This window comes from Zosterops lateralis (assembly GCF_965231275.1).
Source record: "Zosterops lateralis genome assembly, chromosome: 3".
NCBI classification, from domain to species: Eukaryota; Metazoa; Chordata; class Aves; order Passeriformes; family Zosteropidae; genus Zosterops; species Zosterops lateralis.
In genome coordinates, this window is record NC_139764.1 from 40,582,258 (window position 1) to 40,654,346 (window position 72,089).

Genomic DNA, 72,089 nt, shown 5'->3' on the forward strand with positions numbered 1-72,089 from the left:
TAAGGGATGAATTTCTCATTTCCTCAAGAAAGGAGAAAATACAGTGAAAACTTTAAAAAAAGTCTTTCATTAAAATACAGAAGATAATCCATTCAGGAAAGAGTCTGCTGGGCCTCAGGAGTGTGAGTGAATCACAGTACTTAATATTTAGCCCTAACCTAATCACTTTCCTAATACATGCTGTTAGTGCAATGCTTTCTGAAGTGGGCTAGAGGCAATCAAATAATTTGATGTCCAACCACAGAGTACCAGAATGTTCCAGTCAATAGCTGTCTAACAGCTGCTGCACCTACTTAAAGGCATCTTCTGCTCCTTGCTGGAGCTTAGGTATTACAGTCAATAGTGTTTTAGTCTATATAACCAAGAAGGCTTTATTCTGCTGCCCCCACATAGGCTTCTTCATTGGAGATGTGCTGAGGGATACACACATTGGAGATGTGGACCCAAGGGATCCACACAGAGCAGGCAAATATGTTACAGGACCTGTGGAGGATTAATACCTTCCTGGTGAACAGGTGGGGTGCCTTGGGGTATTAAATCCTCATGTACAAGCAGCAGTATGGATGGTGATGAAGTCTGGAAAGTTGTTCTATTAACTATTGCCAAGTATGTGCCATAGGGTCAAGTTAATTATTCAATATGAGTTCCATTAATTTTATTGACAGGACTGTCAGCAAGTGCTCAGACTTAGTTCATATACAGAAGCCTAAATAAAGCCAGAGCTGAATCGCAGCCTCAATGAGCAGAGCCCAGAATGATTTACTCAATTCTTTCTTGATCTTAATCCTGCTATGTTGCAATGGAGACATGTATCTTCTTTCCTACTTAGAGCAAGATATCAGTTTTACAGTTCTGTGCTTTTAATCACTTAAGTATTAAGTATCCGAATATTTGTTTTCACCTTAGAATGTCTAAAAGCAGAGTTAGCCTTAATTCCAAATGCCATATTCAACCTCTTTATTTGGGAATTTTCAGATCTCTAGATAGCCACATCTGCTTTGAGCCCACATTGACTGCCACAGGCTGGATTCCTCTGAGCAGGACATGTGTCCAGGCTGTCCCTGCAGGCTCAGCACTTCCCAGCTGAGGAGCCACTGACTGCCATGACCAAAACTCTGCTCCATTCCCTCTTGCTGTCTGACCTATATCCTGACATCTCCTTGGATGTAATTAACTGTCTCAGCTACAGCGCTATCCAGCTGCAGGATTTTTACTCAATGAGTCATTTACCTCCCTGCCAAAAAGGCTTTGTTTTTTCCTTCTTTGTTTTGCTTTGCTTTGTTTCTGTGTAACAGACAGCCAAACACGTTAGCCTTTCTTTAGGGATTCCCTATTCTGGGCAACTGTACCATATGCAAATCTTTCTCACTAGGAATTCTCAGGACAAGGCAACCTCGATTACAGACAGTTTTACTTAATGGCCATGAAAGACCAACTTCCCAGCTTCTGGTAATCCTCATAAGGCTGTGGATCATAATGCTCCTTTAGAGAGTCTCACTCCTCTGCCACAAGCAGTTTCTGCACCATTGCTTAAAAATCTCCCTAGACATTGATAATACGAACAATTGGAAATCAAATGCATAGTTTTACAGAGAAGCACCCAGACAGATGATTCTATTGGCAAAGGTGTGTTAGTAGTCTTGTTTTATTTAGATTTCAGGCTTTGGTTGCCTCGAGAAGCTAATTGTTTCTAAATCCCTGAAAGTGACACGTATGGATGGACAAAGCAGCCTAAGGTACTTCATTTTATTTTATTCTTTGAGTGCTGGTAAACACAAGTGATCAGGCAGACAGGCAGTGACTTGAAGCTTGTGGTGAAAGCAGATCTGAATGATGAGGGATTCATGCCTGTTGTCTCCTCTGTGGTATCTTTCACACAAAATTTGTCCAAAGTTTGTCGTCTGACTCCAAACTTGTGCAGTTACCTGAAGTAGAATGTATTTCAGGGCGATATATATGGAGGTATTACACTTACTACACAAACACTTGGTGTAAAACTACACAATACAACATTTAAAATCGCCAGTGGCTTTAGCCATTGTCAGGGATTTGAATACATATTGAAATCCAAGACAAATAGGGAACTCAAAAAAAAAAAAAATTATAGTGGACATGACCAAATTTTTGCAATATTGAGAGAACAGAACTTCCATTACAAATAGCATTTTTTAAACCTACAAACCACATTATGTGTCCTTGAATGCCTCTTGCATAGGAATTGGAAACAGCAAAAGGAACTACACAGCAAAATGTGGTGCAAGTCTGAATGTGGAAAATGCTCTTGTGAATCAGAAGGGGGGTAGGTTCAGACACAGACTTCCTTAGTTCTTTCACATGGCTGGAAGTCATGAAATTGTTTTCATCACCAGCCATGAAGCCTTTCTCTGTGGCTGGAATAACGAAAAGTTTTTAGCTCTGAGCACTTCACACACATCAGGAAAGAATAGAGTTGGGAATAGAATTTCAGAGTTGGGATTGGAGTTTTTTAATTGTTTTTAGGGGCCGATGCAGAGATTCTGAAACAACAGATACATTCCCATTTTAAAAGATTAAGCACAATCTATTGGTTGAAGTCAGATTTTTTTCCCCTATCCAACAAAAGATGCCATAACAAAGCAGGGAACACATAGGTACAATTATGCCCTGGATGATTTAGCACAGCACATAAAGGAGTGTATAGCTGGGCACAGAAGCACATTTTCTGTTTAAGAAGACTTGAGTAGGAAAATATATTAATTTTTTTCTGAGTTCATCTTTTACTCTGAAGTACAGCTATGCAAAATTGACATTGTTCTACTCAAGGTACCTGCTCTTTCCCTGTATCAACCTCTGATCTTCTAAATTCAGTGCTTAAAAAATTGTTTCTCTTCTCTATTGCAGGCCACAGTGTACAATCTTTTCAGTAGGGTTTTGCATAAATTGTGATTCCAGAATCTTTATTGTTAACCTTGGAGCCAGAAGGAGCTCAGATAGACTTTTAGATTTTGTGATTAATTTGTCAAGGTTTTTAGCCAATTAAGAGACAACCTTCCAGTTGTAATTTCAGCAGATTTTCCATAGAACTTCTTAAAGACAATATATACACCCACAAATTCAAGACACTCTTAGGCAGAATATTCAAACTAGTCTAAATTCCTGCTTAATAATAAAATTATTAAGCTTTCTGAAAGAGCTCTTCTGGTCTTTCTTTAATGGCCATGAAGAAATTTTTTCAGGACTTAAATTACAATATTTTTTGTCAAATGAATATGAAATAGGCTGAAACCAGTGAAATCTGATTTTATTTTTTTTTTTTTTCATTTCTTACAAGGCCTCATTTATAGGGCTTCCCTGCCACAGAATTGATAATTCTCCATCTTAATGAAGTGCAGAAATGGTTCTTACTGAGAAAATATTCTGGCAATAGATGCTTTCCTGATTTTTAATCCTTTATTTAGAACAACAATAAAGAAAATGCAGGTCACTTGATTTTTTTTCCTTGAGCAGGTCGCTTCTTAATATTCCTAAAATGAAATCAGTCCAGGTAGAAAGGGATATACATCAGGTCTACACAGTATTAGTCATGTTTGAGTTCTACTTGTGTTTAGAAACATAAGTGATTGTTAGTTTTTGCACATGCTTGGTGCAGCCCACCAGAAGTAAGCACTGGTTAGGGATTGTACATAATGATCCGTGTCCTAATTCAGGCAAAAATCCCCAAAGTGCATACTTAAGGGTTTTTTTCCCATCTCCTGAAATTCATGGTTCCTCCTTATGTCCGACCCAAGTACATCACAGTATTTCACACTTCAGACAAGCCCTTTCTCCTTCCCCTCCCTTACTTCCACCTGGCTCACAGATTGGCCTGACTCCATATAAATGCAGTAGGGCATTCACTGCTAGTAAAATTCATTTGGCTAATATCAACCCCAAAAGCTGAAAGCCTACTTTAACACTAATAAAATTGAAATTTTCTCGTGGCTGGTCTGATTTGATCACATATCTTAGAAGCACAGGCTGTATAACCAAGGGAGAATATATCACTGGAGAATTTCTACTGGGTTGCCCACTTTGCAAATTACCTTTTGTCAATTAAAGGGGTCAATTAGCTTATTTTGACCAGGCTTTAAAAGGTGAAAATGACCTAATGTTTTCATAGGCTTGACCAAAGCATAAACAGAAATATTTCTGACAAACAAACTTTAGGGAGGGAACGAAAAATATACAATGGGTAGAAGGTTCTGTGGAAAAACAGAGCATAAGCATACACACTAGGGAAAGAAAAGAGTTCAGAAAAAATTGAATATGTTGAATACTTACCAGCTGAGCCCTGCTACAGGAGTCAAGGCCAAATGCTTTTGGAGCAATAGGCTAAGGCTAAAATCCATCTTGTTGTTGCTACTCTTCTGCTCATGGTTGTTTGGGGTTTTTTACAAAATCTCCTTATGCACATGAAAGAAATAATTTGACTCCTTTAATAAATTGGATATTTATAGTGAAATAGATTGATCTACAGACTTGTAGAGATGCAGAGATATGTTTTTGTTTGTTAGTTGTTCACATTTTTCAAAACTTGCATGGATTGTTTTGGTGCTGCCTTGTATGACTGAGTGAGCTTATATTTTCCCTAGTAGTTCATAAGTTTTAGTGTAAAAGAGAAAGACAATGTCACTGCAGTAACCAAGACAGGGGAGGAGGAAAAAAACAGTAAAATCTTGTGTCCATACAGCTCAAACTCTAGAGAGAAACACTTTTTAGTCATGTCACCTTGAATTTCATGCCAGCTTGAATTTTTAACTCTACCCCAATGATAACTCAGTATTTGAAGTTTATTTAAGCTTTTTTGGTTTGTTTTTTTTTCAGCTTCACCATACAGCTAAAGCAGAAGGATGATGAGGGCACTATTTTATTGCCTCTGCACTCTTCCATATTTTTACTGTCACTACCTTTAAGTTATTTTGTCTTGGTGTGAGGCATGCAAATATTTTAGGCAGTAGTAATTACAAGTAACAATGGACTCATCTGGACATTTCTGATTACCCGCCTCAAAGTCTGATGTGCCCTGGAGTTAGCTCAGAGCATGAAACCCAGGCAAGATTTGAGTTCAACCGCAGTGGGCCTTCAGAGAAGTAACACACCTCTGTTTGGAAGGTAAAGGCAGACAAAAAAGTGGAAGAAAGATCAACAGATCTGCCATTTTGGGGAGGAACACGTTGCTGCATTTGTTCCAAGGATGTCAGACAGGATGCTCTGGATTTTGGCTGTCCTGTGGTCTGAAATCTCATTGGCAGCAGCAGGTCATAGGGAGAAGCACGTCCTTGCTTCTGTAGCACATCTGTTGGTTTCACTTTATTTATAGGCACCAGTTCACACACACTGGGATGACTCCGCAGCAAGAACCACTACATGACTAGTGAGAGACATCAGGAGATGTCCATGAAAAGCATACACATCTGAGCTCATCTAAGGCACTAAAGTCAGTATGAGTTCATTTTCCAGGGTTTTCACTTACATCTTCGAGACTTTGGCAGATACAGTCAGGAGGGAATAAAGTCAGTTTCTAAAATAGTTGTGCCTCCCTTTTTCACTTACTGAAGTTGCACAGACAAGGTTAACGATAGAACAAGGCATTATTCTACTCTTGCCCTGTAGGGACTTGTACAGTAGAGAGAAAAACTGGACTGAGGTTTGGTTCCAGCACTAAACATTTTCTGAGGGATCTTCAGGAACTGATATGGTTTTGAAAATATGCTCTCTACCTAGTTAGGTTTTTCCTTCTGTTTCTTAAGAAGCTTACCTATCTGTCCAGAGAACATCAACTTCACCATCATCACCCACCTCACTTTCATCTGATTCTGCCTATGCTTTATCCAATTATTTTCTTTTTGTACCCACCATTGCTCCAGCTCACATTTGATATACTAGGGTACAGGAAATAAACTCTAGTCCAACCCACCCAGTGGATAAAAACCGGAATCGCTAAACAAAAAAATAATTTGGAAGCAACAGATTTGCAAATCATCATGTGAGTTATGCATTTCTACCCTTTCCTAAGCCTGCTTGTTTCCCTTACCGGACCTTTCAGGAGAAGACTCTTTCTTACCTTCCTCTGACAGAATGGGCCCTAATAACCACTGGAACCTCCAGGGACCACTGCATAGCCAAAAAAAAAAACAACCAAAAAAACCAAACCAAAACAAAAAAAACCCACCACACAATAATGCACAAAAGAGAGGGATGTGTCTATGAGACAGAAGTATTTAGTTCTTCTATCCCTATTGCATAAATTTAATCAGATTTGACCAAAATTTTTAATTTGAATTTTCATTGCCAAGGAAGTTTTTGCAGATCATATTGACCCAGACAAAACAATTACAGAATTGTCTGAACTATAAATATTCCTCTTTCTTTAACCTTGGCTTGCATTTCTTTTTCCTTGACTTAATAGCAATACTATTTCATTCTGAAAGGTTCAAGGGGAGTGAATCAAAAAATTAGTAAATAAAACAATTATAAGAGAGATGAATAACAGAACCCCACTATGGTTTATCTAACCCTCACTAGCCATGAGAAAAGAGTTCTGGGATCTCACAAGGGTTATAGCCCTCATATTGATTTCCAAAGATTATGACATTTGAAACTACAGACTTAAGATGAATTAATAAATAGCATTGTACAATCCCCTCACAGTATGTTGTGTTTGTGTGTTTATGAAGCAACTTGGGAGGTTGATGAGTAGAAGTGCATAGTACACATTCTCCACATATTTTACTCTGCTTGAGACATGAAGATAATGAAAAAAAGCTCTTATGTCCTGATAAATGGTAGCAGAGAATTTTAAAGGAAGGGAACATATTGCTTCAGCATCCCTCAGAAACCCAGATGAGCCACTCTTTTTTACCCAATGCTGAAGACTGGTTAAGTTGTAAGACATATCTCCAGATGGTAGCCATTCCTCCTCTTTCCACAAAGTTTATTGAAACACTTATGCAGTGCTTGCTCCAGCTGTCAGTTGTCAGGGTGTTTTTTCGCCAAAAACTCTCAATCTATCTAGCTACACAAATCTCACTGTTCTTGGAAGCAAGTCTGATTACATGACCAAGCTCTCCAAGAGCTGACTTCTGCACTAGTGCACAAGAGGATAGCTCAGGTCAAATACTGGAATCAGCAAGGTAATTTTTCATAAACAAAGGTGACCTAGACTAAAGAGTCTGGTAAATCAGACTAAGGAACTCTGGCAAAGGGAAACATTTTCCTGTCTGCATAGTAGGAAGAGCAGCTGAAACTGGGTATGTGACCTCAAAAGTCACAAAAGAAAAATCTGTGTTGCTGATGTGTTATTACATGCCTTTTTAGAAACCAAACTAACCCAAGCAGAATGCAGAACAAACTATACCAATTTCAGTAGTTACATATCACAGTATAGGCTACTCTCAAAAAAAAACCAAAAAACAAACCTGGATGAAATTTATCAGAACATGTACAATAGGTAGTGAAAGAAAGAAATAATCTGAAATAGTCTGAAAGAAATAATCAAGCTGACATATACAAGATGGAGAACTACCAAAAAATGTGATGTGGGTCTAACAGTGACCAGCTGGTTGAATGACAACCAGCATCATTTTACAGATTCAAAAAACTACCAGTCAAACAAACCCAAACAAAGCATGTATGCATATTCAAATAAGAACCCAGCCTGCAAAATAAATGAAGTTGTTCTGTTTTCTGCTGTGCTATGCAGACACTGCTTAATAGAGGGCTATGTAAGAGGCAGAGCTCTGTATTTCAAGAAAGATGTGAACTAATTGGAGACAGTTGAAAACTGCTCAACTGTCTGGAAAAATTCTGGAAAATTTGAGTTTAAAGGAAAGATTAAAAAAACTGAGATTGACAGAAAACAGGAAGACATAAAAGTCCTAAATTGCTACTCAGAATTTATTAAAAGAAAGTCTTTTACCCAGTTTCACAGTGATAAATATATACTATCTAATGGTAAATATCTATGAGACAATCAGAGTTAGTTCTTGTCTTGTATATGACAACATCTGTTTTCCTACCCAAACATGGATTACAAATGACAGCTTAATTCTTCTCCACTACTCAGTTAGTGTAGGAGCATCCATGGATGGCAGGGAGAAGGAATTCTGCAGACCTGAGATATTCTAGAAACGTGGTTTTATTGCAAGAGTCATGGGTAAAAAGGGCCTGCCCTCAGCCACCAGCCTGGGCTGAAGGGATGCCCCACAGGGAGAGGGAGAGAGTATGAGGTACGAGAGATCGCGGGGGTAAGGGAGATAAGAGAGCTAAGAGAGCTAAGAGAGAGAGGACCTTATTACAATACATTGTATCTCCTTTTGTGTTGAATATTCTAATTTACAGCGACCAACTGGCATGAGATACAAAACCTACAAACTCTGCATGCAGCCTGTGAGAACTGCTATATCACCATATCATCCTGTGTTCTAAACTCTAAAGGCTACTCTCTTATCTACCTTTTCCCTGATACCTTGACAGGGTGGAGAGATGCTACACTCTTGGGTCCTTTTGTTTTCTATCTTTCAACCTATGTCCAGTTAATTACTGTGTTTCTACATGCTATGATCACATCTCAAAGCTGGCTTTCATTTCTATTTTACTCACAGGTTTTATATCTTTAGTATTTCTTGCCAGGCAATCATATTTGTAAGCTTTTCCTGTCTCATCTTTCCCAACAAGTTAGGATTTATCTGCCTATACAGTAATGAGAAAATCTATTTAATGTTTCAGTTGTAAATTCTACTGTCCCTTTATTTCTTTTCCAATGTCTGAACGTCAATCCATATTATTTTAATTTCAATAATATAAAAGTGCACTAATTGTGTGTGACATTTTCTGTGATAATATGGGCACATCCTGTCCTGTCAAGTTCATGAATGTGTGAAACACCTGCAAAGTTATCCATTGACCTGAAAAAGAAAATCATGTGTAGTCATGCATCCATGTCTTCTGCAAGCATGTATATGAATTCTACTTTCCATTCAAACTAGTTCTATTTTAAAAAAATAAAGATCAATGCACTTTTGGTTTTAGGCATCTAATAAAATATGTAAAATGTTTCCCGGTTACTATTATCCACTTATACCTAAATATCAAACAGCAGGTATTTAATCACACTTTTCTCACAGGTTTCCCTGTTACCTGATTCTTCAGTCCCTACAAACCCAATCCCATCCCTACCTTCAGAGCTCTTTGGTTACAGGCTCATAATCTGAGGCCAGGCCATTTATCAGCCAGTGCTCATATTAAGCACTTTTCTTGCCACATAGAAACTATAAATTATGTTGAAAACCTTGTTACACCATAAGTATCATTGACAGGTAGCAGCCATCTCACTGAAATTAGGCACGGCAGAACTGTCCCAAGCAACAAGTTCATAGAATCATATATTTAATACGTATTGATTTAATAGTATAAATACATATGTGCTACCCCTGCCCTTAGAGAGGCAACACATTGCAACGTGGTGCGGACCCTCACAGAAGACAGCAGGCAGCAGCAGGGTCAAACATGGAAGGCTCCTTATTATCTGACTCCAATTCTACTTATATACATTTTGTACAGAGGGCCAAGATTGGCCCAAGGAGGTTACAACCTCCTGACTCCATTGGTCACTATGACCATCAGTCAAATTCTCTCTTAGAGAACAACTATGCAAAACATACTGATAAATTCTAAGAATACAATATTGTTTACATGAAGCAGCATGAGAAGCTGCTGCAAAGACTCAAACACTTGAAAGCAGGAAAGTCAGGGGCAACACATATGTCTACAAAGTTAACTGTATTTTGCTCTGGGAAGAGACTAATCCAAAGACTCCTTGCACTCCTGAGAACACACTGATCTGCAGCTGCACCTGATTGCTGTGGACTCCTTGGTTCATACACAACACATTCACAACCCTTTCAACAGGTGTGATGGGATAGAGAATGGTTCCTCCATCCATCCAAACAGAACAGGGGGGCTGAGGTTTAATTTCTGAGAGTGCATCAGTAAGAGCAGAGGTGACTATCATGAAATTGGGTAAACAATTTTTATGACATTAAAAAAAAAACACACACAAAAAAAAAAAAAAAAAAAAAAAAAAAAAAAAAAAAAAAAAAAAAAAAAAACCCACACACAAAACCACTTTGTTTCTCCATTACAGAATATCTGGAAACAAAAAGATGAAGCCTCCTCCACCAGCACAGCCTGTGTCGATATCATAACTTGTCTGAGAAAGCCAAAAGTCATTTCCAGTGGGATGCCAGTGAAGCTGAAGCTACACTGCAGCACAGCATGTCCTATTTAATGCCCTAGTGAAGAAGCAGCAGAAATTCATGCAGTGCAATGGCTGTTGTTCTGCTGGAAGGCAAAGCTTCGTATTGAAAGAGCACAGCAGGGAAAATAGCTCTAAGGAACAGATACAAATTCTGGCTCCAATTCCTATTTGATTTTCTGGTTTCTGAAAAAGTGAGCAGGAATGCAGCTGTATTTTGTCTGTACGGCTGGCAGAAACCTCTCACACCATCTTTGCATCTCTGAACCACCTGGTTTGGCAGGCCTGCTTCTGTGCTCCACTAAAAGACTACCAAACCTGGTATCAACCACAAATGACCTCAAGTTTTACAAAAAAGTCAGCCCTGCCAAGTCTTTCAGAACAGAGAAGTTCAGAATAACATTTGAGTGCATCTGGATAACAATTTTTCAGGGCCCTGTGTGGCCTGCCTCCTTCCTTCCCTCCCTCCTAGGGATTTATCTGGAGGGAGGCTGGGCTCTTGTACCCTTTAAAATCACCACACTGTCAGAAAGACAGTAGTCAAAGATTTGGACCACAAGCATTAGGACTACAAGATAACCATGAATTTAGCAACATGGGACTTTGCTTTTAAAGACTCTCACTTTTCTGAATAAATCTAGCCTAACAGATTTTGAGGAGACTAGCATTAAAAAACCATGTCCTTTCTATCAAGTTGCACAAAACTTTACCAGTAAAAATGAAAATAATATACTGTACACACAGTCATTTGTTATGGGATTTAAAACACTGATAGTAATCCCATTATCATAGTCCTGGCATCAGTAAACATTTGTTGTGAGTTAGAAAGAACCCAAAACAACTAATGTCAATATACATTCAGAAAGAGCAACTACCTCAAAGAATTCTTGTGGGCAAAATTGCCTCATTTTTTAAATTTTTTTCCCCTAAGCTTCAGGACTAGGATTTCTGAAGCTCTTAGGTCTGCTTTTTGAGTGAGAACACATCCCATCCTTCCTGCAGAGCTTCTCTATTTTTCAAGACCTCGTCACTTTACGCTTGTACAGAATGGAGCTGTTTAACTGTGGCAATAGGTGGTCTAATGAAATACTGCCGTACCATTTCTTCAAGGTCTCCTTTGGCTTCTTGTATCATTTATCCTTCTCAGAATCACAGTGTTTACTTTGGATCCTTTTGCTGGAATTGCTCCTGGGTGCCTGATTGATTTGATGAATCACTGGGCTGCCACTGCCCCTTGACCCTATTCAGGAACAGGAATGTTTCTCCAAGGCTGGCAGCCTGTGCTCACTCCAGGCGCTGCTCCAGGTCTCCGAGGAGGAGCAGCTCTTTCATGACACGTAGTCTGCTTGGAGGAGTCTTGACATCACCACAACTGGCTTCCCTTGCACACTGGTGGTAGGAGATGCAATTCAAGGAGATGTGACAGGCGCAGGAGGATGGGGGAAAGAATGGTCTTCTTCCAGTCACAGATCAAATGTGTTTTTTCTTCACCAGAGCGAGAAACAGATCTCTTTGCAAGAACACTAGGGATTTGAGGCTGTTGGCCTGAGTACAGCTGAGACTCCAGCTGAGCTGCTGTTGTTTGTTTAGGAACAACAATCGTGCTCAGTCAGGAACTTCAGAAAACAGCATGTCTTTGGAGAGGCAGGATGATGCTGCCCATTGCTGTGAAGCACCAATTATCCTCATGCCCCCACTCTGACTGCAGTGAGAGCTGAGAGCTCTCAGCACTTTGTTGGCAGTGATCATCACCTCATGATTAGGTCCATGGACAATTAAGACTTTCAGATATTCCCACACAGAAGTGATGAAGAGTTGCAAACATGAGGTTCTGATTCTCACTACTGTTATGAAGTGTGACTGCTGAAACATTTATTTCCACTTCGAGTATTTGTCCATATGTGTACTCCCCTATTGGTATGCACACACAGTATGGGGTTGCAATTTGAAATCTTTGGCCAGCAGGATCTGCTGGGGACATTCCTACTTCTTCTATGTCCACCTGCTGCGATGCCAAAAGTGTGCAGGGCAGTTCATGTATAATAGCACAATTTCTTCTCAGCTTTCATGTTGTCCCAGGAAAATAATTGGTAGTATTGTCAATAGATCCAGTAGTGTTAGCTTAACAGGGCTAATTAGGCAGATGTTCCCTGACAGTTCTTTAATCAGCTTTAGTTAGTAGTCAGAACTCAAATAAAATTCCTTCTTTGGGATAAGCTGTTCCACACTGGATTGCTGGATTGAAACAATGCCCATCTTTTAAGACAAAATTACTACTTGTTTAAAGAAAGCACCTTTTTACCAAGAAGGATCTCAGAAACTGCAAGAAGTATTTAAAGAAACCTAGTCAACATCTGTAGCCATGCCCTTACCTAATTATCCATGTGGAGACTGGAATAACTGCTAAGCTTTTTTTTTACAGAGACCAGCAGCTTTGTTAAGTTCAAAAATAAAAAGGAAATCAACATTATATACTTTTGCTTCTTTATCTTATGTCCATGCTGGCTCAGAAAGGAACTCACAGCACTGAGTAGAATCACAGCAACAAAGGACATCTGGATTTTGAAAGAACAAATAAGTCCTGCTCTCAAAGGGACCAACCATTCCTCCAGTACACCCATAGCAGGGGACAGCTGATACAAGTGGAAAAGTAAGCAACTGTCCAAACAGAAAGTAGGTTGCACAGATTTTGGACAGTACTGTACATGAGAGATGACCACAAAATAAACTTCTGAAAAAATTAAACTTCATACTGGATATTTATAAACTGGAGAGTGATTTTGCAAGACACATGATGCAATTCTTCTCCTCTGCTTCTGATCAGATTTGGGGCATTTTTTAACAAGCATGTTAAAAAACCAGGCCACCTGAAAACACTACAGTGGAAAACAAGAAAGGTGTTTTGGGCCCTATAATGTGTTACTTATGAGAATAAATTGATACTGGATTGCATGGAAGGAAGTGATATAGAAAAAAATAGAGCTTCAAATATGTAAAAGGTTACCACAGAGTTTGGCAGTATTGTCTGTGTTCACTGTGGATAGGACAAGAAGCAATTGGTTCAAAGAGCAGATAGAAATACTTCCTGAATTAGGTAAATTCTTCTGTCTGTAGCTGTGGTAAAACATAATATCTAGGGCAGTTGTGAAATTCTTTCTCTGAAGAATGGACCAAGAAAGTCATCTGTCAGGAATGGGTTAGATAGAGGCTGCCCTGTCTTGAGGAGGAAGCATGGATCTGGGCCATGGATCTTTCCTATTTTACAGCAATGTTTTGATATAGTATAAAATTATTTTTCATTGAAATAGAAATAGCAGGCCCTTGAAAAGTATGAAGTATTTTCCCCTAACTCTTTTCCTACCTTTCCCCCTTGAATTAATATATTTTACTTTTATCCATATTACCATAGACAATGTCAATGTCCAATACCATGAAAGAAGATAATTAGTCTAAAAGATCTTACCTGCTAGAGGACCAACTAAACTCATTCCTCATGGCTTTTCAAATCCTCCTAAGACTTCCCATTAGATACTGATGAGAAAGGACAAGACCTGGCATCTGGGAAAATTGTGTTTTGTTCTGTTCTTCTTTGACCTTCTATGGAAATTAGGGGAAACCCCCTTGACCTGCCTATTACACAATTCTCCATCTGCCCTTCCCTCCACTCATGGCTTCCACACAGGATTGAACATGTGTACGTTTAATCTTGGGCACTTAACAGATTTTCCAGGACAGCAAAATGCACCCCAAACTGTGCTTGTGTAGTACTTAGCAAGTTATCCATGAGGCTTGATTAGTACTAATACAGAATAAAGAATTACAATTTGGTTCTGTTTGTTCGTTTTAGTTTCACATGAATAGACCACTCATGAGAGTTCTGAGGTATTTCCAAGGACACAAGCAACTCCATGGACACTGGAACTAATGACTGGCTTCCAATCCATTTATGTCTTTTAGCTGAATTTTCATTCCTCATGAGTTTTATAAGACATCAAAGAGAAAGAGATTAGAGATCTGCTAATTATGAGGAAAGACTTCAGTCTTTTTGTAACTTACTAGTAAAAAGAGAATCCACGTGGAAGAGAAAACTTAATCGATCCTATTGGCACAAAAATCATACGTACTTTATAATCCTCAAAATGTCTGTCAAATTCAGCTGTCAAGTTGATTTAAAAATGGTCCAATGAGCTTTAAACTTCTGTAAGTTATTTACTAGTGGATGATAGACAGATGGAGAGCATGGTGGTGCCAGCTTCATTTCTTTGAGAAACCGGGGTTTGTAAGAACCTTACTTCAGTTGCTAGTTAATTTTTCGCAGTAAAATTGATACAAAGCATGTTCTGTATCCTTAATGGCTTACTTCTTTTGACTGTATTTTCTTCTGTTTTAAACTTTTCCTAATTCAACTGTCAAAGTAAATGATTTTCTGTCAGAAGGATAAAGAGGTAGAAGTCCTTGCAAAGATGCATCATCACAATTCTCTCCAAGTGGAAAGCAGGCATGTTAGGACCACTCAGGTAGTTCTGTTAGTTGTTAAAGCCAGTTCCAAATCTAGATATCTACTGATGTAAATTGGGCTACATTCACTTTCTGCATCTGTCTAATAGAGTTGTCAGGACCCTGTCTTCCTTCAAGATCTGTGTAGTTGGATAGTCGGCATGTGGTACTAAATACAGGTTAAATATAAGATAACTGTACAGGCTCACACATACCACATGTCTTAAAATGTATCTAAGTTCACCACTGATTACAGATTTTCTTGCTCAGTCTAAATTGCCATTGGAGCTTTGCCATTAACAATGAAGCACCTGAATCCAGTGCTTCTAGCAGTCTGTGTAAGAGCTCCTTTATTTTTCCATCATTTTATGTAGGGTCACAGAGTGGCTGAAGTGGAATAGACTGCTGGAAAATGTCTAACCCAACCCCCCTGCTCCATGCAGAGCCAGCTGGAACAATTACTCAAAACTGTTTTTTTGGTTTAGAGATGAGTTTTCTTATATCCAAGAATGGCCTATATATCACAGCAGCATTACTAAATTTTTAGGTGATGACTTATATCTATTCCAATATTGCCAATAACTCTAAAATTAGCAATGTCAGGTGAATGCAGCTGCTAGGATCCAGAATCACAAGCATTTGGGTCCTTCTGTCTGGTCAGGCTTCTTTTGCCTAAGCTCAGAAATAAGTCATTAATGAGTCATTCTATTCAAATGCCTTAGTGCAGGAGGTGAGTCCAACAGAAGGTCAGCTTGGATGAAGTCATCCAGTGAACACAGGCAGTGAATCCTGAATCTACATAGTCAAACAAACACTTGCTCTCATCTGGCTGGATAAAATTATGTGTACCTTGAAAAAAAGGATTATTTATATTCCACTAGAGTTTGTAAGATAAATTTTCTCACTTAAAGGCTGCACTAGAAAAATATGGAATAATTCTGATTTCATATTCATTTTTGAGTAGATGTCTTGGTTTGAAAAGACAGGTCTCTGACAGGGAAAGCCAGAGGTTCCCTCAGAATGGAGAATGTAAACCCCCTCTCTCTGATTTATTATTATTTTGAAATTAAAGGGCTTTCAGGCAAAGATATGCAAATAGGAATAATAGTTCTTTACTAGGAATATCAAAAATAAGAATGTAGTAGTACAAAAAAGCAAACAAACAAAAAAAGTAAACACTGCCAGAATCAGAACATGACCTGACACCCTGTTGGTCAGAGTGTTGGTAGCAGTCCAATTAAATCCTTGTGGAGTGACAGATGTGATTCTGTTGTAGTAGAGATGATCCTGTAGAAGAGTCCAGTGGTGGCAAGATGGGTCCAGTCTTCCTCTAGGAATTCAGTGGAAAAAGGCTGTCCTGCTGTTCTGAATTGTAGGTTTTATCCAGGTAGGAATGTTTGGCTCCTTCCGCTGGGTGGAACATCTCGCAATGGGATGATGTAATTTTACCAGTCATGCAGTGAGCCTTAATGGCCCATTAACAGAAGATATCCCCCTGGAGGGAGGATGGGTCATGGAAGAGATAAAGAAAACACCTCCCCAACCAATTTCAACAGATGGCAATAGAATACATACTTTTGGTTACATCTTGCATTGCAACCCAAGACAGTAGATCACAACAGGAATGGTGTTTTCCCTCTGCATCCAAAAAACCCAGTTTTTTAAGTGCGTACTTCTTTTGGCTTGGACTTGAGCCTTCCAGCTTTACTTGTCCTATTTTATACATCTAAATTAAAAAAAAAAAAAAAAATTGCTCCAAGGAAAGACTGTTTTCCTACAATAACTGAAAAGAATGTATAAAAAGTTAAGCCAGGTGTAGATATCTACTCAGATCTATAAATGCCATTTCTGGTTGGGTTTTTTGGTTGGTCTTCTTGCCTTCTCCCCTTCCTCCCCTCCTCCCATTTATTTACCACAACATCTGTCTCACATATATGGAAATAAATCTTTTTTTCTGTATCAGCAAATGAGGCATTGTGATACATACAGCAAAATGGAATAGCTAATCCTTTATGACCAGCATTCCTTTGGGAAATACAATTTAACAGTTGCCCTCAGCTCAACATTAACAATCTCAAATAATTTCTGTTTTCATCTTTAAGAACCTTCAGTATTTCTTAGCTATGAACATGGATCAGTGGCCTTCATACTGTTCTGAAAGCATCAAAAAAACAAAAAGAGAAAAATCTCCCAAGCAAAAGGAATAAAAGTGAAGATTGCCATCTCTGTAAACTCACACTGGGGAAGATAACATCTGTATTTTATGCATACATCAAACTCTTCATCCTGTCTTTGCACAAGTGAAGCAAGAATTTGACTTTCTGATTTTATAGTTGGTTAATAAAAAAAATGCACAGCAACAAAGAAAGCCTAGCAGCTGGCTTCTGATGCACACAGCACAGCAGTTCCCCAGGGTATCCTGCCAGGCATCTTAGGTGGTTCAGATACTGGCTGATAGTCTCTGCAGACTAGACCATACATTTCTGCAAGTACTCAGTATGACCTGAGCAGAGTATTTTTCTCCCTCTGCTCACCTCTTTTGTGTGGTTTGTCTGTCACCATAAAATTTCCAGCAATTTTATTGCTGCTGCTTTTCCTATACTCATTCCTCTAAGCCACATCTGGAATGTTACATGTCTCCATCTGACAGATTTCTGCTGGCTTTTCAATAGCTTCAGTAAAGTGATATTGGCATAAATACTGTAAAAAAAAGTGGAGGCCTCTTTGCAGCACAAATCATCACAATATGTCTCCATCTGCCACTGAGCCTGAAAGTTTAGTACTGATATTTTTGGTGTCTGACTATTTTGAGTCAGCAGCTATGCTGTTGTTAACAGGAATTGTGCATTTTTTATTGTGAATTGCATGCAAAGCCCTGTGCATGTGAGCGTTTACTTTGAATATGTCTAAATACGTTTGTCTGTTTGTACAGACATAGTCACAAGTGCTTTGTGACTGACTCACAGGGAGAGTAAAGTAGTAAAGTTAATATCTCTTGGGTTTTATGGTTTTTTCTCTCACCCAAGATTTCAAGGCTGATGGTTCGAGTGGGTCCGAGGGAGTGTTTTTCCCTCTCCCACCTCTGAAGGATTTGAATCTGATGTGGGGCTTGGTGTGCAAATGAAGTGGAGTCTCAAGGTCTTGGTTTTCTTGGTTTCTCGTGTTGTTTATTAATTCTTATCTTACAATTCTCTGTGTCTGGCCAAGGTGTTCACAGCAGCTCAGACATGATGTGAGTCCCCCTGTGATAGGAGGTCACTCTGCCTTTATACAGATCACTACATACTTATTATTTACCATTTCATACCAATGTCTATCACCTATACTAACAGGGTCGTGTCTACTTTGACCCAATCCACAGAGACTACTTTGTGCCCACGTCACTGCAGAAGATGGATGCCAAGGGAGAAGAAGAAGAACTCAGGGCACCAACCTAAAATCTCCATCTTGTCCCTTTGCATCTACAATTCTAAAAATCCCCAAACTACAGAATCTTTCTACACAGTGATAAACTACAGTACTATCTGTGAAACATTTGTGACTTGCAATTCTTCTCTGCTTGGAAGTTTTTCTCATGGACCAAAATCAAAGCCTGTGTCTTCCTGGGCTCTGTGCCAGGCAAACCCCTCTGCACAGACCCCAGACCCTCTTTTTTGGGTCCCAGACTCTCTACCGAGGTCTGTGACTTTCCAGGGTGCCCAGAGGGATGCCCTGGACTCCAACAAATATCCTTGACTCAGTAATCAGCAGAAAATCTATATTAATAGGCTTTATTAATTGAGTTTCCCAAGGCTTTGTGTGTCAGAGCTGAACCACACAAATTCAGACACACTCTCCCTGCTTCTCACCATGCCTTATCTCAGTCTTGTCACAAGGTTTGGACTTTTCCCTTCCTCCACAGCAGCAACTCTGGCCCTCATGGCTCTGCAACACTTTCTAAATAAGCAAAAATGGTCTCCCTGACAGTTAGACAATTCTCTTTATAGTATACAAAATGTGTTTCATTTAGTATGAAAATAAGTAGGATTGTTTTTTTGCAATTTACTCCCTGAAGTGAAGTATCATCAATAGAAGGGAATGAAAATGAACTTTAGATAGACAATGTAACAGATATTTTGGCATTCACAGTTCTGTATTAGACAAGTTTTAAAAAAAAATCCCCTTGGCTTAATATACTTCAGGAAATTAAACTGAAGAAAATTTAGAAATCCCTAAAAGCCTCCATCAGGAACTGCTATTTGATGCTGTTGGACCTGGCAAATAGCAGAACCAATTCCTACCACTGGCCTTTTTATCTCAATTTTTCTTTTGTTTCCTTCTCAGAACCTGGTGGTCTGTAATGCTGATTGACTCCAACCACCTTGGAATTCCTATGAACTTCCAAGATCTGTGGCAGGTAAAAAGGGGAGGCTTTTCTTTCCCCTCTCCTAGGAGTACAGGTTACCCCTAGGAGAAAAGGAACAGCTTCTCATGCAATAGGAATGCCACAGACATAAATATGTGTACCAGCCCCAGGTGATGAGATAGAAAAGAATGGTTATGGTAGGAAATTAAAACACTCTGAGATTGTTTCCTTTTGAATTAATAACTTTTTCACAGTTTCAGTTTTATTTTACATTTCAAATGCAAAACATTAGCAACATAAGTGTCAAGCTTTTTGCTAAAAAATGATGTTTGTATCAAAATTTGGAACATGTCAATGGAAAACTGGCAGTCATGATAAGGCAAATTGCCAACATTGGTTTATCCCACAAGGACACATCTATGCAGACTATTGAATGAACAGTAGAAGAGGTAAAGATACTTCCATTTATTACCTTACTAATAAATCACAGTGAAATGTTTACAGTTTCTTGCAAAAATTCATCTTTCTTCTTGAGAAATACCATTTCTGTGTCTTGAATTGTTTAGATGTCACAGCCCAAAGATTTTCCAAGCCATTCCTCAGTGTTAAAACTTTACTAGAATATTGCAGGAAGGGACACAAAAATGTACATTGATAATGTCTTTTCCATATCCATATGGAAATGTAGCATCAAAATTGGACAGAAAAGTGAACTTCCTCTTGATAAGAAGGCCATATGTGCAAACACACACCTTAATTTCTTTTGAAACTATAGAAATTGATGCAATGGTTTTACAAATAATCTTTTATTTCTGAAAGTACTACAAAAACTACAGTGGCTCTACTCTGTTTTGGGAATTGTACATGACCAAAGAAGTTGATATGAAGTAATAGCTGACACGAAATAGGTTATGATTTACCAACTGCATTGTTATTGCTCTTTCAGGAGAAATGACAAAGAGACGAAAGTATGTATATAATTATGGGGCTAAACAATGCACACTTTTTGAGAAATAGGACCCACCACATTATGAACTTGTCCTGGACAGGAATGAAAATGCACAAGCAATGATCCTTCCAGTACTATAACACTACTGTGGTTTGCACTGGAGTTTCTCTAAAAAGTCTTTCAAATGATTCCATGCTCCTGGATATACAGGAGCACTCTGAAACCCCAGTTTGTTGAAGGAAAAAAAAACAAGGCAGCTCTGGCACAAATGTTCCAGAAATAAGCAAGTAAGACTGTTTAATTTTAGTCTGTATGCATCATTAAGAAAAGAAATAAATCTTAAGTGCAGTATTCAGGTGTTAAATCTGGAACTAGATTGTACACAGATGCATTGGCATAAGGATAGGGGAAAGTATTTTTAGTACAGACAACACAGAAGCCATGGAGCTGATCTGCAAAGCTCAGTGTCTGAAGTAACTATCCATTGCCTTGGCACATATCTCTCCCTTCTGTGTAGAAGACTGCACACAGGAGAGCTGCAACAAGACTTCTTACCTTGGCTGTTTCTTTGGCTGTCATGACAGGTCAAGTGGATTCATGCCACAGATGCCAGATTCTGATTTCAGTAACTCAGTTGTACTGTCTCTCTCATCAGAAGGCTGTTAATACCTTCTGGAAGAGAATTGGAAGAGAACAGCTCTTCCCCTCCACAAAAGAGTCAAATGGTTCTGGATAGAACAAACATTCCTGCCCAGGGAATTTAATTTCAGTAAAAAACAGATAGTATATCTTCTTAAGAATAGTTGCTAGTAGTAAAAATCATCTCCTCATTTTTATATTACTGAAACTTTCTATTTCCACTGTAGATGGAAACAGAAAAAAAACCACTAAGGACTGAAAAGATTACATGAAACACCCTTCAATCACTGCAAAAAGTGGATATTATCCACACATCTTCAAATATAAAACAGTAAATATTTCACCCACACTTTGAAAATATTCCATAAATATTATTTGTCTTAAAAATAAACTCGGATAACAAATTAAATACCAGAGTCATCTCTTAAATTAGGCATTAGCCCTGAAACATTTTTCTGTACTCAAAACTGCAGATATGTTTGAAAGTATGGATGTTATAGTGTTTTGCTCTTGACCTGCCAAATCTAACAAGATAGCAGGAAAGAGTTCTTTAGACCTATGTCTCCAACATAGTGCCCCATGGTTGAATGAATAACTAGAAGGTAAACAAGGGAATATGAAAGCATTCAGTAAAGATTGAATACCTTAATTTCTCTTAAAGGGAGGTTAATTCATTTTTAGAGGAAATTCTGGACAGGAAATAGCAGGAGCTGATTTTTTCATATTGTTGTCATAATGACTTGTGTCTTCTTGTTTTAAAATGGATGGGTTTATGATCAAATAATTGCCCTAGTGTTCATAATCTCTCTGTTTCATTTCTGTTCATCTACAGCTTCCATTTCCCTTATGTTTAGGATATTATCTTCTCACACCACAAAGATGGCTGATGCTAGGCATAAAAGAACAATAGGTTTCTTGATCGCCCAGTGATGGACAATACAGCTTCTATGCAGAGTTGGGTAATCTAACTATTAACACGAGTGTCTTAATTTCTTTCCATTTAATGAATAATACTGATTTAAGGTGCATTTCAAGTTTGGACACCAGTCTTTGGTGGAGACATCAAGTAAGCTGACCCCCCATCCCCAAAAAAAATCATTTTTGACCCTTTTAATATTGTAAAAAAACCAAAGGAAACTATAAAGTCTTCAACCAAAAGCAATGAATTAATTCCTGTGGAGGGATTTGGAACTGTAGAAAAAAAATAATCATACCCCCTGTGTAAAAAATAATAGTACCCTCTGTGTAAAATTGAATTTTCTTCCTTCTCAAATAAGTGGGAGCTTTACATTGATATATTAATAACAAATCTGAGAGCAAAGTGACTCTTTATTTCTGTCTTTTAAAAAAACAGTTACTTAAAAGGAAGAATTTCCAAGAAGAAAAAAAACAAAGAAATAATGTGGTCTATTGCCATTTTACTGCCTGTGTATGCTCCATTTCTCAGAAAATTGTGCAAATCTTAACCTGAGCATTTAACCATGTTCTGGTTTTCTTCCCTCTCTTTTATGAGCATTGGAACTTTATTAATGGAGCACTGTTGTTTTCTAGAACAGTGATTGACAATATCTTTGGAACTTAATCTCACTTGAGAAAGCAATTGATCTTCCAGTTGTCACTAGTTTCAGCTCAAAACACTGTCCCTATTTCTTCAGCATCCCGGGTGAGCTACTGCATATAGTTAAACCCACTGGATTACATCCACATCCAGATGGGTGGTCCTTTGCTTCTGGCTGCAAAATCCCAGACACTGAGCTGAATCTTTAAAAACCAGGACTGATTAATTTGCTTGGGCTCCAGCTCTAAAATACTGTCAACTCAAAAGTTCTCCAGTGTCACCAGCGAGTGCCTTGAAAATGTCTTTCTATTGGAGGTTGTTGCAACTTGCAAGAAGGCAGAAGCAGCAGCTCCAGGAAGTAAACTGGATTGAATGATCATGCCTTGCATGAAACTGAAACCATTAGGATATTTTTTCTTTTCCATCAATATTTAAAGAGAAAAAATCAGCTCATAAAGGGGGTGTCAAGACTATCTGCCAGTCACCTAAATGACTACGTACTCTCAACGACTAAAATAATTTTCTAAGTTACAAGTTACCTTATTACAGCTCTTGCTAAGATTTGAAATGTGATTTGCGATGCAACCCTCCAGCTTCCAGAGACTGGTGCATTTAGCAGTGCTGAAAAGGGGTCAGAAATGCAGCAGATATCTGAAAAGAAATTAGCTTGGTTCTAAAGGGGAAACACCAAACACTTCTACCTCTAAATATATCAAGAATAGGTAAAGATCAGTGATAACTGACAAGAGAAGAGGTTGTAGTATCTGTCCAACTCATTTGCCTGATTCCTACTGTGGCCAGTAGCAGCTGGCTAGGTAAGGCATCAAGAACAAGCCAAGTGCAGAATCGTACTTAACCTTTGCAAATACATAGATTTTTGTCTCTGTGTGCGCATGTGCATATATGACATATCTGCAAAAGAGCTAAAATGATAGATTTGGAGAAGGCCATAAACATGGGGAGTGTCCTGTACCTACAAGAATGTATTAACAACACAACAGCTGACCTTTTCAGCAAGCAGAGGAAATTCCTGTACCTTTGATGTACCACATGAACCCATTACAGACACATGCACACAAGCACTAAAAGCAAAGTAGGATATTGTTTTTCTAACACACAGTTTTATTATTAAATATATACTATTCATTCCTTTCCAAAGTCTGTGAGAAATCAAGCCTGTCAATGAAATTAAACAGCAACAGACCTGAAATTGGAAAAAGGAAATTTATACTGAATAGAGTGTATAATCCACATCTAGAGGTCTCAACAGGAGGAGAATTGAGATTAAAAATCTGGGATATTTATATGAATAACATTAGTATTTGCAGTTATGTTAGTGCAAAAACCACACAGGCACAAAGGCAGACCCACCCATTAACTGCCTGGGGCCAAAAATGATGTTTCCCCTCCAGGAGTGCTAAAGGTATGGTTTTTAATGATAAATAGTTGACACCTTCCTCTAGTGAATTTGATACTGGCAGCTTTCAAAAAGCAGGATAATAGATTAGAAGAACCTTTGGTTTAATCAGCACCAGGTTTCTTTTCCTTCAAAGTTCCCCTTCCTGATCTACAAGGGTGGTCTTCTCCACAATGGAAACAATCCTATGCCAAGTTATTACATAGTTTTATATATATATGTATATTTTTTTTTTTTCAAATGGCTTTAGAGAGCAGATGTTCCCATGCAAGCATTAGAGATCTTGCTCTTTGGATGTCTGCAGCACAAACCGAACACTGAATCTCATCCAGCTGCCACTCAAGTCCATAGCAAAACTCTCACTGAGCTGACCAAGATGAAGGTGATAGTCTGGTCTGTTCAGCTCCTGCCACATCGTGTAGCTGGCAAGGAGTACACACATATGATAACATCCATGATACTATTTGGGCTGCCTGATGTGCAAAATCACAGGTATAATTCTTGGGTGGAATTATTTCCTTTCTTTCTGAAAGAAACCATGGCAAACCTGCTTCTCTTACAGTGGACAAATCCTTAAATACTGCGAGTTCAGCTTAACTTTTCAGAATTCAGTGGCTTATCTGAAGTACCCAAACCCCCTACATTTTAGAAGTGGTCAAGAAGTCTCATCAGAGCTTAATCTTAGGAAGATTTTGGGATTTCAAGATTTCCTGGTTTTCTGGCTGTCCCAAAACCAGTTAGATACATACAAGATACAACAGGCATTTTAAAGGTGAGGAAATTCATACTGAATTTTAGTAAGTGGGAATCTGACACCCAGGGAAGTGGAAAAAAAATATAAAAAAATCTGCCCAGTATTACTAATGTGTTAATGGCAGAATCCTCACCTACTCTACTCAGCTTCCCCTTGTGAGGAAAAATCAGCCTGTCCACAGGAATTTCAGAGCTTCTTCTTCCATACCCATCTCTTTTTGGGAATCAATCGTGCAGACTCTGAAACTTTTAAATATGTATTTTTACCAGATTATGGAAATAATTCTGAGTATCTTCAAAAGCCTTAAAAAAGATAGAACAATGGACACAGGACAGAGAATGCTGCTTTAGGTGAACCTGCTCATTTACAGCAATTTTGCTTTTTTCGGTCCTTCGCTCCTGTTTTTCTGAGAGACCCTGTACTAGTGCTAACGTGGTGCTGTTATGTTTTCACACATTTTGTAATTTTATTTCCCTTTTTTAGTTTTGTGGGGGGTTGTGTTTGGTGCCATGAAGAGATTTTTTTCCCATAGAAGCATAAATAAGTTCTCATGTTCAAAACTCTCATGAAGATCCATATCAGAGTTTTACAAAACCCTTGAGAAAGTGGATAACAAGTTCTTGATCACTCTTAGCTCAATAATGTCAATCATTGATGTCCTTACAGCTGTCTGTAAGACTGAATGTTTGTATTGTCCTAAAGGGCTTATCAAAAAATGTACTGAAGAGTACATGGCCTTCTTGTGTAATGTTTCAAGTATTCTCATGAGAATCAAAAGCCAAGGAAATAAAATAGCTGGGAGAGTTGTAAGGCCAAGAAAAGTCAGAATTTGTGTTCACATCTCAAAACTGGCATATTGACATGCTGGGCATTCTTATTTTTCCTAATCCAATTCAAATTCCCCTTGACTAGTTTCTACTCATCGGAAAGATGGCTCTTGCTAAGAAGTATTTTCTTGTATTTTATTCTCTTTTGTTTGTGATGATTCACTGGTTCCTGAAATTCCCCAGCAGGAAGGCACTCCCAACTCACACCAACGAATCCCAATGACTCAGATGGGACTCAAAAGCAGCAGTTGCAAAATAAGATATATTTGTTCAAACACATGGGCCAAGACACAATACAGAGAAGCAGGACCAAAATTTCTCATTCACAATGCTATAAATAAAATTTGTGACTGTTTGCCAGATAAAGACTTCATGGGAAATGATGTCTTGTCAGAGATACTAGGAAATGTGCTGTTTACAATCTTAGAAGACAGTCAGTGATTTTTTGGTAAAGCAACATATTTCCTGGTTTGCTTGAAGTGAACTGGTTTACAGCAAGGCAAGAGGCTTAACTAAGGGCTTAGCGGAATGGAATATTTTCTTTAAAGAAAAACTGTAATTATAAAAAAGGTAAAGAGATTTTGGAGTATAAAACCTTTTTACAGTTTATTTCCTATTATTAATTTCTTAAAATATATATATAAAAATGAGGATCTGACTAAATGAATCAGGACGTCAATTGATAAATGTCCGTCCTTGTAAACAAATAAATAATTATTTACAATCTTTGGCAAAACAAAAGGAAACTTCATCAATCTCACTCTCTCACACACACTTGCAAGGAAAAAAAAAGAAAGAAATAAAAAAACCCATCATAAATAATTTACATAGAATAGGAAAATTATGATACAGTCCAAATATTAACATCTTCATCCCTAAACTGATGTCTCTCTCTGACAAAACAAAAAACCCTACACAGCCATTACTCATTACATTTAATGAAGTCATCCTCCCTTCTGCTTGGAACTTGGGGATGCCATTTGAAACACTGAAAGAAACTGAAATATTTAAAAACCTCATGAAGAGAATTTGTGAGAACAAGAAAAAAAAAATCCAAAACTAAAGAAAAACCAGCAACAAAACAAACTGAAATAAACTTTAAAAAAAATTGATAATATGAGTACTATAAAATGTGCAATAAAGCCAGCAACTGTTGATTCCTGTCTAATGAATATAGCCACAAAATCTATTTCAAGGGAAAAATTGATTCGACATTTAGCTCACTGTGCCCTAGAAGAAGGCAGAGGTACTGTACTCTTCTACCAGGTATCCCATCCATGAATAAAATTACACCAGCCTGTGTTCTTTTTGTGAACAAAGCTCATACATCTTAAACAAAACAAAAAATGTTAAACACGTCTATACTATTGTTTATCTGAGTAACTGTTGTATCTATTTAGAATAAACACTGGTACCCCTTCAGCATCATTTAAGAAGTTCTATATACAGCAGACATAGGTAACAACACAAAAATATTAAAATTAGGGTAACTGGATATATATTAAGGTTCCATTTGTAAATTCCTTATTATTATTCATTTAACTTTAAAGTATACATGACTATAACCCATGGAACTATACTTAAGTGTAGGCCATGCTTAGACAATATCTACATATTGTGATATACTTTCAAAAATAGCTTTAAAATATCAATATTTGTGAATGCATTATTGATGGATTATATGCTTTAAAATCATTTATCAGAGAAAGTAGCTTGGTGTGATAATCACAATAAATACTAACAAAATATTTATAAATGGAACCTTAAGTTCATATGTTACCAAATAAGGTAATGGTGGCATTGCCACCTTTTCAAAAACCCACATCAGGATTCAGGAGGTCAAAGTGCTTTTTGCAGCAGAGGTGGAAGAGTGGTTCAGGTTCAGTTTGCTCCACATGGTCATGGTATATTCTTTATTACAAGGCAATGCAGAATATGATCAAAACAGGGCAACTGGAAATAATTTTTTTTAAAGTCAGACAATAGTGATAGCTTCAGTTGTTTAAATTAATCACTCTTCTCTTTCACATAAAAGTTTCTGTTTGGCCTAAATAAAGCCCCTACTAAAGAATGCTGTAGGCTGCAAATCTCACAGTTCTACCAATAATAATTTTAAAGAGTGTTACTAAGAGTGTCCTTATCAACTAAGCACCTTTTTGAATCAAGAAACGTTCATAATTAATCTTTAATATACAAAGTAATTTTCACTGTTGTTGTGGCCCTCCATTACTTTGCTAAAATTAGACCCAGAAGCTCTGTGTTACTAAAGTCCAGTCTTGATCAGAGCAAGGAAGTGTCAACCATGCACCCAAAAATTTAAGACACATTTTTCCTCACTTAAACATAACGACTGATAATCATCATCCCCCCCTCTTTTTCTCCATATATATAAATACATTAAGTAATTACATTTTAATATGTAAACGTCATTCTTTAAAAAAGACAAGTAAACAAACAAGTTTTGCTAAGTTTTCACTCTACAGAAGTGTTCTAATGTATCAATCTGCTTTTGCTTCAGTGGTGGGTCCGACGTTCACGTTTAGGTTTCATTAGTCCTAGCTGTGAGAAGGCACTTGGGTGGAAGGGTGGCTGAAGCACTCCTGGCAACTGGGAGGATCCTGGAGAGTGGAGCATGAGGAGAGAAGGCAGGAGGTACACAAAAATAGAAACTGGGAGTACCAGGGTGTACTGAGGTGTCTGGGTTGCATAGCATCTACAGTACTTTGCTGGTAATGCAGCAACCATTGCTCAAGCATCTGAAAGAAATGGGAAAAAATGTATTAATTGCGGTTGGTTTTTTTTTTGGTTAGGAATTCAATCACACAAGAACTCCACCATGATACACTAAAGAGATGCAGCACAATACTTTCTGTTCCTCATTTTCCTACAAATGGTAGGACATTTATATAAAAACACATGTGCCTACATATAGAGAGAGCCAAGCATGTGTATGTGGAGGTATGTATGTAAATGTATATAGAAAACCATATACAAGAAAACCTGGAAAAGCATTTTCTGTATTTCAAAATATTTCAGACAAGGCATTACAGACAGACATGCTCATTAAAGCTCTGCTCTCTTTTCCATGCCTCTTGAAAGAGGGGTGATCCAGAAGTATCTCTCTGCCTGCAGGACATATTGAAATAGCCTGCAGAGGACAGTGGATATACAGACGGAATTCTAAGCAAGTCTTTCTCAGAAATTTCTACCTCATTTTTTCCAGGTGCATAGTATTAAACATCTGGGGTTTATTATTCAAATTGAGATTACTTTTAGGGTCAAGGGGCATTCATGGCATTTCACCAAAGGTTTATGCCATGCTATGATATTACAGATTGCTTTTCATTTAGAGGATACTTCTCATTTAGACACTTTGTGCTTGTTCCACAAGTTATGAAAGGCATAAGCATCTTCCAGACATTTTTTGTAACTAACCTCTGCATTCATATTTGAGGTCAGAGAAATAGACCATTTCTTGAGAGAAGACAAAAAGACCTAATCGTCCACCAGCAAAAGTTGTATCATAAATTGGTCCAGAATCCACCATGACTTGTTTTCCTTCATAAACCAGAACTCTGTAAAGAAGAACATAAATTAAACAAAGAAGCTACTACAGTGTCCAGTGTAAGAGCTGATAGCAGTCTCTAAAACTTGAACAGAATTAATTTTGAGAAGGCACCAGAAAACCCAAAATCATTGTAGGGATCACTTCTCATCTCTATCTCACACCCACCTGGCTGGCAGCCACAACACATTAATCAGAAGCAATGGGGCTGCTCCTTAAGTGATTTTATGCACACCATCTGCAAAAGATTTCCCAGTTCTTTATTTAGAACAGTCATGTCTCCTGGAATGAACTATGTCATGTACTAGCATTCACTGATAAGCCCCTGTCTCAATGAACTCAGGGGTTAGCACATGGCCTCGTCACATCACTGAGCAAAGCTGTCTTTGCAGCTGTGTGAACAGCTGATTTATTTATCTTTAGGTGCAAGGGCCAACATCAGAAATTAGAAGAATCATCCCTTCAGAGTCAAAAAAAAAATTAATTGGAGACATACTGAATCTCAATTTCAGACATTTAAAAAGCTTAATGAAAGCTGGAAGGATTTGGACACAAACAGCTAGACTAATATTAAATTGGAAAAGGAGAACTCTTTTTTTTTTGGTTTTGGAGGTCTTTTTAGTATTTCAGGCATACACCCTGGAGACAAAAAGACCTCGAAAGGCAGCACTTAGTTTTCTTTCCTTATCAGAGAGACTGCATTTCTGCAAACTTGTATCCTCTACTTCTCCTGGGAGACCTTGAGATAGTCTAGATTTTTAGGCTCTCAGTCTCCTGGGCCAAATGAGAAATTACTCTATAGTTTGTTAATGAGACTAGTCTTTGGAGGCAGGGATTATTGTCCTGCTTCAATTGACAGTACATTAGTTACACACAGCAAGATGGCTTCACATGAGGATGAAAACACTTGAGCAGCTTCCCAGAACTCAGGGGGTTAGGTGGGGGCAGATTTCTGTTTAGACAGAAATGCATGTCCAGCACTTGTAATAAAGTGTTCTATTTTCTGAAAAGTGCACAAAGACAAGTATGAAATGGCTCCATGAGATCAGTATTTAATGGATGGTGAAAAGAACAGTAAAAAAAATGACAGATTTTCATGTTCATGTAATCCTATTTAATATAATTCTCAAAATATCAAGAATCCAAAACATATGGGAAGAGTTTAATAGTTCATTCAACCTATCAAAAAATTACATAGCTCTGATCATGTTCACATGGAATTGATATTTCTGTAGTTTCATGACTACGTTAGTGAAAAAATTAATTTTCTATCAGAAAACACTGAAGTATGAAGGAATTTAATGTCCCAAAGCACTGAATTTGCCATGCTAGATTGATCCAGTGTGATACCAGTGGTAACACCATTTGTCTGACACTATGTACATTCTGTAAAGGAAGAATCTGCTGTTACAGGTAACAGCAACATGAATGAAAAAAATCAAGTTTCCTTCTGACCTATATCAGTCAATTCTTTGCACTATACACTGAAGCATAAAGAAACCTTTTTCTTGGAAAGAGAGGAGTAACTTAGTCTATCCTAATTTGCCTACACTTTGTCTTTCACAGACAAATGAAAACCCCCTGCACATAAGCAGAAGCAAGACTTTTGGAGGTAAGGTCTGACTCTACCCCATGAAAAATATCCATTACATCTCCAGTAGTTAGTAGAAGATAAAACTGACACGGGCAGTTAATGCTCAGTCTTTGGAACATAAGCTAAACAGCTGGGCTCCACAGAAAGTCATTTGCCACAGCTCCTTGTGTGCATTACAGATGTGCTCATGGCCATTTCTGCAGTGTCTTATTTAAGCCACTATGGGAGACAGGATGCTGAAGTAGACAGGCCCTTGGCCTACTTCCCTGAGGCAATGCTCATGTTTATAATTATTTTCATTCACTGAAATTCCACAGGCTGGGGAGCAATCTCATGTTCTAATCTTGCTTTGAGTTTTGCTCAGAAATTTTTGGTCTCTTGACAGAAAAGCTATTGAGAGAGAGGTCTATTTTTTTTTCTTTAATTTAAGGGTATTTAGCTGATGTAAATATTGAACCATCCAGACTAAATTAAATACATCTGAAAAGGAAAATAACTTACTCTGAAGATAACAAAATGTTCCCAAAATGTTGGGCAAACTGTCACACAAGTAACAAAATTATCAGAAACAACAATGAAACTGGTAACATAGCTTTTAAATCAAAAGAGACAAAAGCACTGCTACTAGAAAATGTAGAGGAAATATTTCTTACTTTATTAATCCTGTTTTAGGCCTATGAATCAAATGCCACCTGTAAGCAGTATAATCTTTCCAGCCAATGTTCTTGGGATCATGCCACAAAGTACGCACCTACAGCAGAAATACAAATGCCTTATTAGAAACACACCCTGCCCCAGTAACTCTACGTCCACCATAGTAACTGCCAAAGCTTGTTTTCTGCAGAGTGTGGAACTGAAAGTAGTTAACATTTGACTGTATCATCAAAAGAATTCTTTTATGGGGTGAGAGTAATGGAAATTTCTGTCTTAAACTGTTGATCAGCTATTGATCTGCAGTTTCATAGCTAGAGTCACTGAAGACCATTGCAGCATCAAACCTTGACTTCCTTTTGATGCCACAGAATCAGCCAAATTGGAAGAGACCCACAAGGATCATCAAATCCAACTCGCGGCCATCCCCAAGAGTCACATCATGTGTCCAAGAGTATTGTCCAAATGCTTCTGTAACTCTTCAGGTTTGCACATACACACAACCAGGCTGACAGGGTTGATGCTGCATGAGTGCCTCCAGTGACAGAGAGGAACTGCAGCCTGCACGGATGTTACTGCCTGTGGCTGCTCCTTGAAAATTTCCACTCAGTATCAATCCTGTCAATTCCTATCCACATGTGAAGCCCTACTAACCTAATTTCCAGAATGCACAAGTTTCTTCCATTGGAACATTTCTTCCATTTGGAACAGCTGCAGTTTCTCTATTTTTTTTAAAGTCTTTTCTCTTTTTCTGTCTCTGGTTACTGTACTCTAAACCATGTATAATTCAAACAAGCTGGAACACCAAAGAAGCAAATGCCAATACAGAAGTAACAAAGGATTTGTGCATAACTGAGACATCTCCCTCATTTTCCTTTTGATCACACCTCATCTTTCCTCTTATCCATGTGATTTTCTTTGAAATACAATGCATGTGTTACTATTTACACTACTACTAAGGGAATTGAAGAAAAACTGATAAACATCTGCAAAAATTGAGGTGTGAAAGGAAATTCTTTTTGAGACATGTCCCTTATTTTTAAAATATTTTTGTTGGCCTGAAGTTTTTAACTTCTCACCTGTCCAGGAGTGTTTCCTGTGTGCCAGAGAGCATTTCGTAAGTGTTCACCAGTACCAGTTGTTGAATTCACTACTTTGAGAGACACACCAGAATAGCCATAAGCCCTGGTGGGTTTGTCCTCCCAATAGGTCTGTGTGACCTGCTTCCACATCAGGACGTAGAAGCGACTGCTGGACTGGTAGCCAAACACAAAACCGGCATAGTCATCGTCACGGTCTGTGTTAACGTAGAATGTCCCGCTGAAGTCAACAGAGCTGAACTCGTCATAGCCTGGGAGGGGACAACAGGGACAAACCACTGAGTTACCATGGTGGGTCCAGTTACATACTGAAGAATCCCAGCTACATCCTGAGTTTTGGCAGGAGACATAAGTGGTAGCTCTCAGTTTCTTTGCCTGTAGAAGAGGAGGTAATAACACTTGCCTGCATGGAGACTTCTGGAGAGAAGTTGCTTACAAGGGGCATTGAAGACAGCAGGCACTATACTTATATAATTTTTTTCTATTGTGTATTTAATGTATGTTACAGTCATTGATGAGATGAATGGACAACAAATGCAGGCAGCATAGAGCTGTTTATACTTTGGGCATATACACTGGCTCCATGGTTAGTCCGAAGTTTTCAGCACCAAAAACGTGTATTTATCTACCTTTTTCCCCCCTTATCACAGAATCACTGGTTATTTTTCCAAAGATGATGACTGACATCTGATACTCACCTACAGCTATTCCAGGATCAGAGTTAGCAGTCTGCACCAGTTCCTTGCCTTGGTGGCGAATAACCCAGTTGGGATCAATCTGAGCCGTTCCCTTGGGGTCCAGAGGGACCATCTGGAACTTTCTGAAATCAGTTTCACTGATGGCATTGTTTTCAGGGCACACATCATAAATATCTGGGACATTGTCATTGTCAAAGTCATCTTTGCAAATATCACCTCTGCCATCACCTGTAAGCAATGTGAATAAGCAGAGGCAATTGTTAGCAATTTATCCAGCCCCAGTCTATTAAACACTTTGGAATGAGGGTGGGAAAAGCTGGAAGTTTGCTATGTTGATGTAATTCACTAATGCTTGCACTACATTTTCAGTTTGATTTTTTCCAGATGTGGATACAACACCACATTTTAATATGTGCTGTGCAAATCAATTCAAAGAATACCATTAAAATCTTAATCTTCCACACATTAATAAATCTTAATATATTGTTGATCATATTAAACTTTTTTCAGACTCTTATCACTGTCTTAAGATTCTTCTGGCAATGATCCATCTAAGATACTTCAGATTGCAAATGTGTCACCTCTACATCAAAAAGGAGGGAGAGTATTGCAGTAAAATATGCATACATGATTAGACACTTTTCCACTTGTAGGTAGAACAATTTGACTTATAAAAACATAGTGCTTCAGAAAAATGCATGAGAAAAGAAGGCAGCACTGCATTCAACAGGACTAGCCTCAGAGGAATGAAAAAATTAAGTTTTTTTATATGAATTACAGGAAGTTTTTTAGAGAACAAAAAAGTACAGCTCATCTATAGTTGTGCTTCTGCTCAACACTTCTACTACACTCAATATTTTAGAATGAAAAATTATTTCCTTTCTTAGTGTACCTATAATATTAATGGAAACCAGGAGATGTGACTTGCCTCAAATAGCAAGAAGTGAAAGGAGGCATCTATTAAAAAGCTCGTTGCCAATGACTCTGTTATTCCATGGCATACAATAGCACAAAGACCTGAAAATAATGTAGAAAAGCTTGGCTAGACAAGTATAGAAACAATTTCCCAAATGGCTCCAACTTTTATGACAGAAACTACGGAATATTACACTGGGTACTAATGCAAAACCAGTGCTGCCAACTAATAAGGTATTATCCGTAGCAGAACATCTGCTTGCTTTTTTTCCCCCCAATATTTTATATTGCCTTAAGCACATGGGAATTAACACAGTGGGAAATAGCAATGACCCAGCTCATTCAATATTGACCTACTACTAGATGTTTCACAGAAAAATGGAAAGCCACATTACCAGGACTAATCAACACAGCACTACCCAAGTATGGAGCTTTCAGACAGAAAGCAGAATGAGTTTTAGGCAATAGTCAAAAAGAAAAGAGTAATTAGAGAAAATTGAAATATCTAGTAATTCAGGGCTCTCTGCAGATCAGATACGTGGTAAAATGGCCCCATTTTCCACCCTGGATATCTGCCATAGACAACTCCAAATCCTGACCAGCTATGTGTTCTTCCACCTGTTTGTCTTTGCTTTCATTGGAGAAAAGGGAAATTGGAGAAAATTCCTATTTTGTTTCTTTTGCCAAATCAAAGAGATAATTCACAGAAGAATCTAATTATTCACTAAAAGTCCAGCTGATGTTCATTTGGTAGTGAGTTGCTGCTGACAACATTCATTCCCTGTCAAGGAAAGTTAGAAAGTGTTTGTTTATCCAGTCACATCCAATAGCTCTCTCCAGGGCCTCATCCTGATATGCTAAAACTCACATCTTCAAGAGCATGGGAGCAAGTTTTGGCTTTATTTACCCCTTTTCCAAGATTTCTGTTGGACCTGCTGCTAATGAAAGTGATGAGCTGGCTAAACTGATTAAATATATGCTTTTTCTGAATCGTTAAATCCATACAACAATGTAGTTTCCTTTACAAGAACCAGGTAATGGATGACTTAAACTATCTCATCTTGGGGTCACCCTTATTCTGTATTTATGAAGTTAAGGCCCTATCCCAGGGACTGGCAAGTACAAAGATATTCTGGACATATATTATAGGACTGAAAGGTTTTATAAATTAAGAGCTACTAGTGACTACCAACCAGAAACTTCCTACTGACAGCCATTGTCTTACCAGGAAATCAGACAAGGCTCATATCTTTCGAAATGTACCTAAAGACATATTGTGTAGCTAATCAATTCTGCTTTCAATTGCTACAGCACAGCCAAGGAATGGCTTTAGCAAGATGTCTAATTTGGAACAGAAATTGCTTACCTGCATTTTATGCAAGGGTCATTATTGTAAACATATTTGGTGGTTTTCAAAGGATCATAAACATTTTCAAAATTAAAATTATAATTGTGAAACCAAAAAAATAGAAAAAAGAGCAATTACATATCCATTTTTGAAACTGTGATATATATCATTGAGACATTTAAAACAGTCTGTAAAGAAAATTTAAGAAGAGCTGCTCAGGAGTCAATTAAAAAAATAATTAAAAATTAACAATACTTTTAGACTTGAAAAATCCTGAAGAAATAATCTGTTTTTCAAAATAAAACAGCAGCAAAGCATATTTTTTCCATTTTAATTTTCAGATGGCAATGTGTTTTGAAAGTGAAACAGCTCACTTTTAAGACATTTGTAATTCAAGCTATTTGAAATATTTTCTGACACTTTTGGTATTTCAATTAAATGTGAAGATAAGAATATTAACAAAAACACAGAATCTTTTGGTTTTAAAATTTTGTTAAAGATTTTCTTCTATAATTATGTATGTGCATGTTTGAGCTCCTGTCTAAGATGTTTCCTAATGCTCTAACCAACCAGTTCAGTTCCATCAAATTCCATGGTGTCTCAAATGTCAAAAGGGGCTCAGTTTGCTGTCAAGTCTCTCTTCACCAGATGTTAATACTCCAAGACCAAAATCAGATACTAAGAGCCAAATGAGATTCATACGACCTTGTTCTTACCATCTGAGTCCTCCTGATCAGGGTTGTATCTGAGGCGGCAGTTGTCCCTGTCATCTGGGACACCATCATTGTCATCATCAGGATCACAGGCATCTCCTTTGCCATCCTGATCGTGGTCGGCCTGGTTGGCATTGGGGATGTAAGGGCAGTTATCCTGGTTGTTCTGGTGGCCATCTTCGTCTATGTCCTCATTATTGTCACACTGGTCACCAACCAGATCATTATCTGCATCAGTCTACCCAAAAAAAGAATTGTACAGAGTAATTTTATTATTTTTACTCAATACAAAAGTACAGCCTGGTACTTAACTGTTCAACATTTCTCTTGAAGGGCTTCTGTAGTGACAAATACCACAATGACAACAGTGCTTAAAGCACAAGCATATATTCAAGCTAGTATGGTTACTTATTCTTCTATCAGTGGGTAAGGTCTGGTCCCCAGGGTATTTGCAGGACAGGGCTTTATTTGCAGATGGATTAAAGCAATCACTGTACATCCCTTTCCTCTGATACAAAGGGATCTCACAACATGAGATGCGAAACTGAGCAATACAGATCCACCTCTTCAGCTGCTCCATACAGGGACTGATAGCAATTCCTGTGTTCTTTTCTCTGTCCTTGTTCTGATGTTACCATTAAGGAAATTATTTTCATCATTTACCTGGTCTGGATTATGCATCAATGGACAATTATCACACTGATCACCAACTCCATCACCATCTGTATCACTCTGGTCTGTGTTGTAGACATAAGGGCAATTATCTCGTTCATTAAAAATGTCTAGGGGAAAAAAACCCAACAAAATATTGAAAAAAATCAAAATGATACAACATCCAATGCAGACAGCCATAGACTGTAGGAGTCACCAATACAGAAGCAAGGCTCTAAAGGGGCTCATAAGCTTTCTGACTGCTACAACATCATTGCTACAAATAGTTAAGACTAATATTAGAAAAAAATTATGGTATCAATTCCATTTTTCTTGTTATGGCAAAGTTTTCTGTATGTATTTTCTATGGAAGAATAAGGGCTGATTATGTTTTAAGAATTTAGTTCTTTTCATGGAATAACAGGTAAAGAGGTGGGGTATTTTTTTTTTTTAATAATTTGTTTTGGATTTTATTCCCACACTCTGAGAAATGGCATAGAACACACAGTTATATCAGGTTCAAACTTCTGAACTTTTGTATAGAAACAACTGTATTAATATTCAGCTGCCTCAGCATTAAATAACTTTATTGTACCAGAACACGTGCATCATTAATTGTATAGTGTGCCAAATTTTCAAAAGAAACTGTTCCTCCTCAGGAAATTTCATTATAAAACAAACAATCTACCTCAAAATTGTAAGATGAAAAGAAAAGAAACAAACACATGTTGGCATATCTGTCTGTGAAAGATACAAGGACACTTCCCCATATTACATGGTCCCTGTATATTTCCATAATCTTTCAGCCAATAACATGAGATTGTATTTTTCTTCAAATGCAGAACTACCATAAGTACTAGTATGAATGATGATCAAAAGGAGGATGAGAGAATTTCAAAATCTTCAGAAGCTAAGGTCAGATAAGCATCCAAATGTTTAAACACTACCGAGGAAAACCCAAAGTAGATTTCGTCAACTTTTAGTATTTCTGTATCCTCATACATTTGAAATGCCACAGGGATATGATTTCTGAACAATATAGGTGTTTTCCCCGTATCTTAATTCTGATCAGATTTGGGCTATACAAGAATGTACTGGTGGAGGAAATAAGCACTTTTAACAATATTTTAAGACATACAAAAAAATGTGTATTTGAATTACTGTGAGTTTTGCATACTTATACATTCAGAGAAAAGCAGATTACTTTACTATGGATATTGTCTTATCTGTGTGAATGTTCTGATGTTCTTTTCCCTCCCTAAAAGGAAAAATCAACAGAAGCATCATATCAGACCCTGATTACTTTGGAACACAGATGCAGATTTTTTTTTTTAAGATTACGCTGATAAAGACTTGCTGTGATTTATTCTTTAGTAATATTAATTGTAGTAATTTAGGAACTGTATGGGCAACTATACCACACAGATGAACCTCAGCCTTCTCTGTTTTCTCCTACATTTTTGAGCTGCTAGACCAAATTTTATTCCATGTATAAAAGCAAGTAGCCCATCTTACTGGACATAAAGCAAAGTGCGCTTGTGGAACAGCACCTAATTCTCAAAAGTGAAATCATACCATCTCCATCAATGTCCACAGCACATGAGTCACCCTCCCCATTGTTGTCTGTGTCAATCTGAGCAGGGTTGTGCACATAGGGGCAATTGTCACAGCGGTCACCAACTTCATCCTTGTCATAATCAAACTGGCGAGGGTTGAACAGAAGAGGGCAGTTGTCCTGGCAAGAAAAAAATAGGTTTCACAATATAAATCACAACTTGTGAGAGCATACTATGAAGTGGTAACCCCTGTTCATCTTGGACAGAATCTAAAAATCAAATATTGATCCATTATTTTTTCAACAGACAAGGTGCACCTATACTGAAGGCCATGATGGTAACAGGATGGCATCTGGACAGCCTGGTTCACTGTCTGTTTTGCACAAAACATGGGAATTGTGTTCCATATCTTACAGGGAGAGAAATGGGCATTTCTCATGCCAAACTGAAACTGTACTCAGACATTTAAATAAAGGTGTATCACTGGTACATGTACTTAGGAAAAAAAAATCAGAATATGTTACCAAGTCAGGTCAACTTCAGCTGCATTTTATAACTTTTGAAAAAGAAACAACTAGCATTGTTACTCTGACTTTTTTTGAACAAACCAGTGTTAGTATTTTCAAGTTTCTATCACATATTTTGATTTTTCCATTTAAACAAGTATTGACTTTTTGTTGGTTTTGTTCTATTGAACGAGATAATAAAATGCAACTTTTTTTTTTAAATGTTAAAATTAGATACTCTCATTTACCAAAAATCTTTTTCTCTGAGACCATAACACCTGAGACCTCTTAATGGAATTTTGAAAATTTCCAATCACTTTAGTTTCAAGATCTGCCAGAAGAATAATTCCTACATTTCACACATTCCCAAATTGCACATGGACTTTTGCACAGGCATAAGAAAGTATTCAGTGTGAGAAAACCAAAACAGTGGGAGTGAGGGCTACATCAGTGGCATGGAATCTGAAGGGAGGCTATAAGGAAAAAAAATGTTAAACAACTTTTTCCTCTGCTAAATAGAAAAACCCTACATTTCATATATTCAAGGGCAATATATAGAGGCAAGTCAAAATCTAATGCTGTTCATAAAACAATTTCTATCTACAATTTTAAAAATACACATACTAAATCATTATTTTATCAAATGATTCTTGGTGGCTTTTTTTTTAAAGTTTTCCAAATGGAGACCTAATGAACATAGCTCTTACCCAACTTCAACCATCTGAAGCTCTGGATCATCTAGGTTCCTTCTGAAGGGAACACAGAGGAACAGTAAAATTCTAACACCAATTCACTTATCCTAAACATGTTCTGAAAAGCCAGGGTGAAGCAAACTCTCAAAGTGCCTCTATCTTTTTGTTGAATGTACAAGACAACAATTTTAGACTAAGCATCTATCTTTTAGGCTCGGCAGGTAAATGAATTTGTCTTCTGGGCAGATCTGAGGGAAAGTATGAATCAGGCTATTTTTCTCCCATCATTTTCCTTTGATACCAGCTGTGTACCAGCAGTTACAAAGAATAAAAATAACATCATATATGTAATATTTACTACCTTTTCAAATACAGTAGACTTGTCATTCTCCCATTATAACATAAAAAAATCCAATTCCACTTTTCATTAAACTGTTTTCATGTACATAACTGAACTCTAAATTGATAGAGAGAACATAGTTCCTGGGGTTCCCCAGAGTGCTTTGCTCTGTACAGTACTACTCTCCTTTGACTGAACACAGCTTTACTCTGCACTACGCATCATTTAGGGAAGGAAGTGCAGAATAACTCAGCTGAAGCTCTGAATGATAAAGTTCACATCTATTGTAAGGGTTTTCCTTAAAATCAGATGTTTAGGTCAAATGTACTGCAGAAAGATACACATCTTACTTTGTCATCTTCAACACCATCATTGTCATCATCCTCATCACAGGCATCTCCTTTGCCATCTTTATCAAAGTCTTCTTGGCCAGAGTTAGGCAAAAGGGGACAGTTATCCTGGTCAAAAGAAATAATCAATAAGTTACATTTACTTTATGTCACAATAACTTGCCTGGGTAGAAGAGTAGATAAAGGTACACCAGAGACTATAAAACAAGAGCAATCAGCAAAGTACTTTTCAAAGTGCCTGTTTTTTTTGTTGCCAAAGGTAATTCATTTGCTGCTTTCATACTGTAAAGTAAGTGAAATGCAGCTGCAAATCATGCTATTTCCCAGCTGCTATTAAAGTGACGTTTCTAGTAAATTTTTGAGGGAACTAGGAGAGAACAAACACACCACACGCACAGACATGCACTCTTACAACAACTTTTTATAGACAATTCATGAGATATGTTTGAAGATTACATAAAAAATGGCCAGATTTTATTGCCAGAAAAATAAAAAAACAAGCCAAGAGAAGGTCTTCAGAAACAGCTGTTCATATAAAAAGTTACTACATAGCAATGGAAAGTACTACACAACAATGAAGGAGAACACTCTAAGAAAGGATTTTGAAAAGTGTCCTTATACTGTTCTGCAAAACAGTACCTTTGTATTCCCATGGCTTTAAAAATAATAGACAAACATATCTCTTTATTTCACATCACAGCTTTGTAAAGAACGATTATTTCAAATAAACAATTCTTAACTTACACTGAAAAATAAGAGTAAAATAGCTTGCCAAATTTTAACGTGCATTTTTTTAAAATACTAAAATCAGCTAAAACAGATTGCAATTCTACCACTTGCGAGGCATAAAAACATCTATGAAAACACACTTCATTATTCTCATTTTTACTCACATTCCAGATCTATTTCACTCAAAACTGAATCTGTCAAAAGAATGTAGAAATATCTCTTGTAACGCATACTCTAAAAAATTAATATTATAGTAGGATGTTTTCAATCTCAGTGGTTCTAATAGTAGACAATTTAAGAAAAAGAGAACTGAAATATTGTGATAAATATCAAATCCCCAAAATTTTTACCTAAGGGCTTGAAAATTTGTGGCATTTTTAAGGGCTTTTTTTTTTTTTTTTGGTGGGTGGAGAGGTCCCTTTAAATGAAGTACTTGTATCTATTAGATCAACACATATTACTCAAAACATGGAATAATCTTTGGAAAAACATTTTTTTTTCCTCAATGGGTTCAGCATGTTGTGTTTAATCAAAACTAATGCTTTGTGTTACATCATGAGTGAACATGTGCAAATTCTGATGACAGGAACTGAAAGAAGTATATATTAGCTGCAACAGCTAAGTTGGCTGAATCCACAATGAACAGGTATCAATTACAGAGAAGAAGACCAACATTTGAGACCCAAATTTCCACCAATATTTGAAACTCTTTGGCTGATAGAGCCCAGATTCCCTTGAGTGACTTATTCTCTCCAACAGCCTTGATTTCAAGCTTTCCTAGTCTCTTGGTCAGTATTCGTTTTAATAACCATAGTAGTCTAGAGCTCAGTCATTTTTGCATTTCTTTCCTCATTTTTTAAGCAGAAGTTTTTGCGCTAGAACATTAAGAAGATTTATAGGTAGATCATTTTAACATGGAGAAAGAAAGAGAAGCAAAAATGTTTCAGGTGTGGGAAAAGAAACCCTCAAAACCTCAGAAGAGAAAGCTTGCCCTTACAGCCATCACTGATAAGCAAAATACTTGTGTCAGGCAGATAGATGAACATATACAGGTAAAACAGTGTTGTCAGAGGTCCCAAGTGCAGGTGTTTAAAACTAAACCCCTGCATATGCCTTCTACTCTGACAAAACTCCTCCATCCCAGTTGCTTAATTTGCTGCTGCAAACACTGTATGTCCCTCTGTATTGTGCCTGTCATTCAACCATCAGCAAGGCCACCACTCAGAACTAGGATCCAGGGAATTGCGTGTCAGGGAGCGCCTTAACTCCTCAGCTATTTGGGCCATTGTTAAACTGGTGGAACAACTTTCAGCCTGGTTTCACACAGCATCAGGATAATCTGCCTCTGTGAGGAGGTTCACCATTTTTGAGCAATTCCCACTGGAAGGAACCTCAGGCCAATAAACCAAGAAGGACTTACTGTGTGCTTCAGATGAGAACAGAACCAGGTCCCAGGGAACATACCATGTGGACACACCCTCCTAAACCTACATGCCACCATTTTTAGGCTCCCTGATGCTGATTTTTCTCACTGATGTAGTAATATTTCATTGTTCACTACAACAGCACAACAAGATCGGACAGGTCCCATTAGCCAGGTGTAGAGCCAATGGTCAGGTCATTCCCCTTGGGAGGGTGAGAGTTGGGATTTCACATCTCTGAAGGGTGAGAGAAGCTGAATTTCTCATCCTGCCCCTGTGAGTCTTTGCAATAAGAACTCCTCTAATTAGTCACATTATTCCTCTCTTAGGCTCCTATTGTTAAAAATTATCTCAGGCTCTGAATCCAGTTTTCACAATGTGTGGTCAGCTTAACTCTTTAAAAGGAAGGGTAGTTCAAGACAGCATTTTGAACTCTAGCCCTTACATGGCTACCAGTGTCTTTTTACAAGCCCTGCAGGTAGGATTTCACACTCTTGTGGGCCCTGAGATTCCTGCTTGCTTCTCACTAGCTGTGCTTCACACCCAAGCTTTAGGCAACTCCTGCTCAGTGTGCTAACTCCATTCACAAGCATCCTAATTGTCCATGTATTCTGAGTAAGAAGAAATCCAAAGCAGAGGACTCTAGATTTAAATTTGAGAATTCCTTACTGTATCTTACCAGATCAAGTGAATACACATTTAATACAGATTAAGTGAATAACAGCATCTCCTAGATAACCAGCATGCTCTAACAGTCAAAGCTTACTGAAAGCAACCACAACTTCAGGAATTAAAAGGGTTACTCGCAACCATTTAGGAAAAAGTGAACATTTTGCTAACACGTGGCATTTTGATCAACCTTTTTCACCTACCTTCACACAGTGGTATGTTGCATTAGCAGCACAGACCAAGTTATTATTAGGCCAGCCATCCAAATCTGAATCCTCACCACAGATGCGTCCATCACCAGCATAACCTGTCCTACATTCACATTTGTACATTGGATCACTGAAGTGGCCCAGATAGATGCACTCTGCAGACTTATGGCAGCTGTGTGTCTTGTCCTTGCACGGATTCTCAGGTTCACAGACCTGTAAAGGATGAAGCATATTTACTGAAACCTGATAATCACAGCCAGCTGTGTGTGCTTCAACTTTGTCAACATCAGACCAGTTATTTAGAGGTCTGAAGACAGGAACTTTGTTTTAATTGTGGTTAGTAAATCATACTGCTCTGTCAGTTCACAACTTCAACAAATATGTTCAATGAAAATTATTAAAACAGACCACAGAAAAAAATTGAACATTATTTAAAAAGCAGTTAAAGTGGTTAACAATTTCAGCACTGTATCTGCCTTCTTCAAGATGTCATTAAACCCCAGAAATTACCTTCCACAGAAAAGAAATTGTACTCATCTCCTTTCTTTAGTGTTCTGCCTGACAGCATAAAAGGACTATTTTCTTAAACCAGAGACCCTAAGGAATTCCTGTGTTCACCTCACATAGGTTTTTGTTACCTCTTCCTTCTCACTTTATTTTTCATTTACAGTATTTGGCAATCTTACATGGTTGGTTCACATGCAGAATTCACAAGCTGAGCTAACCACAGATTGATTCACCAGCAACAAAGAGAAGGCAAATCATGACTTTAACTTTTTTGTCTTTTCTAGGAAACTGTAGTCTTCAACCTCACTTCTACTTCCTGCTGTCCTTCAGCGCTGATAAGCTTTGGCCCCACGGAATTTAGGGAGGGAGAACTTCAAACATTTGTCTGATAATACTGAGATTAATAGCATTATATTTATGAAAAAACAATCCTACTTCTTCAGTTTCCACTCTCCAGAACAACTACGTTAATCTCAGAGAAAGGAGTGCAAAGCAGGGAAATGTTTGCTCCTGGAATTTTAGTCTCATTTGGTACAACTGTGAAGATGCCTAAAGAAAATCAAACCCTTAAAAAAGCCAACCCCAAATTCAGTGTTTTCTTTCTCAAAACAAAAATACTCTGAACTAACAGTTATTTATTTCAGGCTATTTTTGTTTGGTACCCAAGTTTATCTTACGCCGTCATTCAAAGATATTTCAGATGAGAATTACTCAAAGCCATCAAATTGCCTTCAATATCACTTACTTGCTTCTCTGTCTTGGCAACTTCGAGCCCTACTCCATAGGGCTGGCTTCCTTTATAGCGTGGAGGACACGGCAAGCAGTGGAAACCCGGATTTGTGTTCACACAGCGATGGACCTGATTCACTTTAAAGCAAACATCTGACACAGCTATACACTGTAGGTAAAGAAAGAAAGAAAAAAGGAGAAGCCAATTAGATGGTTGTGTGATTCGCAAATAATGAATTTTTTCATGGTGATTTCCTGATGTAAATGGAAACAAAGCCAATACCTCATCAAGATCCTCACAGAAAGTCCCATTGCCAAGGTATCCTGCTGGGCACGCCCCACATGACCAAGACCCATCTGGGTAACTGTTGCATTCTGCTCCAGGAAAGCAAGGATTTGACAAACACCCATCTAGCAAAGACACACAAAACTGAAAATTAAGTAAGGAGCATAAAAGGCATGTAAAACTTCATTTAAGAAACATGCATTGTCTTATCATTAGCTTAAATCACACTTGATGCAACAGACTCATATAAACCCCCTAAAGTTAGGGTTATTAAGTGCACTTAAGACTAATTACTATTGATTTAATATGAAAAAAATTACAGATTGCTACATCCAGTTGAAGACAGAATAGCATATTCAATCCCTATTTAAGAAAGGAATACTCGTCCAAGAAAGTTGGTATCGCAAATATCTATAAAAACTCACTAAACTGCAGTCAAAACAGTTAAAGGTCCTCTACTAAAACAAAGGTATAATTAGCAGATTCCTGTAGTGTCACTTCATATTTACCCTTTAAAGAGATAACAGTAATAATAATTACTGAGACTGAATAAAGAATGAATACCAACCAATTGGGCAATCCTTCTTATTGCACATATCATGTTGCTTGGTATCTCCCACACATGGCTTTCCCCCATACTGTGGCTCGGGACTGTTACAGAGGCGAGACCTCTCACGAATTCCTCCTCCACAGGTAACAGTGCAGGCAGACCACGGAGACCAAGGACCCCACTGGCCATTCACTAAGATATGTGAAAGAGCAGAGAATTACAGGCAATAAAGTGGGGACATCTGGGGTCAATGACAACAACTATTCATCAGACCCCTAACTAGAGACAGTTTCTCACTATGTACATAGGAAGATGATGGCAGATGTTTGCACTGAGATAGCAATATTTCAGAAACAAACAAATGAAAAATACCCAACTGCTCAAAATACCCAAGTTCTGAAAAAAACCCAATAGGCATTTTTTGGCCAATAATTCAAAACAGCATGCCATGCCTACTGGATATGCAAAGAGAAAAAAAGAAGGAGAAATTATATGAAAGGAAAGTGAAAGTATATGGAATGAAAGGTCTCTAAAAAAGGTTTTGAAGTGTAGACAAATAAGAAAGAATTATAATAGCAATTAATTGTGTCAAATGTGTAAAAAATGCATGCACAAATATCAAAGATATCTGACTACTGGGGGATAATGTCTATTCCTAACAAGTACAGAGACAGCTTCCTTTTAGAAAGGAAGTGTTTATTTTTTATATGCAGAGATACACACAAAAAAGGAAATTTCTCAAACTCTTAATACTTAAAGACAAATTATAACTTGGAAGATTGCCTTGTTGTCTTCATTTTCAAAACACCCTTGTGTGTTATTTCACTCATAAGATTAAATGGTTTTATAAAATTTCCATCATAAAAATTCACTGCCATTAAGATCTGAATAAAGAGAAGGAATTCATTATATTATTGTGTTGCTTTCGACTCCAGACTACAGACATACCTGGACATGGAACCTTCTCACACTTCTCTGTTTCACGCCCATTCCCCACACAGTTTTTCCCACCCATCTGGGGAATAGGAGAGTTGCACAGGCGGATGCGGGTGATATTTCCCACCCCACAGGTAACTGAACAGGAAGACCAGGGAGACCAGTGACTCCAGCCACCGTCTTGACGTACTGCCAGAGAAAAGAGCAAAACTCAAGCAAACAGCCCACCTGCAGCAGTAAAACAAACTCACTTGTGAGGTCAGCCTTCTAATGAGCCTCTCACCACATCTGATGAATGCCCCATCTCTTTCCCACCATTTCACTGTGGGAAAAGCCCAGCATAACAGCTCAGGTACTCAAGAAGAGTTTTCTCAGGAATTTCAGTAACCAATGTATGATTAACAATTATGTCAGACATTTTACTCAAAAATAAACTTTTCCAATGAAACAAACATTCGTTCAAAATTCACATTTGGACATCTAGCGGCTAGATATTGCTTTAGGTACTGTATTAGCCTGGATATCACAGGCCCTTGCAATAGCATTAACTACACTTCCAGAAAATCATCTTTGTAAGTGCCTTAAATATAAAAGCAGTTTGATATTTTCCAGAAATCTTCCCTGATTACTGTATTCCTAAAACACAGCTAAGTTAATAGAGTGGCCCAACAATCAATGAATGGCAGATGTAAACACAGCCTTTACAAACTAAGTGTTGTCTCCAAACTGAGTTCAAACAAAAGACTCCGTAATGTTAAAGAAAGGATCACTCATCATCTTTTTTTCTTTTTAATATAGCTGATCCCAGAATGTACATACCTAGTAAATTGTCAGGAAAGGGAGGAATATTTGAAAGGGGAAAATTGGCAAAGAATCTAATGACAGCTACTTTAGTTGCGCATATAGGCTTTGTCAAGTACATACTGTCCTGACTAAACTTGGTTTTGCTTTGAAATGTGCAAAGAAGCTTTTAAAAAGGAAGCAATTTATTACTTACTGCGATGGTCACATTTCTTAAAGCTGCACATCCTAGTTTGGATGTGTGGGCCTGTACAAGCACTCCTGGTGACATCACACGACCTTCCTCGCATCTGTGTCCCAGAGCCACAGGTAACTGAGCATTTTGTCCAGTCTGACCACGGTGACCAGCCCTCCTCACTGTCATCAGCTGCAGAGCAAAAGGTAAGAGAAAGTGCTCAGCTTTGAGAATTGCTCCATTATCCTATATAGAAGATATTCTCTTTTTGTACAGAGTATGTACTCTAACATTTAGATCTCTCCTTTTCTAGTTTTGCTTTCCCAAGCTGCCACTGAAATTATGGAATTATGATGTAATATAATGAGCAGTTAGTTCAGATAAAAGTCCTAGATCTTCATGAACTTGTGTGCAGTATGTTTGCAGGAAGCACTGATCTTTGAGGGAAGAACATCTTATCTCTAGAATGGACCGAGCCAAAACCCGAGTCCAAACTTCCTTTGGCTTCAGAATATAGGTCAGTAAGATGAGATGTGGCCCCTCCTTTGAGAACTGTGTAATGGTGAACAAGATCAAGAGCACACTGTAAGAATATGCCCATGCTCTGAATGGGCAAAAAAATGTGAAACATGACTGGGGAGAAGCATGCTTTTAACATTTTAGGCACAAGGTAGCTAAGCAGGTTATTATCTTAATTCTAAGCAACCAATGTAATCAATGAAGATAGATCAGAGGGTAACTTCAAGCACCCAAGTTAGTTTGTATGATATTTGCATACATACAAGTTCTACATTTGATCTTACCTGCCTTGACATCTTACTTGTTTTGAGCTTTCAAAAACACTACCTGTAATTTTAAACAATGCTGAAGATTATCTATCTTTCTCCTCAGCTAAATACTCACAGTGAGAGCAGACTGGACAGCATTCACCTTCAACAAAAGCTGGATCAGCACAAGAGACTGCTGGGCAGGTGATTTGATTGCACACAATTTTGGAATCCTAAAAGCAAAGAAATCGACTTACTGATTTATGCTCACAGAGAGGTAAATGACAATGGGCATCTGGAGAAGTTTCATGTGTTGAAATGCTTTGCTTTGTTCTATCATGGGCATAGGAACTACTTTTTATAAATGTCATTAAGTCCAGCCAAGCTCTAAGTAAATATGACCTGACGTGGACAGCTGAGCTGGAACTCCATTTCTGCAGAGAAGAAGAATATTTCCAAAACTTTACCTGGCAAATGCACTTGGTGCAGCTATCCACAATCCAGCTTTCATTATCTGCAAAGACACGGCCATCCTGCCAGCAAACTGGTTGGTTCTTCGTTGTTTTGTTAGGCCCAATCAGTTCCCACATAATTTGGTTCTCTTCAGACTAGAAGATGAGGTTAATGAAAAGAAATTGTGTATTTCATAAGCAAACTGTTTTAAATACACAAAACTGAGACATGACTGGACTTTATTCTTTCATCAAAAAATGTATTTTTATATATTTATGTACACAAGGAAGATGATCTTAAGTATTGAAGTCTTGCAGAGCTATTCTTCTAGCAATGGTACAAACACAGTCACACAATACTAAGGAAAATCTGTTCTTAACCATTTTGCTTTTCTCTAATACAGCTCATCTTTAGGTGAGAAGATTTTAGTCTCGATACATATGGCATCTTTAATAAAATTCCTTCAGAAATAATTAGCTGATTCAGAATAAGAAGGGCAGACTTCAGCAAAACATCACCATCATACTTCGACTATGAAAATCCCATACATTTACTTGCAGTTTAGGTACCCCATGTAGCCACTTACTGATGTATTCATAAATGGTGTAAATATGATAAGGTTTTACCAGTATGAAAGCAAAGTTGGGATTGCTAGCTTTCAATTTCCAAACCTTTAGAAGGATTTCCCCTGTGTATGAGTGCAGGTGTATGTGTGCTCTTTTAAACCCAGTCTGTGAAAGCCAAGCCAGCCCAAACTGCCATACTCAAGAACTACCAAACTAGTCTCAATGAAAAAATGACATCTTTACATTATGTAGATATACTAACAGGTGTTCATATGTGATACAAAAATCTATTAAATGCCCCAGCATAAAATAAGGAAGGAAGGAGCACTGCACAGCAGACCTCTGTTATTCCTCCAGACTTGCAGGTACCTACCACTTTTTGGAGGTTATCAGCCAAGTTGTTCACCACGATGCGCAGGCCGGTGAGCTCCGTGAACATGGATCCCAGCTCCTCGCAGGAGCGGTCGCAGAACTCGGCCTTCCCCGGCTTCTCACCCACGTACTCGCTTGTGACCGCGGGGCTCAAGTGAAGGATTTCAGTGCTCTCGTTGATGGTGTTCACTTCAGCTGGTAGCAAAAGAAGGAAAGAGAAGAGCAGCATATACAAAGCTCTCCCACAGATTACAGATTCCTGCTGAAATCACAGATTGGCACCCATGGGTAGGGTTTAAACACATTTATTTTGGCACAGCTTCATGCTTATTATACCCAAGAAAAGAGGGGTTAGATGTCAGCTGGTTCCAATTATAGGCTTTCCCTTTTCAAAATTACGAACCAAGCTATGTCTCACATGGCCCTCACTTCAAAATTTTTGGCACTGCAACATATTCATTTATGAAGAAGTCTAACAAAAGGACATCAAAAAAGCAAACCTATTTTATCCACTCAGACATAAAAGGTTTCAGATATTTTCATGACCTGTCACATTTCCTCAAGACAGAGAAAAAGGCAGGAGAAAGTTTCCTTGCAGAAAGTCATTGTCCTTATTCTGTCCATAAATTCCATGGTTGGATCAAATTTGGACCATTATGCAATGTATACCAGACTTTGGGCTGTTCTATATTGCACTACCCAGTGTTAAGCTCAGAGGAGCTTTTATAACAATAGTTTCATTCTGAAGTGAAATAGAGGTCAAGCTAAGATCAGACAGATTTGATTTGTCACTCCAAACACTCCTTCAAAAGGCAAATTGTAATTAAAACAGAACTTTGTATGCATTAGACAGGGAGAACTGGACATGATCTAATATAATTTTAAAAGACATTCCTGTCTACAGTAAATTCCTGAAAAATAACAAAACAGAAGGCATGATTTTAATTAATAAAAAAGCACACAGCTAACTAAATAAAACAGTATATGCTGCCTAGTCAACAGAAGTTAAGCATTTAAATCTTCATCAGGTAAGTATCTTATGGATTTCATGGACACTTTCTCTAAAGTTGGTACCAGCTATACAGCAATCCATACTTCTCTATCTCTTAATAAAGACTTATCTGCCAGATTTACTGATATTGGAATAGCTTGAAGTTACCAAAGAGAAAAGACAAACAAATGATATAGCAATTTAAAAAGAAGAAAACAGCACAGGAACATGTGCCATAAAACATATGGTCAAAACTCCAATACCATTCAGTGTTGACAAAACACCAAAGGTGGCAAAGCTTCAGAAATATTAAGGGCTTGATTTGATGTTTTACCAAGAAATGTTAAGTGTTATATATAAATATAAAAGGAAATGAAAACAGGAGCAAAGTATTCTTCATCCATTTGGAAGGCTAAAAATAAAAGAAAAAAGAACCAACCCACAATATGACATTAAGTGATTACTTCTCAACCAAACTTAAACATTATTGGCTTGATTTGCTTTTAAATTAGCTATGAAACATCTGCCACTAGCCAAGGTCTACAAAAAATTGTTCGCAGTTTTCCAAAGTTGAAGCAATTGTCCAGTTTCATTTACAGGATGGGAGAAAACCACATAGCAAATCAGACCTCTCTGTGTCATAACAGTTTATTTCAGCCGCTTTTTGATTCCCTGGAAGGAATGCAATTTTCCTACCACATTGAAACACTAGATTTCTCAGATCCCCCCACAGCACTTCTCAGATCATTAATTTCATATTTTTCAAGCCAACATGGAGTGTGCCCTGACCGGAACATTCTGAGGACATTAATAAAGTTGCAATCTCAGCAGGAAACGTAAACCAAAACTATGTTAGAAGAACTAAATCCTCACTTCCTACTGGTACTTGGCAGTGACTGAAAGAAGATGCCTGGGGATCACTGGGAAATCAGTTCTCTGCTGCTGGCTTCCTGCTAATTTCCTAAGGACCAGATGATTAAAATGAGAAACCAGAAGGCCAAAAAAGTGCATCCCCTTCCATATGCAAATATCATTCTCTTGATATAACTCAAGAAGGGATTTTATTGATGTGCTTATTTAGGCGTGGTTTTGTCATCTTTCCTATCCAGTGCAGTGTATAAATCCTGCCTAAAGGATTTGCAGCAACCACACTACAGACATACTTTCCTACCCTCAACCAAACAGCATTCCCAAGCCACAATTTCACCATATGTTACATTCCCATACTAGGCTTAAAGACACATTGAGAAGACACAGTCCTGTCTCCTTTCATGTCCTTAGGGCTCAAGGAACTTCATTGGTAACATCAGCATTGCTCTCATGGGACATCAACACACAAATATGTGATCTTAATGCCTGCACTTCAGTTAAACGAGTGAGCCATCAAAATGTGCTCAGTATCATCATTCATGGCTTTTCAAATGTAATTGTTGTTAGCAGCATCCCCCAGGTTTCAATACCAAGCCCAGTATTATTTAAACCATCTAGCAATGACTTGGATGCAGGGACAGATGCCCCCTCAGCAAGTTTACTGATGAGACAAAGCTGGAAGGAATGACCAGTACCCTAGAGGGATATTCAGGCCTTCAGAAGGACCTCAACAGGCTGGAGAGATGGGCAGAGAAGAACCATTCTTCCCCTCTCTTCATCCTCAGCCACATCTGGAGTGCTGTGTCTAATTCTAGGCTCCTCAGTACAAGAAAGATATGGAGCTCCTGGATTGGAGTCCAGCCACAGACTAAAAAGTTAATTAAGGGATTGGAGCCTACCTCTTATAAGGAAAGGCTGAGGGAGCTGGGCCTATGCAGCCTTAAGGAGAGACAGCTGAGAGGGGACCTCATCAAGGTGTATAAATATCTAAAGAGGATGGAGCCAGGCTCTGTTGACAAGAGGCAACAAGCAGAAACTGATGCACAGGAAGTTTCATCTGAATAAGAGGAAGAACTTCTTCACTGTGTGGGTGACCAAGCACTGGATTGTGGAGTCTCCCTCACTGGAGACATTAAAGAATCATCTGTACACATTCCTGTGCCATGCACTCTTGGATGACCCTCCTTGAGCAGGGAGGTTACAGTGGTGGTGCCCTGTGGTCCTTTTCAACCTGACCCACTCTGTGAGTATGTAATTAAGCTGGATAGGCAATGTCAGAATCTGACATGCACATAGAAAAACCTCTCAAGTAATTTTGATGGCCTCATGGTGCTATTGGCTCCTTTCTATTACTGCGCAAGAAATTTCCATCTTTTAGTGTTCTCTTGGTGTCGCAAAGTAAAAGTAAAAATACTGCAAATTGAATTATTTACTAAATAATTCCCAGGAAGGATAAAAGAAAAAAACCCAAATCTGTATAATTTATAGAACTGAAGATTTGGCAATTGACAGATGTGATCAAAATACATTAAGAAAATATTATCTGTTGGTTAGCTGTACAAGAATTCCTCTTAAGGTATGTATTAGCATGAAGAATTCAGCTACTCCTTTAGACTCCCATTGGTTTCCTCTTCATGGCAGAGGTCCAGTAATATCCCATTTGTACTTGGTGATATTTCAAAACATCCAGTACTCCTTTGACGAAGTCAAGATCTGCTATGGTTTAATTTCTGGGTTTTGAATAAACAAGGAAAAAATTGAGTTTAATCTGCTTAACTGATTTTCTATTTGTCGCATATTTTAGTAAAGTAACAGAAATAATGGCATTTCAGGTGGCAAGAGTTTCAAACAAAACCCTGAAATCCTGCCTTGTGCACCCACAACATTCCTCTGACAGATTGAGCTGGCTCTGATTCTTGACTAAGCTCTTGTCGCTACAAGCACTAGGAAGTAAAACAGTCATCACCTCCTATGAGCTTGAGTACAAACCCTTAGCATATGTTTGACAAATAATCCTAGTTCTTTTATGGAAGATCCACTACACTCCTACACAGAGTGCACAGTGCTCCCCTCCTGGCATGGTAAGCATGAACTGGACTAACAAGAATGCATGTTGGCCCATAACACACATGCCTTCCATATCTCTTCCTTTGATTTCTTATTTTCCTGAGCTTGTTTTGATTAACAATATATTGGAAGTCAAACCCAAAACCCCTTTCAGTCAAAGGTATTGCCAAGGAATTCAGTGTCTTTAAGAATGGCAGACTAGTTCATGGGCCCATTGACCGTTGGCAGCAGAATTCAGAACCAACACCACCTGTCTTGTGTGCAAAGAATTGCAGAAAACTCATGTATGAAAATATATATTTTCCTACATATGCTTTTTTTCCCTTACACTTTATTAATTTCTTGCTCAACACCTTTTTTTCCAACTTAAAAACAGAGACATAGAGTAATAAACCTGAGTAACTGAACTAAAATAATAAGCTATAGAGTAGAAATGATATAATATAAACATATAAGTTACCATTACCACCAAAAAGCAACTCATTCTCTTTTTCACTTCAAAGGGATCTGTTGCATGGTTTCAGGATAATACTTCATGACTGACATTTCTAATCTTGAGATTCAACTGAACAGTATTAACAAGATAACAAAAGCCTTACTTGACTGGCTTCTCTGGCATCCTTTCTTACGCAGAACATCCTCTATTGAAGTATCAAAGATTAACTGAATATTTTGCAAAAGACCCTGTAATAATAATTTTAAAAAGAAATTAAAAGCAGTAAGATCAATTTTTGAGTACCTAATAACCGACCTGTCTCAATTCCATGCTACTGACTGGATTCAGACATAAGCAAGTACATAAAAAACAATCTACAAGGCATTAAACCCGACACACAGAAAAGAAAAAAGTGGTTATAGCTTTGTTATATACAATTTCAGTATTACAAGCCACAAAGCTAGATATGTTCTGAAACATGTCATAATAAAAGATATTAATCTGCTACAAGCTCAAATATCCATTTTCACAGTGAATTTTGTCATAGGGAAAAAGCCAACTTTCCTGCACCATCCCACTTCCATCCTTAGCCAGTCATTCCCATGCACCATATTTCACTGCCTCCTCAGTTGTGCTGACACTACACTGAGACAACACTCTAAAACCAGACTGGTATCTATTTCACTTGGGAAAGAAAAAGAAAAAACCCTCAAAGAAGAAAAGAAAAAAATTAAAAACCTGATTGTTTCAGTGAGCCACTTAATGGTACAGCTTCAGAACCAGTTGTATGAGCACTACTGCTGGAGTAACTGAGTCATGGAGGCAGGAATGGAGAGGCTGTGGGCAAGCACTTCTGAAGTCCCTGCCAAAACTGGTCATCCCACAGAGCCAAACTCCAGCATGTCAGGTTCTGGCTGAAAACTAGATGGCACAACATGAGGAGAAAGAAAGGGCTTTTTGAGATTTTTGAAGCAATGAGTTCAAGTCTGACTTCCGCTGTGACTGAAAAGGAGCAGCTGGGCCAGATCACATCACTAGATTATATGAGGCAGAAGGTCATTTTCATTAGATAGGAAAACCAGAAAGTTTACAATTGCTCCATCTCAATTTTTTTCCACAAAAAAAGAAAAATAATCTCATTTACAGGACTGATCAAAACTTTTTATTCTATTTATTTTTTCTTTTTTTTTTTTTTTCTCTTTTTTAAAGTTAAATTGAAAAGAAATTTTCAAAACGGGAAACCAGGGTGCTCTGTTCCAGGATGGATCAACACCACATGCTTCAGCTCCTTTAAGAAAAAAATTTTTTTCTTCTTCTTTCAAACAAAAAAAAATTTCTCATGACGTGTTCTCATGATTTGAATAGATATATTTCAATGTAAAAACAGTTCTTCAAGAAATTTGCAAAAAATTCGACAAGTCACCATAAAAACCCAACATCTCTAAGAAGTCTTACATCTGGAAGAGAAAAGGGATGGTTGCATAGGAAAGCCAAAAATTGGTTTTGCACACATTTTCTGGGTTTTCTTGAAAAGCCTGTGCTTTCAGGAACCCCAAAATCACACAACACAGATCCAGCAATTAATAAAAGCACACTCTGCTTGGGAACACCTGTGACCTCATCAAATCCACGAGGTATTGGAACAACAAAACTGCACCCACTGCATCTTCCCAAACTACTTGCAGTTACCTTCTCACCACACCAGAGAGCCAAGCTTCTGCAGGTCACCTACCCTGAAATGATTCTCCCGAGCGGACCCTTTCACCACGTACAGCCTGCTGCTCTCTGCTTTCAGCTGCTCATAGAAAGGTTCCTCCAGGATGAAGCTGTCAATAAGGTCACAGCCAACATAGAGGTTGTAGTTCTCCCCTGTTATCTGCACGGTGAGGTTCTTCCACTGTGAGTCAGCAAGGTCCACGTCTTCCAGGGAAATCACGTTCTGGAAGCCATCCACCCAATAGATAAGGTCCAGGGTGTTGGCCCGGCCATTGGAAATGATCTCAAACTGCCTCTCACTGATGCCAGGACCCTCTAAAGCAAGGATAGTGCCTCTAGATTGCCTGTCCTGCCTCAGGGTGGCTGAAAGGATAAAGCCCTCATTCTGCCGTATTAGTTTTATGATCTTTTTGAGTTTCTCCGGTCTACATGGAGGAATGTGGTCAAACCGAATGAAACGATAGGCTGGCACCGTGGGGTCTGGGCCCCGGAACACCTTGGCTCCAATTGTCTTTCGGTTTATGTTACTGACTTGAAGTAAATCAAAGGTAGCCTCCTCTTCCTTGTCACCATCTGAAAAAGTTAACAGTGTGTGACAATGTGTCTACAAAAATTCTTATGAGAAACAGCTCTGTACAGTACACTTAGTAACTGCGGTTATATGACAGACATTAAGGACAGAGTAAACCCAGCACTCTCCCGCTTCCACAAATGGAACTATTCCTACAAGTGAATCGTATTTTCTACCTGACATTTTCATTTACATGACAATTCTCTCCTTCTGTGCATACAAATACTTTTTATTATACATATAGCTTCATATTTTATAGCACTATATAGTACATACATATATATTCTGTAGTCCATGTATATGCCTACACATGGATGTATGTTGCAATTTATTCATTAAATATTTTAATATCTATGAATGGATAAGGAATTTGAGGCAACTTGCATATTTTCATTACTAGATAATGGAAAATCAAATTATGAGAATCCAATTATGAGAATCCACGTGTCTACAGGATGACTGAAAAAAAATATGCTTTTTAAAGACCGCAACCGAGAAATTAGACGTAAATGAGGGTCTGGCACTGTGCCAATTTCTATTCTACTTATATTTGGTCTGTAGATGTCTCTTTCTCTACCTCTATCTTTTTAAAATGTTTATCCCACTCAGTGATCCTGTTCATGTCACTTTCACCATACATTTCCACCACACAGAAAACTATAATATCAATTATTTCTAGGATTATATACATTTGAATCAGTAATTTCTAAAGAAAGCAATTTTGAGATATATTGTGAAATCTTCCTTTAGCACTGGCAAGCTATATCCATCAAAAATACTCCAGGCAGTTCTAAAAAAATCCTTTATGATTACTTTGCCCACTGTAGTTCAGGTAAGCCAACACTTTACAACTTTTAACTTTTGGAGGTAGTCTGTATCCAGTTAAGAAGTGTTTGAACTTACCCTGAGCATTTGAGGAAACCCACAGGGTTATCAAGACAGCAAGCCAAAACTCTCTCCTCTTCAGCATAACTCCTATGAATAAACCAAAAAGTAGTAAGTATTAGGGAAATGATAATTTATCAACTACAAATAGTGCAATTTTCCTCAAAAAAGGCCACAAACTTCAACTATACATACAAAATTATTATTTTGACTGATTCTTGTGATATTTATTCCTGGTGGCTCAAGTAAAATGAGGCATCAGGTGAAGGGAAGAGGAATTTAAAAAGGAAAAGATCCTTTTTATGGAAATGTCCTTAATAAAAAGTAAAGACATACAGAAAATATACATTATTATTTTCTTAATGAAATTTCAGTAGCTGGCATAGAGACCATATGACATTACAGGAGATACAGCTTATTGCTAGCACATCTTTACTTTGGAGCACAACATTCAGCCAAAATTCTTTGTAAGATAATGGGATCTAAGCTAGATGATGGTTCTGAGTAACAGGAGTACTTTTCAGTATCCTTTTCAGTGCCATGATATAAACTCCTCTCTCTTCCAAATATATATTTATACAATCCTCTGTACCCAGCCATAGCTGGATAAAGTAACTCCTAACGTGATGCCAGGTTTGCCCTGCAGTTACAAACCACATAATTGCATCTCCGTACGTGTCTCAGCTCACAATGAATGGAGCAGAAGCATTCCCCGGAATGTGTAAAAATCGAGTTCTCTGGGTACATACAGCCAAATAATTTCAGCATTGCCAACTCCACACATTATTGCGAGGATTCGGGGATGCCGCCAGCGCTTCCTGTCCACGGTTTCTTTGTTTTTCATGGAACTCTTATTCCCTGGCATCCCCAGGGTAGCACCGCTAAAGCCAGCCAGCAGCAGCCGCCAGGACTGTCTCCTGTCTCACCCCTGGAGCCCAGCGGTCCCGTGCGGGTCAGACCCGGCCTGGGCAGGGCTGCTGGGGCAGGTGCTCCCCTCACCGAGTCCCCGGCGGTGCCGGCAGCGGGGCGGCTGCCCACGGCCAGCCCCGGGCGGGCGGCGGGACAGCGGCTGACAGGGCTGAGGGGGCTTGGCGCGGGCACGGCCCCTCCCCGCCCTGCTCCTCACCTGGCATCGGGGAGCCGACGGCGCGCTCTGTGCGGCGGGGCCGGTGGGGAGCGGAGCGCGACGAGATGCTCCGGGCTGCGCTGTGCCGCTGACGACGCCGCCACAAGTCCCTGCTGGGCCCCGCGCCCCGCGCCGACGCCTTTATGGGCTGCGGGCCGGGCCCCGCTGTCAATCAGCGGCGCGGGGCGCGCCCCCGGCTCGCCCCTCCGCGGCGGTGACACCACCCCGCCGCCCCCTCCCCGCCGCCGCTACCTGCGGGGCCAGCGCCGGCCCGGGCCCGCCCCAGGGCGGTGCAGGGGCGGTGCGGGGGGCGGGCAGGGCGCCCCGGGGAGGAGAGGGGAGCCGGCCGTCGGTGTGGCGGGGTCGGGCGGCGCAGGGCCCGTGGCGGGCGGGAGCGCGGCCGGGACGCGCCTGAGGGGCGAGCTGGGCCCGGTGCCCGCGGCCCCTCCGGCCGGCCCGGCTCTCCCGGGGGCGCTTGTCCCTTGAGAGCGCGGTGCTCCTGCCGCCACGGCGGCAAAACCCGGCCTTCTCGAGTTGTTTAATTTTTACCCTTTTTATTTTTAAACTGTACAGCAGGCCAAAGCCGAGACTCGCGCCGTCCCCCGGTCAGTTGGCAGAGTGCTGGCTGGGTGTCGGCCAGCAGCTCCCCGAGTGAGCCCAGCGCCTCAGTCCCGCTCCTCTGCCCGAGGAGCACCATCCCCTTTATTCCATGGGAGGCGTGAGGGCTCTGAGGTGTGCTCCGTGTGCAGGGAGCCTTGGCTCGGGGCTGGTGAAAGCAGCACAAAAGAAACCTCCCTCTGAGGCTGGTCCTAGTCACGTTAGGAGAACTGGGAACTATCTCCACAAGGACTCCAGTCACAACCATTGAATTTTAAAGGTCAGCATGCTGAGGAGCAGCCAGCACAGCTTCCAGCATCATGCTCCACAAGGGAGCAGGAGGATGCATCCCTGTAGTGGGTCTGCACACAGAACCTGCCCTGACATGCCGTTACATTTCAGAAGTCAAAGGGGAAGACCACGGTCCCAGCTGCTGAGTCCTGAACTGGGGTTGCAGAATATCTGTGAAAGAATCCTGAGCTGGTGTGAAGAGACATGGATTTGGTTCAATTGCCTGCAGAATCCAAAAAATGTAGCCCTGTCAAATGCATAGGTGGACAGACTTCACAAGTTTTACCAGAAAAAAACAACAACAAAAACAGTCGTCGTCCCCCCCCACCGCCCCCCCACCAAATAAAAAAAAAAAAAAAAAAAAAAAAAAAAAAAAAAAAAAAAAAAAAAGCAAACCCAAAAAACCCCACACCGAAGAACCAGCACAGGAAGTCATTAACTTTGCCCATCACAATTTGAAATTCCATTAGAAAAAGGTGTTGATATTTCAGAGCTGAGAAGACTTCAAAAGGCTCAATCTGTCACTGCAACAGAAAATGCCAATGCAAGCACTGCTCCCTTTCCTTTTGCCATGGAAGCTCCTTCCAACTTGGCTGGCCTTGGCCTTGCAGGGTGGCAGGAGCCAAGGAGCCTTCCCCTTTCTCACAGGGTCCAGGGGACTGAGCCAAGATAGGAGGGAGAGGGCTTTTTTGTCTTCCTAAGACATTTGGTTTTCAGCTTTGCAAAACCTCAAGAATTTAAAAAAATAGTTAATGATGTTCACAAAACCTCAAATTCTAGTGGGTTTACTCATTCCCCCTGCTATATTAAGACTTAGTCTTTATATCTATATATGTAGCTGTATGGTTTGTTTTCCACTAGACTGAACTGTGGTGGGATAACTCTCATCGGGGCGCTGCTCTGGGATTACAGCTGGAGAAGAGAATGTAGCAAAGTGTTTAAGAGACCAAGAAGGTATCTTTGAGATAGTTTCATTAATCATTTTTACATTTATATGGAAAGACTTTTTTACAATAGAAACTTTTAAGTCAGTAAAATAACAATAAAGAGACAAATTTTATTGTGACAGTTTTTAACCAGCTGCTTCATAGAAAATCTTTCCTTTCCATCTCTGTGAGTGTTATAGGAGTGAAGGATCGATAGCATATTGTTTTGAGCTGAGTGGTTTATTTATAGGATGATGACATCTGAGAAGACAGTTTTGATTGTAGTCTTTCCACAACCATGAAAATGCTTACTTGCTCACTTTCCCCTGGCCACCTTGGAGGAGGTAAACATCTTTCCAAAATTCCTGATGGAAAGTCTCGAAGAAACAAATACGCACTCTGGTTTCCACAGAGAGCCAATGTACACATGCAAACATTGGAATAACATTCACATGTCTCAGTTTACCTGATTTTTCAGTGCAAAGGGAGAGTGAACAATGGTAATTAGAGAGGTTGTAAAGTCAGATTTGCTAACATATTGGAACATAACTGAGGTAACAGTAGATCTCATACTGATGGTTTTCCATACTGTTTTACCTTTCACTGCCTTTTGCTTCAGACCGGCACATCAGACATGAGCACAGGTCATTAACTTCTCATCTTTATGCACCTCCCTTTGCCTTTTTCAGTCTACTGTTTTCCTTCTGTACCTGCCCTAGAGACCTTCCATTTTGGAGCATATAAACATTGTACAAGATAACATACATGACTGAAAATCCCTGGAGAATGGCAGGATTTTGGTACGGCACTATTTCAGAAAAAACTGTGATTTGATGGATCTCCACCAAATATTCCATGTTTTTTCCTAGGACTTTATCACTGAAATTCTGACTTAGCTTGACTTCGGGGAAGACTTGAACTCTCCTACATTAGAAGAAATCCCAAAAAAGTGGAATATGCTATACATGTGATTTTTTTTTTTTCCTTTTACTGCTTTTCTGATAAAATTGAAACTTTGTGCTTTTGGCATGATCCAAAAGACAAATTCTGTGACTTTTGCTGGGTGAAATTCTGATTTTTTTTTTTTTTCCTTTTCTGACAAAAGCATCCCCACTAGTTGGAATAGATCCAGTTGCATGAGCATGTGAACATCCTTCAGGTTTTATCCTGCAGTCCTCTATTTCACCTGATGCTGATAAACATTCTTACAGAAAAGCTGTCAAAAAGCCATGAAGAAATTTTCTTTTATTTTCTTCCTGTGGTGGAATTTGATTTTCATAATTCGCTGTATTGAGGCTCCAAAACTGAAACAAGTCACTTCAGATTAGCTTGTGATTCAGTCATTGAGGTTTTTGAATGAGCTTGTAGGGACAGGGAGAGAGACCTGAGTGCTTCTTCTGACAACGTGTTGTAAGTATTCCAGCTAAATGCAGATTTTGAGTTCTGGAACAGAATACATGAGGGAGAGTGAATTCATCTGTGATGAGGAAGAGAGGTACTTTTGACAAAGCTTTGTGTATGCTTTAGTTTAAGTTCTGGTGCCTGATAAAAATGGGTATCATAATCAGGTACTTAGTCTTCCGTTGTTTGTTTCAGAGGAAGAAGTGTTTTTGGCCTGTTTTATACCTTCCTTATGTAATTTCCAGGTATAAAGTATATCCAGATACAAGTGCTAGTGCATTCTGTCTGAATAAATGGCCATAGACTGCACAAGCACCAATTGGTATGATTTTACAATAAACTTGTCAAAAAAGGAAATACTGCTACCACCCATTTGCACCCATTTGCAAACTTCATCTTTACTCAGAAAAGGGCTGTACACAAAAACTTACACAGTGGTTTCAGCAGGAAGACTTTGAGTTTAAAGCTAAGTCCATGTCTGGGCGTTTTGCTACATTGGTTCCTACATGATTTAACTGGTGTCACACAGTAGGTTATGGAAAGACCTATACATAAGTGGAACCCAAGGCTTTTAACTCATGGTCGGAAACTTGGATCTGGAAACTCGTTTTATTCCCTGTTCTTGCAGTACATATGACAAAACAAATATCCATCTACAAACAGTTAACTGTGTCCTTAACCATTTTACAGAATTTTTGAATTCTCTCCCCACGTGAGCTGCTGAACGTATTAAGACTGCCAAGTATTTTCAGCCTCCAAAAAGGAACATTCCCCTACCAAGTGCAGTGCAAATGAGCACTGAAAATGCTCGGTAAATCCCATGTTGCTGCTCTGGGTTAAAAAAACCCCCAAACCTTTTGCCAGATTCACAATAGATTTATTCCTTAAAGACCTGCTTTTATTCAAATTTGTTACATAGTTTCACATTCTATCACACAAGTATTGATGTTTTCACTTATAACAGGACAAGTCACTGAAGCACTGACTTTTAAACAACTAAGACTATCCTTATTATCCAGGCTGTAATATTATAATTTGTATTATATTTCCAATACTATGCTTTCCGTATGTCAAATGGGATTTGGTCTGTTGTATCTACATATGTTCAACACCAACTCAATCTCAAAGCTTTTAGATTATTTCTATTAAATCCATATTTAGAAGTAAAACATACTGAAGTTGACAGTAGCTTTAGCTGAGACGTAAGTGAATACAACTAAAATTATAACTTCAGTGGTCCAGCTGGATTTTAAAAATTGTTTGGGGGAATAGATGCCATTCGTTTCAGGAGGATGTAGTGCCAAACTACCTTTGAAGGCTTGAGCCTACTTTCTTTTCATTTAGTTAGGTGAAACAAAATGCCAAATACTTACTGAGAGTTCAATAAGCTATAACAAATGTTTGAATGATCTTAGTCTAAAAAGAATTTTTTTTTTTTTTTTGCAATGAGACTCACACTTTTGTTTCACCAGAATTATGATGGGTCCTTGCCTTACCTGCACAACTGCCCTATGAAATGTGGATTATTCCCACTGCTGCATGTGTTGAGGGGGCCCATCCTGTGGGAACTTTAGGTGCAAACACAGGAGAGGATTCCTTTCCTTGGCAGACATGCAGTCCCATGACCAAGGGTGCTGCCTGTGCTATGCTTTCTCTCTCTTTCCAGCAAGGGTCTGGACATCTGGACTCTTCTCCTTGGCCCCCATTTTTCTGTAGGTACAGCAGGTTGGCTGGCTGACAGCAAAATATGGTCTCACCAGGTATAGTGTGTCCCTGAAACATGGGATTCACAGAGGCTGGAGATAATAGGAGGCACAACTGAGTAGAGAAATTGAATGGAAGAAAGTTCCAACAGGCCAAGAAAAACAAAAAGTACTGAAAAGAATTGAAATTGATTGCAAAAATCTGAAAGGCCACAGAGAACAGTTGTGGGGTTTGATATCTCTCCATATGTTCAAAACTCCCACAGATGGAGTCATGAGTCCCACAGGATGAAGTGAAGAGATGAAAGAAGGCAATTCATGAAACTACTACTGCCGGCTTTGTCTCTAACTGGAAGAAAGAGCGTCATTAAGCTGTGGCCTGATAATGATTATAAAGATTAAAGCTAAACAAATAATTCTCATATATTTTTTTTTAACTCTAATATGTGTTTTGCCTCTTTTTCCCCTCGTAAGAACATCTACACTCAGACCACATTTTCCCCTAGAACATTAATTATCTGGGTGTGTTCATATAGGCGTTACTTGTGTTGTTGATAAATATTATTTAAAATCCAAATCATCTTGCCTAGCTGTAAATGGTTAGAGGAGTCAGATGGCAGCATTCATGTTCCCTAGTTAGCACACCATCACTTCCCAAACAAATACTTGGCTATACTTGTTAAAATGGGACCTTTTATGGTACTCATGCTTACAAATATCCATTTTGCTATGAAATATTTCTGAAAGACATCATCCACATGGAATTAAATAATTTCAAACTCCCTCTGAAAGAGTTCAAAGGTGAAAAAAGTCAGTTTTGCTGTTGTGTTCTGTGTTCCACTGTGATTGTGTCCGGTACTCTTGAAAAGGGAGCAGGGAGAAATTTGCTCTGGTGATAACCATAGACTACTCAATTTGGTTTTGTCATATAATGGAATGCTGAAAAAATGTTCCTTACAATATACACCAGGAACAAAGCCACGTATCTTCATACACATTTGTTGCAGACTTGCCACTTCCTGCAAGTTACTAGCCTTTAACTTATTTATTTATTGTAATTAGTTTTGTGTTTTGCTCTATTCAAGAACTAATTGCCTTCACATCAGTGATAGGTTACAAGGAAACTGGAATTTGTTCCCCTTGCTATGAAACATTCTCTTGCTATCTCTATACTTGTTCTCTGACAATAAGAAAATGATAAGCTAAACAATAGTGATGTAATTCAACCTGATTTACTGGTATTAATATTTTTACTTGTTTACTTACCTCACAGCAATTAACTGTATTTTTCCCAAGTGAAAAATACTTTCTTGGTATTTTTTGGCATTTCTTGCTTTCTTGGCATTGCTTTACTTTCCTTTCCACTAATGCCTACAATGAGGTGTTGGAAATGGGGGCACAGCAATGGAATGACACTTGGTCAGATGAAGAGGCACATTAGTATTTATTATTGTCTTGCGTTTATTTATTTAGGGGTTTTTTTTATGTTTCTTAATGTTTGCTTCTATGAAACCACAAGAAAAAAAGCTGGCTCTACTTCAAGAAAAGCTCTGCTGAGCATAAAGCCTCTAATTTTTCTCTCAGCTAACCACATAATGCATCTTAAATTTGCATGGCAATTTGCATGGTTCACAGCAATGAGGGGAAGAGAAGAAGTACGGTTGATGATTGTGGCACTTCTGCAATTGGATGAATGATCTGCAGATGTTGGGGCGATCCTGTGTGCATGTCACTGGTTGTGGAATCCTGCATGTTGGTGAGGTTTGTGTGGGGTTCTGTTAATGCACTTGTGTGAGCACAAGTGTGTGACTGTTCAAAGGTGTGTCCTTCATTGCATTAACCTGCTAAGCTCCCTATGTTACTCTCTGTTGAAGATGCTGAAGTTCAGACTCAGCCTGGGTGCAAATACGTAACTTTACTTCTTTTTGTTTTGGTTAAATATATACTACGTGTTAATCCTGTCATCAGACACCTCTTATTCAAATACAGCAAAATGCCTTTCATTTGCCTTTTATTTGAATTTAATACATTTTTTTCTCAAAAATGAAATAGCAAACAAGCAATTACTCACTTATTTTTAATTGTTGTTACTGTTATTCCTTATTTTTCTGTGCCCACTTAAAGGTCTAATCCTTTGTATGTTTATAAATCTAATCCTTTGCATGTTTGTAATCTATACCCAAAAACCATCTAGAAACCAGCTCAATAACAGCCTTCAGAAAAAGTTGTGCCTGAGGCAGTTTTGTAGCTACTTATCTGCCAGCCTGGATGACTCTTCATTCAAAATTCCAGCTCTTGTAGCAGTCATTTCCTGCAATTTGACTGATAATTCTCCATTTGCCACTGGGCCTTAATGTTTTGCTAACAACTGCAGAATTAGATATTTTGCATTTTCCTTCTCTAAAGGGTCTATCTTAGTGTAAAAGCCATGAGGCTCCTTTGGTAAATAGCAAGATCTTTTGATCTTGCTTTTATCCAGCTTTTCTCCCTTTCTTCATTTACTACATTGGTTTCAGTATTTTTAAATGCATTGTGCTTTTCTGAGTCCTGATTTTCTCTCTCTTCTCCTTTATGAAATATATATTAATTTTACCGATTTCCTGTGAGATTGTCCCAGGTAAGACAGATTCAAATTATTTACTTCTGGGTTTGGGCCCTCTGATGCCAGTTCCTTCAAAGTCCTGGTGCAGAAATTATTTGGTGATGTAAATTTTGGGAAAGTCTGATTCTGGGAGTTTGGCCTTTTCTTCCACCTTAGATGTTATATTCTTTTTCAATACCCTTTATTAATTTATTTTTTTTCCTTTTTTTTTTCCCTTTTCTTTTTCCTCCATATATATTTTTGAAATATGAACACCAGAAGCAGATATAGCTCTCCAGTGAAATATGTGGTATTATTGTATTATGATCCTTTACAGTAATTAGAGTCACTGCTTCTTATGTTCTTATATTTCATTGAATTAAATTGTGTGTTCTTAAGGGACACCACCTCAAATATTTATGTAATCTGAAGACCTCAGCAGTTTTGGTATTTTGTTTAAGGTACATGCAACTACTGGAGGTGGCTGCAAAGAGAAAAGCCCTTTGTAGGACCGTTCTGCAGTACACTCTTCAGCCATCCACAGTGAAAATCTTTCACTTACAGCTATTACTGTGATCAAAAGAGTTACTATGCTCAATTTACTACTGCTTTTAATCTATGGATTTTATGGTGAGAAGGATGTATAGTGAGAAGGTTCTTGAGACAATAACTGATGAACTCTTAATATAAATGCCAGCAGAAATTAAATTTTGCTCAGAAAAGCCTATAATTATTTTCTTGATCCTGCTCTCAAGGAAAACTAAATTTCTGTATTTGAGAACATATTTTTGTACTAGCTTTCCTACTAAATTTCTTTAAAAGTGTTCCCTTAGAACTGAGATAGAAAAGGTCAACCATATTTTTCTTCCAATGTAAATAATGTAATTTTTGATCAATTATTTTGTTAAATTATGTAAATGCTCTTGCTTCCTTTGGGCCCCAGAATTTCTGTGGCACTTTAATGTACTTGAGAGTGGCAGCGGGAGGTACCAACTACCACCCTTTGCATCCCAGAAGTATTGAAGTGCTTTTTACAGAAAGCTGGTTATATATCTTTATTTATTGTTTCTGACACTCGAAAACATACTAAAATGCCTTTGGCTCCCACATTCAAATAAATAAATAACTGAGCCTCTGTTTTTTAAGCAACTCAACACACCTTTAAGTGACTAGTTCCTATAGTGTAAGTCTATGGAAAATTGATTCTATAATTCATTAGAAACAGGTTTTTATGAGGGGTGGTTTTTCAATTTTTTTTAATAAAACTTTGCAGAGAAAGTGATATTCTTGCCACTGAATTTTGGATACTAAATGTAAAACAACATGGCTGTTTGGAGTAGCTCCTCTTAAGGACTTTTAGAGTTTGCTTAACTTTTATCTATTACTTGTGTTAAGAAGTTACTAGATAGTCCATAGTCCTATTCTGATTTGATCCCGAAGAAATATTCCTGAACAACTGTTATGCATTTCTCTTCAGACATAAAGTATGCACTAAAGTATATTCCCTGCATCAACCTTTGACTGAGAACTGTAGCTACAACTTTCAATAGTTTATACCTGTATGAGTCCTCTTGAGACCACATTCTTATCTGTAAAGAGGACCCATTTTCAATGTAATAAAGTTTATGATTTCAAATTCAGTGGAAGTTTATTAGATATTTAAAATTTGGTTATTTTTTACACCATCAGAGATGGTTAACTAACTCCTATTTTGTGTCCTTTCTTAATTTCAATACTGTCTTGTGATTTTCTCAGAATCATTTCCAGTACAAGTAAGTTAGTGGAATATTGGTTGTGTCTAAATTTTTTGATCCAAAATTAGATTAAGGTTCTTTGTTTGTTGGAAATCAAGTTGTTAGTAATTAATAAAAATCTAGCTGCCTCACCTTTGTTTAAAATTACTAATTTAGCCTCTTGGGTTGAGAAGTAAAACTAGGCACCACCTCTAAAAGAATGCATTTCACTCTGTAAACGGAAGTGGTACAATCTCTTCATCCAGCCTGGGGTTCCTTATATGGAGTAGAATATATTCAGCCAAATACTGCTTCCAGTCTCTTAAACCACTTTCTGAAAGGAGCTGATGGATGACACATAACCAGAGGATGAGGTTATTTGCACCACATGTCCTAAGTGGCTTTCACAGGCTTGCTTTTTTTATGCTGAAGTGTAAACTTTTCTTTCCTTTCTCCTCAGGTGTGTGCAGCAGTCCAGTGTAAATAGGATGTAAATTTGAGTTGTGTCTCTATTGTTATGTGCTGCTGAAAAGACTGCTGTGATATGACCAGTACACTGACAGCTTCAACACATCACAGAGAGACAGTAACAGTTAAACTTAGAGGGTTTTGGTTCAAACAAACTTGAAAGACATTTGGCAAATTATGTGAGCAGTGTAGCCATAGGTGTATAACTTGTTCATTGCTACTATCTCAATTAAGAGTTTGTCTATTATCTTTTAAACATACAATAGTGATTTTTTGCTCCTGGTAGGACACAGTCTGACTTTGTCTTATAAATCTCCAATGATAAGTTTTAACAGCAAAATCAGTAGCTTTCAACTGCCTTATATATATGGTCTCCAAAAGTCAAATCTATGGAAGAACGCAAAATTATCTCCATTTATTGTTGGTAAAAAGACAATGAAAGCTGTGTTCTGAGGCTTGGCTGGTTAGAATGCTGATTTTCATAGAAATGCAGTCCCAGATATAATTAAAACGTCATCAGACTTCTGCATCACTGAGGTCTGTGTTAGGTTGAACACACAGCCAAAAGAAAATGTGTTTTAGAACTTTCATAACAGAAGGCCAGCCCGAGATCTTCTTTGAACTTTACTGGATTGCTTTATAGGCAACCTATTTCACAACTGCATTTAGTCATCTGTCTTCATGATAAAAAGCATATTTGGTGTACGTCTGTGCATTGTAAAAGTGGTAAGCAGGTCATGGCACAACACCATGGAAGGAGAATTTTAAAACTAATTGGACTATGCTTGCTGAGACAGAAAAAAATGTCTAATAGGAAACTGAGATTTTGGAAAATTCCAATTGTGATGTATTGAGAGCTGCCCTAACTATAAAAATCCATTTTTTTTCTCCTCAGTTAACTCAGCTTGTTATACAACTCTTAGCTATTCAACTTCTAGTCTTTCTGTGGTCAACAGAGAGACACAGGCATTTCCAGAGGATGACTCTCCCTCTCTTAAAAGCTAGTCTGAAATGAACAAGATTCAAAATGCTTACCAAAGACCAAAATTAACAAAACATGCCTTTAAAAGTTGCAGTGACAGTAAATGACTGAGTTGTCAGAGTTCACACATTGTTCTGAAAAGCCTGAACACAGTTTTTTCCTTAGTGCTGCTGTGTATCCAACATTTTGAAGGCCCTTTGTGTCTTTCCTGCTTAATCTCTGAGTTAATAATTTGTTATTTGACTACCAAGTTGTTACCTCTTCTCAATTCAACATAAGGCCAAAAGAACAAATGTGAAAAATGGCGATAATGAGAAGTAACAGTGAATAACAAAGAAGGAATGTCTAAAATCCCCAAGTGAAAGAATGAGGACACTAAGTCCATAACAAAGAAGCAGAGAATGTGCTAAATTCAGGTATAGATTTGGATGTTTAGGTCAATGCTGGACTCAGATTCTGAAGGGGAGTTAATTTCCCATTGACCTTCTAAGCTCTGTAAGAGCGAGATAAATCAAGACAGTCAGGCTGGAAGGGTAAAAAGTGCAAATTATTCCAGCTCTTGTACCACACCTCATCATTTAGAGGTTCTGAAAGTGATACAAGACCCAATGAAAATACCCAGGAATTCCTTCATGTGAAACATTTGCCCACAGGTTGGATCATCAGTACAGACTTCTGACAAAAATTGCAGATACTAAAGAGTGGGAAAAGCAGTGGCTGAGTAATGATACAGGCTTTGGACTAGGGTGGTCTTACCCTTTCCTGCAGGTTTCACACAAATACCTGTTGGGAGCCATGAACTCAAACTCCTAAAAGTTCGATTCTGCAGTGAGGGTGCTAAAATTATGTATAAAAATTCTCTATCAAGTCAGTGTCTCTCTTGGATGTAATTTCTTATTCTCTTGCTACTATACTCCAATGTCTTTCTCTTAAAGAAGTGCCATTGTCTGTCCCTCATGTGTGACACCAATCACATGATGTCCTTCCTGCCTTTATCTCTCTTGTCGAGTACCCAAATGTTCTTCTATTTCCTGATCAGCACTACTTTCCCCAGCTCCTGATTCCTCTGATCTTCAAAGTAACTCCTTAACTTATTTCTCAGCATTCCAAGTAAAACTTGGTCTTTAAACTGAATTTTGATATTGTATTGCAAAAATGGGGATGCAAAGCTGCTTCTAAATGATGAGGTTTGTATGAGTTGAGGATATCAGATGTAAGATGTGCTTATTCCAACTTTATAAACAACCTTCCCAAGTATTTTTTTCTTGAACATTTCTAAAAAAATGTCTCTGGGACAGCCTCAAAACCAGAAATTTTTGGTGGAGAGTATTAGCATAGGAAAAACTTAAAATCTAACAAAAAGAGAATCAAATAGCCTTAATGCTGAAATGTGGATATCTACACTGCCTGTGACATTTCTATCATGTATATAGCTGTTGTTATTGGATCCCTTGGGATAATCCACAAGTATCGGATTAGCTACACTACCAAATATTAAGCAAATAGAAGAGATTTATGTCAGTAGGAAATAGAAGTTGACCCTCACTGTGTAGGAATGTTCCTAGGAAGGGAGGATCAAGGAATTTTCTCCTAGTCAGACCATGACCTGTTGAGCTATTATTCTAAAAAGAAATTTATCTCTAAATCTTAGCCTAGTCCAAAGGCTGGAGTTAAGAATGGCTGAGGGAAAAAAACCTGACAAAACCAACCCAAAAACTGACAAAATCATCCTTGCATCCTGTACTGATGAAAAAATTAATTTGGACTTATTTTATGGACCGACATGAACTGAACTGGCATTGATACAAATCTTAAAGCATGAAAGAAAATCTGCAGTTAATACACAGTTCATATTTCAAGCAGGCAGCATAAAGAGAAAAAGTGATCCTCATTGTATAAACCTCCAGAAATAGGAGTTTTGCAGGAAAACTTCGATATCCCAGAAAATCACAAAGTCTTAAAAAACTGCTCACAAATTGAAGCTCATCCTTTATATTTTCAGGAAAATTTTACGTGCCTGAAATTTTTTCTTGTCAGTTCTATGCATTCAGTTTACATAAAAATGCTTGGCTAAAAGTAAAATCTACAGGTGAAATGTCTGATGTTTCTTGCACCACAAACATAAAAGATTTTGTTTTGTTGGTTCTTTCACCCGTGAGACTTGGGAAGTCTCAAATGGTTACTACTATATTGTATACTAGAGCCAGACATGAAAAGAACTTCTCAACTGAAATGGGCAGCCATAAGTATCTCCTCATTACAGCTGCATTTGGCAGGGAGTTGGTGGAGGTCACTAAACTATACATCAAACTGGTAAGTCATGCCAGGAAAACATGCATTTCTGTAATTGACACAGCAGTGTGCAGTGTCTCAGCATTATGGTGTATGGAACAAATTCTGATGTCCCTACTCAGTTTTAATCATTCTTTAGTCAAAATTGTCACAGAACGAAACAGGAACAGTGCCAGAATAAAGACTGAGTTATAGTTGGGATTGACAGTGGTTTACTGTTTCAAAGATGACTATTCCAAATACTCCAAAATTCATATATAACCCAGGCTGTTTGGAAAATTTTACTCCTGAGGCTGAAGGTAGGGTTTAAGTCCCAGTCCAAGGTTATTTAAGCAATTGATTCCAAAGTGCCCCTCTCCCATACCCATGGAACAGCACAGAAAGTCACTTGATCCTCCATTTTCTATGTATAACTAAGCCTCAGACCTTGGCTCAACCTTTCTCAAAAATGAACCAAGACCTTTTGCATATGTCTCAAGCACACAATAGCCATGGCCTTTTAGGCCGTGAGGTAGTAGGAGGGGGTTCACATAAAAACCTTGTCAAGGCTTAAGTTGGAAGCTCAAAGCCAGCCAGGAAAATGATCCGAAGGAAGCAACACATTAATGCTGAGGCTTTGTGTGTGTTGAGCAGCAAAGGAGCTCCACACGTGGACTGACTCCGTGTCTGTGAGGCTCAAAGAAACAAATAACCTAAAGTTCATGTTTGGTGCCTCTGAACCAAACATGAAATTTAGGTTACCTGTCTCTTTGAACCTGAAGTTTCCCATGGTCATGTCCAACTGTACAGAATGTGTGTACTGAGCCATGGGTTGCCGAGTCTAGGCAATGACAGAAAGAAGTTTTGCCTACTTTCTGGCCTGCAGGCTGGATTTCTTTTCCAAAAAAATGAAAAAATGAGAATACGTGAGGTCATAAGGAAGGGCCTAGAATTTGCATGGATCTCATCCTGATGCTGTTTGAAACATGAATTATGCAGAATCATATCACATTTTGAGTTCAAAGGGACCCACTCAGATCATCAAAGTTCAACTCCTGGCCCTGCACAGGACAGCCCCAGGAATCACTCCATGTCCTTGGGGCACTGCCCAAACAATTCTTGAACTCTGTCAAGCTGGTGCTGTGACCACTTCTCTGGGGAACCTGTTCTTCACCCTCTGGGTGAAGAAAATTTTCCTAATATCCAGCCTAAACCTTCCCTGAAACAACTTCAAGCTATTCCTTTGGGTCCTGTCACTGGTTGCGACAGAGAAGAGATCAGTGCCTGCCCCTCCTCTTCCCCTCACAAAGAAGTTGTGCAATGAGGTCTCCCCTCAGCCTCCTCTTCGCCAGGCTGAACAGACCAA

The 72,089-nt window shown here is 38.5% G+C and overlaps 1 protein-coding gene across 1 annotated transcript; it reads right to left on the reverse strand.

Annotated features, from left to right (window-relative positions):
• Positions 1-25,547: 25,547 nt before the first annotated feature.
• On the reverse strand, positions 25,548-56,729 carry THBS2 (thrombospondin 2; the record flags this gene model as incomplete). Its single annotated transcript, XM_083858332.1, has 21 exons — positions 25,548-28,015; positions 28,695-28,834; positions 31,072-31,169; positions 32,149-32,420; positions 32,868-33,095; positions 35,847-36,081; positions 36,507-36,625; positions 38,070-38,229; positions 39,939-40,046; positions 42,961-43,179; positions 44,219-44,371; positions 44,486-44,613; positions 45,057-45,230; positions 45,987-46,163; positions 46,972-47,142; positions 47,854-47,950; positions 48,185-48,325; positions 49,110-49,303; positions 53,636-53,720; positions 55,205-55,761; positions 56,663-56,729. The coding sequence occupies 21 exons, from the start codon at positions 56,727-56,729 to the stop codon at positions 28,008-28,010; spliced, it is 3,531 nt and encodes a 1,176-aa protein (XP_083714458.1). The 3' UTR covers positions 25,548-28,007.
• Between the last annotated feature and the right edge of the window lie 15,360 nt (positions 56,730-72,089).